Source organism: Ahaetulla prasina, chromosome 6 (assembly GCF_028640845.1).
Source record: "Ahaetulla prasina isolate Xishuangbanna chromosome 6, ASM2864084v1, whole genome shotgun sequence".
In the NCBI taxonomy this organism is placed as follows: domain Eukaryota; kingdom Metazoa; phylum Chordata; class Lepidosauria; order Squamata; family Colubridae; genus Ahaetulla; species Ahaetulla prasina.
Window position 1 is genome coordinate 4,925,932 of NC_080544.1, and position 72,089 is coordinate 4,998,020.

Sequence of the window (72,089 nt, forward strand, 5' to 3'; positions counted from 1 at the left end):
GGCACAGGAAGAGTATCCTGATTGGCTGTCAGACTCCCAGGGGGTGGGGGTCTTAGCTAACATTGTAGGTTGTTCCTCAAGCTTGCCTGAGTCTTGCTGGCTGATGTAATCTTCCCAGGTGCCATGTGGTGAGATGGGTAGAGGCTAATCCTATCATGTCCTGAGGACCATGTCTTAATCCCATCACCCTGGAGCTGAAGGTCTTCTGTGTTGTAGATAAGATGTCTTTTGTCTTTCTGGGGCTATTAACAAAGGTGGGGGCCGCTTTCCAAGAGCATGTTTCTCCTTTTCTCATCCAGGAAGGTATAATATTCTGCTTTTTAAAATATTTCCTAGAATATTTCATTCTTCTAGGAGGGGGGTGGGTGCTAAATTCCTACAATAATTTAAACACATGCGCCCGCGGCCCCCCCCCCCACACACACACAGAGCGAGTGAACCATGGAATTATTTAGAAATGAATACTCCAGTCTCTATCAGACTATTGGTAAAATCCACTGCCAAGTGTGATGTTAGTAAATACATTTGATTTTTACCAAAAATATGTGCAGTGCTGACGACTCAAATATGACTGCAAGAAAAATCCAAACCAAAAACATGCCCGGGGTTAATAACTTATAATTGAAGCTTGTCATTGTCGCCTCACAATGAAATGGGTGGCAAATAAATTTAATAAATAGATTATTTTTCTCCCCAGGGCTAGATAGCAGAGTCTATATTTTTAGTAATTACAGTCTAGAATTCCTCATCTAGACAGTTTTTCTTCTCCCTGTTTGAGTTTTTGGACAAATCTCACAACTATTTTTTAAAAATTTTTTTTTGTTTGTTTACATTTATATCCCGCCCTTCTCCGAAGACTCAGGGCAGCTTACAGTGTATAAGGCAATAGTCTCATTCTATTTGTATATATATATATATATTTTACAAAGTCAACTTATTGCCCCCCCAACAATCTGGGTCCTCATTTTACCTACCTTATAAAGGATGGAAGGCTGAGTCAACCTTGGGCCGGGCTTGAACCTGCAGTAATTGCAGGCTATTGTGTTCTAATAACAGGCTTCTTAACAGCCTGAGCTATCCCAGCCTGTTATTTGTCACAACAGTATATATAAGCATAAGCATGAAAATAACTATATAATATATAAGCATATATATGAGCATAAGTATGTGATAACTATATTAATTGGATATAATGAAAGGAAACAATAGGACAGGAATGGTAGGCACATTTGTACTCTTATGCACGCCCCTTTTCAACCCTCAGTAGAAAAATAGAATGGAAAATCAGTGTCAACTGTGTGCAAAAGTGGCTCAGAGAAGTTTCTGTGGAAAAACGTGGAAGAAAGACAGAAGTTCATTTGTGCAGCCTGAAAGGGTTGCTAGGGTCTCGCTAGTTAAGACACACAGAATTTTCATTGTTTGATTCAAGAGCTGCCGATGACATTCAGAAGCCACCAATTGTTAAAACTAGAGCTGAAAACTAAAAGCTGCCCATTTATTGTTTGTGAAGTTTGTGCCTCTTAATTCCTCTGAAACAGGAATGAGAAGAAAGTGCCAACTAGTGGCATCCTCCTCCTTGGATGAAATAAAGCTTTCTTCCATTAAGTCTTTCTCTTGTAAGAAGTTAGCACCGACCCCTGTCCTAGGAAAATGAAATACTCTAGGAAATATTAAAAAGGCATGAGAAATGGAGAAACGTGTTTTTTTAGGCAGGAAGAAGATTCATTCACATAGCCCCCACCCTCCTCAATAACTCACAGCAGATGTCCACACTTAAGAGATAAAGAAATAGCTAGGTCTATTCATGGGCAAATGCCCTCATCCAAGATCCAACAAAGGTAGGATTAGCCTTCTACCCATCTAGCAACAGAACTCACCACATGGCACCTGGGAAGATTACATCACTCAGCAAGGCTCAACCAATCTTGGCACTTAAAACACAACCTATAAAGTTACCCCTGCATGGCCCCATGGGAGTCTGACAACCAATTAAAATACAAACTCAAATTCAAAAGCCCAGAGAAGGCATAAAACTGAGGCACACTCAATATCTCTTCCCTTTTTCTTTGCCCAAGATCTTCAAGGCATGTGATCCAGTTCATCAATAAACCTTCTTTCCAAGCAATTTCCATGAATCCAGTGTCTTTTTCCCCACTTGGAACTGAACCCAGATGGCCATTTCTTCCAACACTCTCACCAAGATACTTTTCCATTTTTCCTTTGCAAAGATGGCCAATATAAGCCTAGTCATACAAAGTCTATTCACCTCTAGACTTTTCCTCTCTCTGGTTTTTAGGTTTATTGCTGGAAGGATATTTCAAGATGTTTTCTGATTAAAAGTTTATTTTCTGCATATGAGTGACAACCCTCATGGCTTATGTATAGCAACAAGATGATTTGGACGAGAGGACAAGAGCCTTTGGGTATGAAATTAAGGAAAGGAAGGACAACGAAAAGCTAGGAAAAATCAGGTCAGCCTGGGCTGAACTTGAAATTACATGTCAGGCAGTCTATTTAGTTTGTGTGTTCATTTAACATGGTTGTAGGAAGGGAACCAGGAGTGGGATTCAGCTGGTTTGGACCGGTTTGGGAGAACCACATGTTAATTTTAATTTAATTTAATTTCACCGAACCGGTTGTTCCAAGGACTGGCTGATCCAGCCCGCCCCGCCCCGCGCCTCCCCTCCCAGGAGTCTCCATGAGGCCTGTTTTGGATGTGAGGTAAGTGCAGGGCCCACATGGAGGCTCTGGAAGAGTGAAAAATGGGCCTACCAGAAGTCTGGAAATGAGCCCATTTCTGGCCTCCAGAGGGCCTCTGGTGCCTGGGGGAGGCCGTTTTTGCCCTCCTAGAGGCTCAAGGAAAGCCTCGGGAGCCTTGGGAGGGCAAAAAGCTGCCCCCCGCCATAGTGCAGTGAGTGATGGGTGGCTGAAGCCAGAAGTCGTTGCAAAAAGGGATGCTGCCTAAGGAGCTGGCAATGCTGCTGGGCCAAGGAGAAGGGGTGGGGGGAGAACGGGAAAAGTGGGGGGAGGGCAGGAGGATGAGGGGTTGGGTAGGAGGGGGAGAGAAATAGCAAAAGGGGGGCTTCGAAAGGAGGGGGCGAGGAGAGGGGCGACGAAGGGTAGAAGAAAAGGGAGGGCTTGGTTCAGGATGGGCACGGGGAAGGGAAGAAGCGCTGGTGGAGGAGTGTGACGGGCTTTGCTCCTTCTATGCCCACCACCCCCTCCTTCCTCCCTTCCCCCCCATCTATGCACCACCCCCTTCTTCCTCCCCCCTCATCTATGCAGCTCTGCCCTCCTGATCCGAGCCCCAGGCGGCTGCTGGCCGAAGCCTGCTTGCATCCAAGCATCTCGCTGGCCAGCGAGGTGCTTCAATGGGCTGGCCAGTGAGATGCTTGTTGAGGTCTTGTTGAGGTTATTTGGGATGAGTTTGATTCTGTGGCTCCCGAGGACATGGACAGGTTGCTGGGGAGGTTACATGCAACTACATGTTTACTGGACCCGTGCCCTTCCTGGTTAGTGCTGGCTGCTCAGGAAGTGACACGAGGCTGGCTCCAGGGGATTATAAATGCTTCTTTGATGGAAGGGGTTTTCCCCGCCGCCTTGAAGGAGGCGGTGGTGAGACCTCTCCTCAAGAAGCCTTCCCTGGACCCAGCTATTTTGGGTAATTATCGTCCAGTCTCCAACCTTCGCTTTGTGGCGAAGGTTGTAGAGAGTGTGGTTGCATGGCACCTCCCCCGGCACCTGGAGGAAAGCCCGTTCCAGTCCGGCTTCCGACCCGGTTATAGCACGGAGACGGCTTTGGTCGCGTTGGTGGATGACCTCTGGAGGGCCAGGGACAGGGGTTGCTCCTCTGCCTTGGTCCTATTAGATCTCTCAGCGGCTTTCGATACCATCGACAATGGTATCCTGCTGCACCGGTTGGAGGGATTGGGAGTGGGGGGCACGGTTTATCGGTGGTTCTCCTCCTATCTCTCTGACCAGTCGCAGACGGTGTTGACAGGGGGGCAGAGGTCGTCCTCGAGGCGCCTCACTTGTGGGGTGCCTCAGGGGTCGATTCTCTCGCCTACCCTGTTCAACATCTATATGAAGCCGCTGGGTGAGGTCATCAGTGGTTTCGGGGTGAGTTATCATCTGTACGCTGATGATACTCAGCTGTACTTCTCCACCCCGGACCACCCCAACGAAGCGGTCGAAGTGCTGTCCCGGTGCCTGGAAGCTGTACGGGTCTGGATGGGGAGAAACAGACTCAAGCCCAATCCCCCCAAGACGGAGTGGCTGTGGATGCCGGCATCCCGGTACAGTCAGCTGCATCCGCAGCTGACTGTTGGGGGCGAGTTAGTGGCCCCAAAGGAGGTGGTTCGCAACTTGGGCGTCCTCCTGGATGGACGGCTGTCTTTTGATGAACACCTGGCGGCCGTCGCCAGGAGGGCCTTTTACCAGGTTCGCCTGGTTCGCCAGTTGCGTCCCTTCCTTGACCGGGATGCCTTATGCACGGTCACTCACGCTCTGGTTACGTCTAGGCTGGATTATTGCAATGCTCTCTACATGGGGCTGCCCTTGAGGTGCACCCGGAGGCTGCAGTTAGTCCAGAATGCAGCTGCGCGAGTAGTAACGGGAGCCGCTCGTGGCTCCCACGTGACATCGCTGCTCCGTAGCTTGCACTGGCTTCCTGTGGTCTTTCGGGTGCGCTTCAAGATTTTGGTTACTATCTTTAAAGCGCTCCATGGCTTAGGACCCGGGTACTTACAAGACCTCCTGCTGTTACCCTTTGCCTCCCACCGACCCGTATGCTCGCACAGAGAGGGTCTCCTCAGGGTGCCGTCCGCCAAACAGTGTCGGCTGGCGGCCCCCAGGAGTAGGGCCTTCTCTGTGGGGGCAGTGGCGCTCTGGGACGAACTTCCCCCCCGCCTGCGTCAAGTGCCTGATCTTCGGACCTTCCGTCGTGAGCTCAAAACATATTTATTCATTAAAGCGGGACTGGCATAATTAGTGATGTATTTTAATTGGGTTTCTTAATATTTTTAACTTTTTAACTTAAATTTTAATAATCAGCCTTTAAAATTTGCTCTTTTTAAATGTTGTTTTAAAATGTATATATCTTTGTTTTTACTCTGGCTGTACACCGCCCTGAGTCCTTCGGGAGAAGGGCGGTATAAAAATTTAATAAATAAATAAATAAATAAATAAATAAATAAATAAATGCTTGGATGCAGGCAGGCTTCGGCCAGCAGCCGCCTGGGGCTCGGATCAGGAGGGCAGAGCTACATAGATCGGTTGGTGGCCTCGCTGCGCACCAGATCCAAGCACCACGCAGCCGCGGACAGACACCGGTAAGTAATGGTGGGGAGGGGAGGGCAAGTGGCGGGGTGAACCGGCAATTTAACAAACGGTTCGGCCGAACTGCCTAGAACCGGCAGAATCCCACCACTGCTGAGAACTTATGGGTTGGAGAGACAGGCTGAACTGCAAGCTAACTGCAAGAATGCTTTCATTTCATCCATTGTGTGGTAGGACAAGTAAGCAAGCTGGTGGTGACTTTACATGGTTTAGATAGACCATTTCCCCCAGTAAAGGGAGGATTTCACTTTATTATTGCTGTATCTTATTCTCTCCTATGCCAGGACTTTAATGAACCTCCTGAGAGCTCTCTATTCAAGCATCCCATCCCATCCAATGCCAGGTCTGGGCTCCAAAACAGCCAATTTACCCATTAGAAGATTACATGATGCCAATATTAACTTAGCTAGCACTGACTTTTCCCAATGAGTGTAAGTTTTATTTACCATATGCTAATCAGAATGAAATGAATAATTTCTGGGACATATAGAGGTGTATATGTGTGTGTGTGTGTGTGTGTGTGTGTGTGTGTGTGTATGCATGTAATTTTCCATATAGCATTACAATCCAAAAATATTTTTAGCTTTGTTCAGACAGTTATTCAAATGCTATATAGAAAAGACTGGAAAGTCAATGTGTGGGGGAGGCAAGGACTGAATCAGGGTGAAATGCTACCAGTTCGCTCTGGTTCGGGAGAACTGGTAGTGATAAAAACTACCGGTGTGGGAGAACCGGTAGTTTTAAAAAGCTATGATCCGACGATCAGCTGTGCCACGCAGTTTAGCTTTGCTAGAAAGCAGGATTTCCTGCTTTTTAAACTACCGGTTCAACTGAAGTAGTAACTAACCAGTAAGTAACCAGTAAGTAACTATGTTTGGTGTGCACTATGCATGCGCATGCAGTGAACATTTGGTGTGGATGCACACACACAGCACGCGCTTGGCAGGTATGTGCAGCCAGCGAACCAGTAACAAAGCAGTTCAAATTTCACCACTGGACTGGCCACATAAATGGATTCATAAAAGAGGGGGGAAAGCATTCTGTCAGATTGTGTGCTGAAAGTTTACCCTTTCAGTTCTCTGAAAGTTTTATTTCTTCATGAAAGAAGTCTTTGATTTTCTCCTGGGTATTTCTCTGTAGGGCATTTTTGAGCTTCTCTTCTCATTTCAAGGCAGCCAAAGCAACTGAATCGCTATGTTTCATTTCTGTACATTTCTTCCTGTCCTATGCATTTCCTTCTGGACTTTCATGGGAGCATGGAAAACCAGAATCAATACACAAAGAAAGATAGACTATGTCAACATGGCCCTCATGCTTGTCAGAGGTGACAGAACTTGTAATTCAATGTATCCAGAGATCTCCAGACTGAGAAAAGCATGTCTTGTTGGTCTGAGATGTTTTGCTGCTCATCCAAGCAGCTTCATGGGTCAGAACAAGTTAGTTAGGCAGAGAGTCGCTCCCCCCCCCCCCGACCGTTCTTGTCTATGGAGATTCTTAATCATCCAGATCATGCTTGTGCCAAAGATGCTTTTCCAAAAGGCAGCTGGGCTTCCTTGGTGTTTTCTTTGAAAACATTTCACCTTTTTATCCAAGAAGCTTCTTCACTTCTTGTTCAGTTTTAACGCTGACAATGGGAGATTTTTTTAAAAAAAATATTTTATTTTAATGCAAACAATCCATTTTCCATTAAACAATGTGTCACCTGGGTACAAATGTTTTGTGCAATAACAATTAAAATTTACAGCCATATTCATTATTTATCTATTCTTAACTTAATATTTATATACATTGCATGTCTAATACTGTAACAATTCTCTTCTTAACTTATTTCTATATTTCACTAATCTACTTTTATTTCTAATTTTCATATTTATTCTCTAGCCATTGGTAAAATAGTTCCCATATATTATAATATTCAGTTTGTTCCTTCTCTTTAATTGCAAGTGTTAACCTATTCATCTGTGCACATTCTAATATTTTCCTAATCACATTCTCATCTGTAGGAATCTCTTCACTTTTCCAGTTTTGTGCAAATGCAATCCTAGCTGCGGTTATTACATGAATAATCAAATATACATTCTCTTTACTATAAATTTCTGGAAAAATCCCCAACAGAAATATTCGGGGTTTCAGATCAATATGTTGTTGTATCATCTTCTCCAACCATGTATGTATTTTTGTCCAGTATTTTTTGGCTTCTGTGCATTTCCACCACATATGACAATACGACCCAGGTGTCTGGTGACATTTCCAACACTTAGTTCATTTGTCTTTAAACGTCTTTGCCAGTCTTGCTGGTGGAAAATGCCATCTATAAAACACCTGATACACGTTTTTGTTATATGCAGTTGATGTTGTTAATTTATAGTTTCTATTCCATAATTGCTGCAGACAATGGGAGATTTTCATGCTACATTCATTGCTCCGTTTTTCTACTTCTCATGCAAGACAACAGGGGTGACCCTGTATCTCTTTAAACAGTATCCTCTCACTACAATGCATCCACTGAAAACCCTGCTCCTGAACCTCGCTCTGAAAGGCAGGTGTTTCCTAATGCTGCTGGCTCTGTCAGTGCTTCCTGTAATGATATGTCTGATGGTCGGATGCCTTAAGGTGCTGTTATCGATACAGGCTGAATTCTTTTCCTGCTGGCTGGCTCCCTGGCTCCCAAACAGTGTGGAAAATCCTTTGGGGAAGCACCATTTTGCAATCAATAATATATCAGAGGCACATGCATGAATAACTCAGATAAATTTCTTTGCCTGACTTGGACTTCATTATTGTATCTTACATTTCGGTGCTGGTTGTTGTATTTATTTTTCAAAGTCATGGTTATTACTTATTAGAGCTTAGAGCTATACCTGCTGATTCTCGGCCTGGGAAGAGATCACTCATTTTAAGAGTCAACTCATGTCCTGCCTTCACGATGTGAATGGTAAATAGAGTTCCATTTGAGAATTCAGAGATAATATGCTGTGCAGATGTGAGCTGAATTCATAAGACCATGATGTCATGTCATGATTTCTTTGCTCAGAGAAGCCCTTTGCATCAAAAGATCTCCATGATCCGGTGCAGTTCCCGGCGGGGGGGGGGATCTCTGTTCTTCTTAAGAGATTCTGGAAAGTGTTTTGAGGAGCACTTTGTAGTACACTTTGGATGTTAACCATCAGATTATACTCATGCTTATATATATACTTATATATTATATAGTTATATAGTTATAAGCTTATGCTTATATATACTGTGTGACAAAATAAATAAATAAATAAAAATTAATAAATAAATTGTGGTCTGAAACAAAGCTCAGGATAGTTCCTCTGCTCCGTATCAGACATGGAAGCCAGTCAAACTGAATGTTGACTGATACACCATGTTGTGATATAGTGAAGCCTCCCTCACTATCTCTGAGGGGCAGGGAAAGTGAGTTCAGACTTATGAAGGATCACTTAGGCCTGTGATGGCAAACCTATGGCATGCATGTCAGAGGTAGCACACAGAGGCCTCTCTGCTGTCATGCGAGATGTGGCCCCAGTTCAGTTCCACCACACATGCACGCATGCCTCCAGCCGGCCAGCTGGTTTTGGGGTCTTTGCTGCGTATGCGTGGGGGGCAGGGCATATACTGGAGATGTGCACATGCATGGGGGAAGGGGCACATGTGCACATCCACAGGGGTGCGCACACATGGGGTCATGTGTACATGCATAGGGGCGGGGTGCACACAAGGAGTCACGCGCAGGGGTGAAATGTAAAATAAGTTACTACCGGCTCTGTGAGTGTGGCTTGGTGGGGAGGGTAATGTGACTGGTGGGTGTAGCCAACTATTTTTTTTACTTTTAAAAGCATTTTTTCTACAACCTCTTCGGCCGAAAAAATGCTTTTAAAAGGTTCTTCTGATGATCCTAGCTGAGTTGCCTGATTGTCAGAGGCATTTCTTTTCTTTTAAAAGCATTTTTTTTGCCTTTAAAAGAAAAAAAAGCCTCTGACAATCAGGCAGCTCAGCTGGGATCACCAGAGGAGCCTTTTAAAAGCATTTTTTCTATAACATCTTCAGCCGTAGAGTTTGTAAAAAATACTTTTAAAAGCTTCTGACGATCCCAGCTGAGCCACACGATCATCAGAGGCTTTTTAAAAAAACTTTTAAAAGGATATTTTTGGCCAAAGAAAAAATGCTTTTAAAAGTAAAAAAAACCTCTGATGATCATGCAGCTCAGCTGGGCATGTGGTGGGGGGGAGGGATTTTTGCTACCGGTTCTCCAAACCACCTGCTGCCATTGCTACAGATCGAGTGATCCGGTCTGAATAGGGAGCATTTCACCCCTGGTCACACGTTCATGCGCAAGGGTGCGGGGGAGTGCAGGGGGGTCGTGCCTGCATGCAAGGTGGGTGGGGCACATGCGGGGAGTCACATGCACATGTGCAGGGGCGGAGCATGTGGAATGGGGGTTGCACATGCATTGCATTATGGCTATCGGCACACGATGACAAAAAGATTAGCCATCACTGACAGGCTCTGATATAATCTTTTTTTTAAAAAAGAGATTCATAGAATAATAGTGCTGCTGAGAATAACAGAAAGATCTGTGGCTTCATCTAATATGCTTTCATTTGCATACTTAGTCTTTTTCAGTTTGGACTTCAATTCCCAGAATCCTCCATGTTGTAATCCAACATATATGAAAGGTATCAAATTAGGAAAGGCTGACCTAGGCTTTTGGAAGTCTAGTTCTTGTTTTAACATATTGCACAAGTTTCTGCTTATAAGAAATATTCTACATTTTGTGAATGTAAGAGGGTTCTAGATTTTGGCTTAAGGTTTTACATTCTGGTTTAAGGAAAAGTTCTACATTCTGCTTTAACATTCTACATTCTGGCTTAAAAGTTCTATATTCCTGTTTAAGGAAGTGCAGGAACAAATATTTACCAGATCTGGCTGAAAATGCTTAACCCAGGCAGAGATAATCAGAATTCGCAATATCTATGAATAGTCTATTTTATAGGGTCTTCAAAACATTTTTACAACAATTAAAACTTTTTGTAATCCTGCCTGGAGAAAGACAATGAAGGAGTATTCTTAATGGCTATAATTTTACTGTACATGCAAAATATTTAATTTGGTGAAGACTGATGATTGAAGACTGATGATTGAGACAATGTATTTTTAGAACACCTAATGAGTTCAATTACAAGTGATTTAAATCAGGGACCGTAATGCTTTTTAACATTATGCTTCATTACCTTTAAACATAAATGAGAGATCCCTAATGGGATTTACTTTTTTTAATTATAATTCCATATAACCTTTGTTTAAACAATGCTAAAACTGATATAGCTTTCCTTTGATAATTATATATTGGAATTCTGCCTTTAGGGCAAAAATGTATCTGATATTGAACAATATTTAATGGGAAATATTAACCAAAAATAGCAAATAATTATTTATTAGAATCTTGTGATAGATAGTATCAAGCTATCTCCACCAACATTGGATTTATCTATCATGTCTGTCTGTCTGACTGTCATCTATTTATCCTCTATCATTTATCTCTCTCTCTCTCTATCTCATCTACCTCTATCTATTGATCTATCATCTCTATCTATCTATCTATCTATCTATCTATCTATCTATCTATCTATCTATCTATCTATCTATCTATCTATCATCTCTCTCTCTCTCTCTCTCTCTCTCTCTCTCTCTCTCTCTCTCTCTATATATATATATATATATATATGTATATATATATATATATATATATATATATATATATATATATATATATATATATATATATATATATATATATATATATATATATATATATATAATAGAATAGAATTTTTTATTGGCCAAGTGTGATTGGACACACAAGGAATTTGACTTGGTGCATATGCTCTCAGTGTACATAAAAGAAAAGATACGTTCATCAAGGTACAACATAATACAACACAATCGATGGTCAATATATCAATATAAATCATAAGGATTGCCAGCAACAAGTTATAGTCATACAGTCATAGTGGAAAGAGATTGGTGATGGGAACTATGAAATGATTAATAGTAGTGCAGATTCAGTAAATAGTCTGACAGTGTTGATGGAATTATTTGTTTAGCAGAGTGATGGCCTTCGGGAAAAAACTGTTCTTGTGTCTAGTTGTTCTGGTGTGCAGTGCTCTATAGCGTCGTTTTGAGGGTAGGAGTTGAAACAGTTTATGTCCAGGATGCGAGGGATCTGCAAATATTTTCACGGCCCTCTTCTTGATTCGTGCAGTATACAGGTCCTCAATGGAAGGCAAGTTGGTAGCAATTATTTTTTCTGCAGTTCTAATTATCCTCTGAAGTCTGTGTTTTTCTTGTTGGGTTGCAGAACCGAACCAGACAGTTATAGGTATGTATGTATGGATTGGACAAACCAAATGTATGGATTGTATGTATGTATGTATGTATGTATGCATGTATGGATTGGACAAACTAAAAAATATCCACCATTCTAAGAAACCCCAAAGACAAAATTGAGTTAGAAAATCAAGGAGTATATGAAATCCCATGCACCGCCTGCCCCACCACATACATTGGACAAACCAACAGAAGAATAAGTGCACGCATTGAAGAACACAAGAACTCAGTCAAAAAAGAGGAACCAACTTCTTCCCTGGTCCAACACCTTAAAGCCACAGGACACGATATTGACTTTAAAAAGACCAAACTATCGCCAAAACTGAACACTTTAACAACAGAATAATCAGAGAAGCCATCGAGATAGAAAAACTCCCACACAGCATGAACAAACGAGATGATACCTCCCGCCTACCAGCCATTTGGAAACCCGCCCTTATTGACAAACAAGTCCTTAACACGAAGAATGACACCAGACCCACACTCATGAGGCCCACACAGGATGTCACCACCACACATCCACCCAGAAAGCAGACCCAAACCCATACTGATCAGGAAGCACGACCAAGGACCAGAAGCCAGACTGCAGCTGCAACATTAGCCATTTCAAACCCCTCCAATCCATACATGCAGCAGACTGACACCCACTACGAAGATGTAGCACGACTACGAACACGAAGCCAAACAGCAGCAGTGCAGCTCACCAGCTCAAATCCCCCTGCAACTCAGACTAATTTGAGCACAACCAAGCCCCCACCCAAACAGGACACACCCCCAGCCAATCAGAGCACAAAAAACCCCATCCAATCAGAGCACAGCCAAGCTCCCACCCAATCAGTTCAAACCCCCACTAGCAGTTAAAAAGGAAGAAACAGCTGCAATCACACATTGCTCCCAGAAGCACGAAGCTGAAGCCTGAAGATGACGAATGAGACTTCATTGAAACGTCGCCAAGACACTTCCAATTTTACGTGGGAGAAAACCCGAACAACCAAAGACCTACATACAAACACCCATACTGAACATCGTAAAAGCCAGGAAAAGCCGGCTTTAATCTTTTTCTCTGGATGAAAGAGGAAAGATAAGAGCGCAGGAATGTTGGTAGACCTCCCCAGAGGCTTTGTTTTAATTAAGCAGAGCTTCGAAGGGTCGATGGGTCCCATAAATATTTCTGCCATCTCCGACTTCAGTGCGTGTCTGCAAAAGCAGGAAAAGAAGAAGGTGTCCATCTCTGCTAATTGTCTTATCTTTATGGATCTCTTTAAGCAGACGGAATGAGTGCAAGCGGACGATTATTGGATTGCAAGTATTTTTGATTTCCTGACTTCTACTTTCTAAAAAAGAGAATTTTTTTTTTCCTTTGTTCTAATTGACTCTAAGATGGCGCTTGAACGGGAGTGAAAATGACGAATGGAATTTTAAACAGTCTGTGCAACTAAGAAGATAAGAAATGTTATGTGTGGATTTTAATGAAGTGAACTGAGCTCTCCTATACTTAAAGGGGAGAAGAGAAGTTTTTAGACTTATATTTTGTGAATTTTAAAACTGATATGGCTACTAAACCACCTAAGACTGGGGGCAGAAGGGGTTCTGAACCAGCTTTAGAAGATCTGATTAAAGAGCAAGGGAAAGTGTCTGAAGAAAGGTTTAAGGAGATTATGGATAATAATGAGAAAATAAGAGAAGAAATAAAAGAGAATAATAAAAAAATAAGAGAAGATATCTTAATGGCTTTTCAAGGTTTGGCAAAAAGACTGGAGGTGGTGGAGGAGGAGGTGCAAGAAATTGTTCAGTCAAATCAACAAATAGAAAATAGAATGGGGGGAATGCAAATCAAATTGGATAAAAATGAAGATCAAGTGGTGGTGATGCAGTATAGAATGATGGAAGGAGCTCTGAGAATTAGAGGTTTGAATGAAGACAAAGGGGAAGATTTAAAAAAAATTTTATCAGAAGCTCTGGCTGAATTTATTGAACTTGATCCACAAGAGGTTGCTTATCAAATTGACAAAATTTATAGAGTTAATTCTTGGATTGCTAGGCAAAAGAAACTTCCTAGAGACATTGTGGTTTATTTTTTGAAAAGAACAGTGAGGAATCAAATTTTGCAAGTTGCTTTTCAGAAAAACTTGAAAATAGGGGAACAGGAGTTGAAGGTTTTGAAAGAGATCCCTCCCAAGATGTTAAGGGATAGAAAAGACTTTACATTTTTTACACAAGAACTTAAGAAATACCAGATTCAATTTAGATGGGAGGTTCCAGTTGGCTTGACAGTGTATTATCAGGGAAGAAGATATCGTATTGACACAGTGCTTAAGGCCAAAGATTTTCTTTCTACAGTGCTGAAATTTGAAATAGAAATAATAGAAAAAAGAATTCAAGAGACTCAAATGGGTGTGGAAGCTGAGGTGATTCCAGTGATGTTACCATCAGAGGAACAACCACAAGAACAAAGACTGACGAGGGGAGCCCTTAAGCGTAAAGAAAAGGAGCAACAAACTCAAAGTAAAGTTCAGGACTCTGCTACAGAAGCGGTGGAGGAGCACGGCCGAAGATACGGGAGGACGATCTTCAGTTGATTGCCCAAAGGCTTCAGCAGCCCAGTAATGGCAAATAAAATCTTGACTTGGAATGTCAATGGTTTGAACTCAGCTCAGAAGAGAAGAAAAATATTTCATTATTTGAAACAATTTAAAAATGATGTTATTTGCTTACAAGAAACGCATATTAAATTATCAGATCAAAAGTACCTAATAAACTCAAAGTTAGGTAAACATTTTGTTGCTTCAGCTTTGGAGAAAAAACATGGCATAGTGGTTTATTTGAGAAAAGATATACCAGCCAAGTTAATAGAGGCAGATATTTATGGAAGATATATTGCTATTGAACTTACAATAGAAACAAAAAGGACTCTCTTGCTTGGTATATATGCACCCAACCAGCAACAAGAAAAATTTTATAGAATGTTATATGATAAGTTGATCCTATGGGATTATAAATCGTGTATTATATTGGGCGATTGGAATGGAGTAATAGATACACGAAAGGACAAGAGAACTTCTTCCAAGAAGATACCTGCACATGCAAAGCTGCCTAAATCCTTTTTTGATATGATAGAAGATTTTGAGTTAAGAGATGTATGGAGACTGCGGAATCTGGAGGAAAGAGACTATACTTTTTTCTCTGATAGGCATCAATCCTTCTCACGTATTGATTTTATTTTAATTTCTAATGATTTGCTTTTTAGGGTGAAGAAAACTAAGATATTTCCAAGATGTTTGTCTGATCATAGTCCTGTTTGGATGGAATTGCAATATGGAAAAGAGGGTAGAAGAACTTGGAGATTAAATGAAAATTTGTTTAGATATCAGGATAATGTAAATCAATGTAAAAAGCAGATGAAAGAATTTTTTGATTATAATTTGAATAATGAAACATCGATAGAAATGGTTTGGGACTGCAGTAAAGCTTTTATGAGAGGTGTATTAATATATCTTAATAATAGACAGAGAAATAAGCAACAAAGACAGCGAGGTATTTAGAAGAGGAAATCTATAAGAAACAACAATTATTAATACATAACCCACATGATCAAAAACTTAAAGATGCAATAAAGTTACTACAGAATCAATTTAATATGATAATGGCTGATCAGGTGGCAACAAATATACAATATGCCAAACATAATACTTTTTGTAACGCAAATAGACCTGGTAGGTGGTTAGCATACACTTTAAGGAAAAGACAAAAACAACGTACTATAGAAAAAATAGAATACAAAGGTAAAGAGAGATATCAACAGGATAAAATTAAAAAAGCTTTTTTAGAATATTATACAAATTTATATCTTAAAGATAATATATCGAATAGGGATATTGATAAGTATTTGAAGGAATATAAGGTTAAAAATTTAACTTTAGAACAAACGGATGAATTGAATCGGCCTATAACCTCGGAAGAAATATCGGAAGCATATAAAGAGATTGTATAATGTGTTACTTGAAATAGATTCTGAAAGGGACTTGGTAAAGGACTGTATGATAAAGTGGGCACAAAATTTTCAGGAGCCAATATTATTGGAAACGTGGGAAAGAATTTGGGTTAGAAATGTTAAATTCACGCAGGCACAGAATCTGAGGGAAAATTTTTATAAAATGTTTTATAGATGGCATCTAGATCCTAAAAAATTATCGTGTATGTATCCAGAAATGCAAGCAAAATGTTGGAGATGTAATTGTGATGACGCTACATATTTTCACATTTGGTGGACTTGTAAGGACATAAAGGCCTTTTGGATAAAAATTTGGTGGATTTTACAAAATGTTCTGAAAAAGAAGATAAAGTTCCTGCCGCAATTTTTCTTGTTGGGAATTATTACGGATTGTACAGTAATTGAGACTAAATTGATTTTAAATCTAATAACTGCAGCAAGATTACTAATAGGACAATATTGGAAGAAAAAGAAGTACCAACAATACAAGAATGGATATTGAAAGTTGCCAATTTGGCTGAGATGGCGAAGATATCAGCCTTTTGAAAGACAATACGCAAGAAAGATACTTAAAGGAATGGAAAAATGGATTGACTATATTCAACGAGATATCAGACTAAGAGTTATCAGACTGTTTTGAATGATTATGATGTATTATTTTGATTGCTTTTGGGGAAGTTAGGAATTGATGATTGTAGGGTATAATTAAGTTGGGACGAAAACTTTTAGCATATGTTTGTTTTACTTTAACTATACCTTGTGCTCGTTCCGGGAAGTCGGGGGGGGGAGGGGGGTTGCGAAGGGAGGGGGGAGGAGGGGGGGAAAGGGGAAAAAAAAATTTTGTAAAACTTTTTGAATAAAAAAAAAACAAAAAACAAACACCCGTGAAAACCAAAGACCTACACACACACACACACACACACACACACACACACACACACACACACACACATATATATATATATATATATATGCAGATTTTGGTATGTTCGGGTCTTTTCCCGTGTAAGATTGGAAGTATTTAGGCAATGTTTTGATGAGATCTCACTCATCACCTTCAGGCTTTGGCTTTGTTCTTATGTGATCAAAGTGTGTGTATGTATGTGTGTGTGTGTGTGTGTGTGTGTGTGTGTGTATACAAACGTTGCCAAGACACTTCCAATTTTACACGGGAGAAAACCCGAACAACCTCAGAAAACAAATATATATATATATATATTCTATCTATCTGTCTATCTAATGTAAATGTTGCCCATCTCATAGAGAGACTCTGGGTGGTGTAAAATTAGAACCTAGTTGTGTTGATTAATTCGCTTTACAATTCCCTTTATTACACTGTCAAGACTCACAAAGTTATATGAATGACACATAGATGAAGTCCTCTTAGGATCCCTTAATTTCTCTTAATTTTTTAAAGATAATGATATCTTTAGAAAGTCTTAGGAAACCTGATAAAGTGGATTCAACTCTCAGGGCTTCAGCCAGGCAAAATGTCCAGAGACACCTTTCAGGTCTCAGGCTATTGAGTCTCTTTGGTTGAAAATCTCAGAACAACATCTTCCCTTTTCTTGAAAGGGAAAAAAAATAATTGGCCATTTTCTCCCTCCCATGATTCTTCAACTCTCTCCCAATCTGTTTCAATGGGAAAACTAGCACTCATTCTGAAGAGGTTTGAAAAGTATATCTTAGATGGAGATCAGATTTACCATTCTCTGCATTTCAATTCTTTATCATGAAACAAAATCATCAAAGCTGTAAGTACATCTGTGCAGTATATGACTTTCTCCCATGTCTGTAAGAATCTCAAATATGAAGAAGGAAACAGCATGCATCTTAATGTATATGGAGGTTTAAATATTAAAGCAACATCTTGGTCATCATTTTCCAATCTGTAGCACCTGCTGGAAGTATTGAAACATTAAGAAAAACTGCATCTTAAGGAGCATGTTTTACCATTTCCATCTACTGTAAACAGCAGGCCTCATACCGGTAGTCACAACATGGATCTTCATGGATCTTTTCTGCCTTTTTCTTTACACCTTGCTTTTTTCCACCATCCAAGCTCACGAAGTTCTGGGAAATTTAAAAGCATGTGCATTGTGTGGTATGCAATTGTTGATTAAAAAAATAGTATTGGAGAAAAGTGATTGTTGCATTCTTTTGTAAAATCACGGACCAACATGTAGTATGTCTTTCTTTTAGGTGTTTTTCAGGCACATTTTGAACTGACCCAACTCTCAAAGCTACTTCTTTGTTTTGAAAGTGATCTCACAGTTGTGTCCACGGAGAGGTTTAAACTGCTGGGATGGAGTTGAATATAGAAGAACAATCCTTCAGATCAAGATGGTCAAGTGAATCCCAGAGACACAAAGGAGAGGAACCCATTCTACTGAGCCAGGTGAACAAAGGGGCAGATTCTCGTATTGATGACCCCACAAGCCTTGACCATTGGCCAAGTGCAGATAGTACATTCTCTTCTGGTTTTGGCAGAATACTCTGGGTCCCTGATTGCACAGCCCTACATTTCTCATCAGTGGGTCAGAGCTTCAAAGTGTAAAAACAGTGGTGACAATTGACTTAGCTGGAGGCTAAAACATATGAAGAACAGTTGCAGGAATTAGGTTTGTCTAGTCTCTTGAAAAGAAGGACTAGGGGTGGCATGGTAACAGTGTTCCAATAACTAAGGGGCTGCCACAAAGAAGATGGGATCAAGCTATTTTCTAAAGCACCAGAAGGCAAAACAAAAAAAAATGGATGGAAACTAATCAAGGATAGAAGCAGCCTAGAACCAAGGAGAAATTTCTTAACAGTGAGAACAATTAATCAATGCAATGGCTTGTCTTCAGACGTTTTGGATGCTCCATCACTGGAAGCTTGTTAGAAGAGCTTTCCACTTGTCTGGAATGGTATAGGGTTTCCTCCTTGAGCAGAGGGTTGGAGTAGAAGACCTCCATGGTCAATTTCTATGGAGATTCTCAGTCATCCAGATCATGGTTGTCCCAAAGTTGCTTTTTTCAAGAGGCAACTGGACTTTCTTGTTTTTCTTTGAAAACATTTTGCTTCTCGTCCAAGAAGTTTCTTTGACTATGACTGGATGGTGGAGAATGGAAGGTCATGCTTACCCAATAGCAATTCCAACTCTGTTATTCTGTTAATACTTAGCCATTCATGAAAAAAAAAAAGATGTACCCATTACTGTGCCAAGATTGTCCAAATAGTCACAGTTGTGCACATTTCAAGGACCTATTTCAATGACAAAATAGTAAAAAAAATGACAAGAGGGTGAAATAGAATAGAATAGAATTTTATTGGCCAAGTGTGATTGGACACACAAGGAATTTGTCTTGGTGCATATGCTCTCAGTGTACATAAAAGAAAAGATACGTTCATCAAGGTACGTATGAAATGAAATATTACTCATGGTTCCATGCAATGTTTGAAAAAAATAAGAAAAGACATTCTTTAACTGGATGCATGTTTGGGAAACTGAAGCACTTGCTTATTACCACAACATTCGAATACTTTGTGCTAAGAATGTATCCTGCTAAACATGAATATCATTTATAGGCATAATTAGGTACTTTTTAAAAGAAAAGATATCTGTTTCTTTCCAAGGAGAAGATTGGGCAGCTCAGGAGAGAGAGAAATTGCTCCTTCAGATTCATTCACGGAAAAGAAACTTCATAGAGATGGCTGAAGCCCTCTTGCATTCACAAAATTTTTGCAAAGGTATAATTTTAGAATACCAGAAAGTGACAAGTGCCTGTTTTCATTAAAATTGTCAAGAACCTTCAGCTAATTGACAAGCTTTGCAAAATGCTGAGAAACCATGTATAGTTTCTTGGGGTTGCCATGACAACTGGGCTCCCAACTGCCAAAGCAATGATTTGTTCGTATTACTGATCTTCAAGTGAAATTATTCAACTTGTGTTAAAGTACTCTGAGATTCCCAGAATATATGTTTTTTTACAGGCTGACTAGAGAAGGGACAATGTCCCCTTTTGAAAATTTTCTGCTGTTTATCAAAAATGCTTTGGATTATGTTCATATTTGTCAGGAATTCACTGTCAAAACCAGATGAGTTTGTTTGCCAGGGTTCAATTCTGAGATCACACCTGTTCTGCAAACAATCAAGTGTTCATTCTGGGATTCAAATCAACTACATCTTTTGTTTCTGCCCACAAAATAATGTAGAATGAGAAGCTGAGTGAAGTGTTGGAGAAGCCTCCGCCTATAGAATAGAACCCTTCATGGATTACTGCCTTGTCGTGGCAAAGGGGCTTGTGTAGCTTATGAAGCTATGAGCTATGCCGTGCAGGGACACCCAAGACAGACAGGTCATAGCAGAGAGTTCTGACAAAACGTGATCCACTGGAGAAGGAAATGGCAACCCACTCCAGTATCTTTGCCATGAAAACCCCATGGACAGTACAAAAAGAAAAAAAAATGATGCCGGAAGATGAGCCCCTCAGGTTGGAAGGTGTCCAATATGTTACTGGGGAAGAGTGGAGGGTTAGTACTAGTAGCACCAGAAAGAATGAAGCAACTGGGCCAAAGCCAAAAGGATGCTCGCTCAGCTGTGGATGTATCTAGTGGTGAAAGGAAAGTCTGATGCTGTAAAGATTTTTTCTCCATAGGAACCTGGAATATAAGATCCATGAATCAAAGTAAGCTGGACATGGTCAAACAAGAGATGACAAGACTGAACATTGACATCTTAGGAATCAGCGAACTAAAATGGACAGGAATAGGTGAATTTAATTCAGATGACCATCAGGTATACTACTGTGGGCAAGAATCCCTCAGAAGAAATGGAGTAGCTTTCATAATCAATAAAAGAGTAGGAAAAGCAATACTGGGATACAATCCCCAAAATGACAGAATGATCTCAGTTCAAATCCAAGGCAAACCATTCAATATCACAGTAATCCAAGTCTATGCCCCAACCACTGGTGCTGAAGAGGATGAAATTGACCAGTTCTATGAAGCCCTACAGCACCTTATAGAATTAAGACCAAAAAATGATGTCCTTATCATCATGGGAGATTGGAATGCTAAAGTAGGAAGCCAGAAGATAACCGGAATAACAGGCAAGTTTGGCCTTGGAGTACAGAATGAAGCAGGGCACAGGCTGATAGAATTCTGTCAAGATAATACGATGGTCATAGCAAACACTCTTTTCCAACAACCCAAGAGATGACTCTATACATAGACATCACCAGATGGTCAACACAGAAATCAGATTGACTATGTGCTTTGCAGCCAAAGATGGAGAAGCTCTATACAGTCAGTAAAAACAAGACCAGGAGCTGACTGTGGCTCAGATCATGAGTTTCTTCTTGCAAAATTTAGGCTTAAACTAAAGAAAGTAGGGGAAAGCACCAGGCCACTCAGGTATGAACTAAATCATATCCCTGATGAATATACAGTTGAGATGACAAATAGATTTAAGGAATTAGATCTGCCTAAATAACTATGGATGGAGGTTTGCAACATTGTACCAGAGGTAGCAACTAAAACCATCCCAAAGAAAAAGAAAGGCAAGAAAGCAAAATGGCTGTCTGAGGAAGCTTTGCAAATAGCTGAGGAAAGAAGGGAAGTAAAAGGCAAGGGAGAAAGACAAAGAGACACCCAGTTGAATGCAGAATTCCAGAGAATAGCTAGAAGAGATAAGAATGCATTCTTAAATGAACAGTGCAAAGAAATAGAAGAAAACAATAGAATAGGGAGGACCAGAGATCTATTCAAGAAAATTGGAGATATGAAGGGAACATTTCATGCAAAGATGGGCATGATAAAGGACCAAAATGGCAGAGACCTAACAGAGGCAGAAGAGATTAAGAAGAGGTGGCAAAATTACACAGAAGAACTATACAAGAATGAGCTTAACATCCCTGATAACCAAGATGGGGTGGTCACTGACCTTGAGCCAGACATCCTAGAATGTGAAGTCAAATGGGCCTTAGGAAATCTGAGCAACAACAAAGCTAGTGGAGGAGACAGTATATTCCAGCTAAGCTATTCAAAATCTTAAAAGACGATGCAGTAAAAGTGCTATGCTCAATTTGTCAGCAAATTTGGAAAATTCAGCAGTGGCCACAGGATTGGAAAAGGTCAGTTTACATTCCAATTCCAAAGAAAGGCAATGCCAAAGAACGTTCAAACTATCACACCATTGCACTCATTTCACATGCTAGTAAGGTTATGCTTAAAATCCTACAAGCTAGGCTCCAGCAGTATGTGGATCGAGAACTACCAGAAGTACAGGCAGGATTTTGAAGAGGCAGAGGAACTAGAGATCAAATTGCTGACATATGTTGGATCATGGAGAAAGCTAGGGAGTTCCCGAAAAACATCTACTTCTGCTTCATTGACTATGCTACAGCCTTTGATTGTGTGGATCACAATAAATTATGGCAAGTTCTTAAAGAGATGGGCCTACCAGACCATCTTATTTATCTCTTGAGAAACCTGTATGCAGGTCAAGAAGTAACAGTGAGAACTGGACATGGAACCACTGATTGGTTCAAAAGGAGTCAGGCAAGGCTGTATACTATCGCCCTGCCTATTTAACTTATATGCAGAGCATAACACGAGAAAGGCGGAGCTGGATGAATCAAAAATTGGAAATAAGATTGATGGGAGAAATATCAACAACCTCAGATATACAGATGATACCACTCTAATGGCAGAAAGTGAAGAGGAACTAAAAAAGCCTCTTGATGTGGGTGAAGGAGGAGAGTGGAAAAGTTGGCTTGAAACTCAACATTAGAAAACTAAGATCATGGCATCCAGCCCTCTCAATTCCTGGCAGATAGAAGGGGAAGAAATGGAGGTAGTGACAGATTTTATTTTCCTGGGCTCCAAGATTACCGCAGATGGGGACTGCAGCCAAGAAATTAAAAGATTCTTGTTCCTGAGGAGGAAAGCTATGGCAAATCTAGACAGTGTACTAAAAAGCAGAGACACCCTGCCAACAAAAATGCGTATAGTCAAGGCTATGGTTTTCTCAGTTGCAATGTATGGCTGTGAAGGTTGGACCATAAGGAAGCTGAGCACCAAAGAATTGAGGCCTTTGAACTCTGGTGCTGGAGAAGACTCCTGCGAGTCCCTTGGACTGCAAGGCGAACAAACTGGTCAGTCCTAGAGGAGATCAACCCTGACTGCTCTTTAGAAGGCCAGATCCTGAAGATGAAACTGAAATACTTTGGCCACCTAATGAGAAAGAAGGACTCACTTCTCCAGTGAGAAGGGAAAGATTGAGGGCAAAAGAAGAAGGGGACGACAGAGAATGAGGTGGCTGGATGGAGTCACTGAAGCAGTGGTGGGTTGCCCCCGGTTTGCTCCGGTTCTGTAGAGCCGGTAGTAAAACTCTGCTGGTGTTTGGAAAACCGATGGTAATGGCTGGCTGGCCACGCCCCCAAACCGGTTCTCTGATCATCAGAGGTTTTTTGTTTTTTTTTACTTTTAAAATCCTCTTTTCTTCAGCCAAAAAGGGGCTTTTAAGAGAAAAAAAACCTCTTCTGATGATCGTGTGGCTGAGCAGGGATCTTCAGAGGAGCATTTTAAAAACTTTTTTTCTGTGCACCACCCAATCCCCTCTCCTCACTTACTTAATTAAGCAAGCTCCTTTCAGGCTCGCTTTCCTTCGGTGTTCCCAATCAGTTACATTGTCTGGAAGGCAGAATCAGTTGCAGCTAATGTAACTGATTGGAGTTCCCCAGGAACTCTGGGAGTTGAAGTCCATAAATCTGCCTGGAATCCATTGCTCGGCCAAATGATTTGCTGGCTGAGGAACTCTGGGAGCTGAAGTCCAGAAACTTTAAAGTTATAAAGTTGGAGACCCAGATCTAAAAAATTTAAATAAAATAACAAAATATTTGTGCAGCTTTCTGAGATTTGGTGTGTTTCTGTAGTGTTTCACTCTAACTACACAAACACACAGAATCTCACAAAGCTGTATGTGGCATTTTGTGTGTGAGAGTCTGTTGTGTTGTGTGTGTGTGTGTAAAGTGTGAAACTTGGCTTCTCCGTTATGGTGGAGACAGCAGTCAGAGTGGGTGGAGCTCCTCTGTTCAGATTGGATAACTGAGTCTGTTGAAGCTGAAAGTCCCGCCCCTTGCTGCTGGGAACCCCAGATTTTGACTCAGTTGTTCAGACTGGACGGTTGCGTTGTGTATTTCTCCCTGCCTGACTTGCAGGATACATACTTGTGATCTCCCTGCCTGACTTGCAGGATACATACTTGTGAGTAACATTTTTCTTATTTTTTCTTCGCTGGCTGCAGAAGTGATTATTACTTCTGCTTCAATCCTGTTGAGCTGCAGGCGTTCCAGGATATTTTTGGTGGGGTTTTTAGCGCCCCCGAAGCCAGCAGGGATTGGATGAGTGGAGTTATTCACTCCCAGTATCGTTGGGGCAGCTTCTAGCACTGCCGAGGGCTTGCTGGGCGGTTTAGAAATTGTTTGGATTAGTTTGCCGCCCGGCTTTAATTATGATCGCTGAGGAGTTTGGTTTCAGCTCCCACAGGGTAGCCTGCAATTTACCCAGCCCTCCGTCTCCTATTTCGCGCGATCTGATTTTTCCCGCCCAAAACAGTTTAAATGGATCGCTTATTGCAGCTGCGGAAGGAGACGCTTAGAGCTTAGTGCTCACTCCGCCCCTCCCCTATCCAAACTCCGGCAGCCATTTTAAGCACATTTGGAGTGAGTCTTCAGAAGATTAGTCCTGAAGTTTACATTAGGCGGAGTTAGGGTCTAATTTGGGCGTGGAGCTTTGTGCTCTCATTATTTTAGCTGCAGTTCTCCTCCAGTTCGGACTTTAATAGTCAGTTTCTCCCTCTCTCTATTGGCGGCCGCCATTTTGAATTTTTTTTTAAAAAAAGAGGAGAAGTGATTCTTTGGCCTTATTGAGGTCTAGAAACTTAATATTTCATCATGCCTAAGGCCTTGGCAAAATCCAACAAACGCCAGGGGTCTCCACTGCCGGAGGAGCAAGGTCCATCAGGAGGGGTCTCTCCCAAGGCCCCTATTGCAAAGTGCAGCCGTGTTTCCAAGCAGAAAACCAAGGCCCCACCTACTTCAGGCCGCAGTAAGTCGTCTAAAGCATCTCTGAGGGATGAGCAGAGAAGAGATGAAGCAATACAGAGAATATGTAGTAGGGCAGTCTCTAATTTACCCTCTTCTTCAATGGCCAATCCAGAACCCAGTACTTCTGCTGGGTCTCTTATTCGAGAGGGTATTATTTCTACCTCTCCTGGTCAAGCTTCCTTACAATGTTGCCCAGTGGATATTCCTACAGACGCATTATGGGGGATCCTTCCTCCAGTTTCTCATACAGTTGATGCACCAGTTATTGAGTCTCCTGAGGAGTTTTCTCAGATAGTTCCTTCTACTGCAACCCACGTTGTTGGTCAGGGGCAGAGCCTCTTTGCCTGTTTCGCCACATATTCAGGCAATCATTGAACAGACGATTCAAAGGACCCTTTTATCGGGCATGCAGATATCTGAGAGGGCTTCCTTGTCCCATTCAAGGCTATCAGTGAGGAGGAGGATCCTGAAGAGGAGGAAATGCAGTCACAGCTGGGTACAGTCTCGCCTACCCACTCAGTAACTAGCCATCCTCTCTTTTGGAGGGATTAGAAAGGGGAGATCCTGACCTGTCTGAAGATGAAGGGTTATTACCTGACCAGCCGGCATTTACTGGTCTTTTTCCTCCTAGTCTTTTTAAGTCCTTGCTTTTCAAGGCAAAGAATGTGGCTCAATTGAGTTCTTCCTCGGATCAACCTGTGGCATCATCCTCCAAGGGTGCATCTGACATTCTTTTTTCTGAACCTGACCGAGTTCCGGATTCTATTCCAGCACCCCCACTTTTCATGGACGTAATCAAACGCCAGTGGACAGCCCCTGGTTCTTCTACGGTTCCTTCCTCAGCAGACAAACGTTTCTTCAATGTGGACCCCAAATTAGCTTCAGCTCTACAGACACCCACTGTAGATGGTCCAGTTGCAGCTCTGGCATCTTCCTCATCCATTCCGGGCCAGCCTGAAGAGAACCTTCGTCCAGAGGATAGACGGGCGGAGCAAGTCCTGCAGAGAGCTCATCTAGGTGCAGCTTGGGCAATCCGGTCGGCTTCTTCAGCATCTTTCTTTAATAGGTCCACCTTGTTGTGGCTCAGACAATTACAGGATAAACTTCCAGCAGAGGATACTCGTATCCACCAGGACCTGAATAAGATAATTGCAGCTGTTCAATTTTCGGCGGATGCCACTTTACATGCCATACGTTTTGTTTCCAAATCCATGGCTTCAGCTTTGACGGCTCGACGCTTACTCTGGCTTAGACATTAGCAGGCGGATGCCCGCCACAAATGGAGGCTGGCATCGGCTCCCTTCGCAGGGGAGCTACTTTTTGGTGCTGCGTTGGACCCTCTATTGGTCAAGACTAAAGACAAAAGAAAGATATTACCTTCAGTCTATCGCAGAGGGGAAGCCAGATTTACTCCCTTTTCTTGTCAATCTTCCTTTCGAGGTTCTGAATGGGGGGCTGGTTCTTCCAAGTTCCAGGGGTCCTGGGCTCCTAGACAAAGAGGAGGTCATGATAGAGTTTCACGGGGTAGGCCCTTCCTTCCAAGCGGCCCTTTCGTGGAGGAGGAAGTCGTCCATTCCGGCGTCATCGATAGGTGCATTGCTAGTCCTCCCATAAGGGGCAGGTTAGTCCATTTTGCGGATCAATGGGAGTTCACTACTTCTGATAATTGGGTTAAGAATACAATTCGATACGGTTTGTCTCTGGAATTTGTTTCCTTTCCAAAAGATTTTTTCATTCGCTGTCTGGTATCTAGGAACAGGGATAAACGGGTCCATATGGCGGCAGCAGTTAAGCATTTAATGGAGATTAGGGCTATTCAACCAGTTCCCGTAAGGCAAAGGGGACATGGGTTTTATTCTCTTTTGTTCCTAGTTCCCAAATCTTCGGGGGGCTGGAGGCCCATTTTAGACCTCAAGAGACTAAATCGTTTTATTGTTTATCATAAGTTTAAAATGCACTCTCTTCGTTCGATTCTAGATGGCGTTCGGAAGGGCGACTTCCTCACTTCCATAGACCTCACTGAAGCTTATCTTCATATCCCTATTTTCCCGGATCATAGGAAGTTTCTCCGGTTTTGTTATAAGGGGGTTCACTATCAATATAGGGCACTGCCCTTTGGGTTGTCTTCTGCCCCGAGGGTTTTCACCAAGATCTTGGCTGCTATGGCAGCTCATCTTAGGTCCATACCTATTCGACTTTATTGTTATTTGGATGATATTTTAATTTTATCATCGCCAGAGTCAATGGCCAGAAGGGATTTACAGATTGTAGTTCAGACTCTTTCTTTACATGGCTTCTCTATTAATATAGAGAAAAGTCATTTGACCCCCTCAACCTGTTTACTTCACTTAGGAGCAAATATTGATTCCATATTAGGTAGAGTCTCTTTATCTCAGGAGAGACAGAGTAGTTTAAGATCTTTAGCTGGTTCTTTAATAAAGGAAAGCAGAGTTTCCTTGCTGTCATTATCCCAACTCCTGGGAAAGATGATTTCAACCATTTCCATCATTCCATGGGCGAGATTTCATACTAGAGACCTCCAGTGGTTCCTGTTGCCATTCCAAAGAGTGGGCACAGGCAATTCCACTTCCAAAGTCCTACTGCCCAAGGAGGTTCGCAAGTCCTTCTTCTGGTGGTTGTCATCGGCGATTTTCAAGGGATCTCCTTTGCACGAGCCTCATCGTTTGGTGGTAACTACGGATGCCAGTCTTTTCGGTTGGGGTGCACACCTCAAATCACTGCTGGCTCAAGGGAGCTGGTCCATCACTGAACGCCGTTTTCCTATCAACCGGCTAGAGCTACGGGCTATTTATCTAGCTCTTTGTTTTTTCCAGAACCATCTATCAGGCAAGCATGTACTGGTGCTCACGGACAATATCACAGCCAAGGCTCATGTCACCCGACAAGGGGACACCAGATCCAAGTCCTTGATGAAGGAAGCAAGGACCCTATTCCTGTGGGCAGAACGGAATCTTCTGTCCTTGACTGCAGAACACATCTCAGGGGTGTCCAATATTCAGGCAGACTGGCTCAGTCGTCAAGTCATCGACCAGGCGGAGTGGCGTCTGCATCCAGATCTGTTCAACGACCTCTCACGTCGATTTGGCACTCCAGTGGTGGACATGTTCGCAACACGGCAGAACACGCAGCTTCCTCGTTTCTTTGCCAGGTTTCCAGATCATCTAGCAGAGGGAGTCTATGCTCTTCGCAGTCCATGGCCAGAGGGGTTACTCTACGCGTTCCCGCCTCTCTCAATCATCCCGAGAGTGGTCCGTCGGATTCTGGAGGAACAGGCAGAGGTCATCTTAATCGCCCCTCACTGGCCTCGGAGGTCTTGGTTCGCAGATCTCAAGTCGCTGTCAGTGGCTCCCCCCTGGAGGATTCCTCCCAGCAGAATGTCGTTATCTCAAGGGGCTCTGGTTCATCCAGATCCTCTATGGCTCCAGTTGACCGCCTGGCGCTTGAGCGGGGCGCCATGAGAAGAGACAATATGTCTGCCAGGCTTATCCGGACTATGTTAGCGTCCCGGAGGCCTTCCACTGAGCGCATTTACTCAGCCTCTTGGTGGGCTTTTTGTTCCTGGTGTCAAAGGGCGGGGGTTTCTCCACTCCGGGTTTCCATTTTGCATATATTGGAATTTTTGCAGGAAGGGTTAGACAAGGGGTTAGCTCAACACACTTCGTAGACAGGTAGCAGCTATTTCCACGGTTTTATCCTGTGATCCACTGACTTCCTTGTCTCAACATCCTTCTATCAGGAGGTTTTTCAAAGGGGCCAAAAATTTATGTCCTCCCGTGGTCCACAGATATCCCACTTGGGATCTTTCGCTGGTCCTAAATTCCCTAACAGGGCCTCCTTATGAGCCATTGAGGTCTACCTCTCTGAGGCTATTAACTTGTAAGGTTGCCTTTTTGGTGGCTATCACCTCTGCCAGAAGGATTTCAGAATTAGCTGCCCTCTCTGTCCGCAGTGATCTTTGTGTTTTCCATCCGGATCGAGTAGTGCTCCGTTTGGATCCTTCATTCATTCCTAAAGTAAATTCAGTTTTCCATCGCATGCAGGAACTTAATTTGCCTAATTTTTGCCCTCACCCAGTCCATGGGTTAGAGCGCCATTGGCATACTTTAGATGTTCGAAGAGCTTTGAGAATTTACATTAAGAGAACAGCAGAGTTAAGGAGAACAGAGTCCTTGTTTGTGTCTTTCCTTCCTGTTTCTTTAGGGCGTAAAGTGACATCGTCCACTATAGGCAGATGGATTGGGCATATGATAGCTAAGGCTTACGAGATGAGATCCCTGCCTAGGCCCCCGCGTTTAACAGCGCATTCCACTCGCAGTGCAGCTACCTCAGCGGCCTGGTCTACTCAGGCATCCTTGCCAGAGATATGCAGGGCAGCCACCTGGTCGTCGCCCTCTCCGTTTATTAGACACTACAGAGTGGACAAGTATGCTTCGGCTGAAGCTGCCTTTGGCCGTAGGGTGCTGCTGCAGGTACTTGTATCTGAGGTTGAATCTGTCCAGACCGATCCCTCCCGTTGTTAGGGACACTAGGCTTTGGTATGTCCCACTCTGACTGCTGTCTCCACCATAACGGAGAAGGGGCGTTGGTACTTACCTTCTAGTTCAGTGGAGACAGCAGTCAGCCCCTCCCTATTTCGGTCTGAATCCTCTTTTGTTTGTTTGTTTTGGATAATAAAATTTGTTTCTCTATTTTCCACGATGCATTGAGTCTGGTTTTTCTGGCCTTCATCAAAATCTGGGGTTCCCAGCAGCAAGGGGCGGGACTTTCAGCTTTAACAGATTCAGTTATCCAATCTGAACAGAGGAGCTCCACCCACTCTGACTGCTGTCTCCACTGAACTAGAAGGTGCGTCTTAGATAAGTACCAACGCCCCTTTTGAGCTTTTTGTGGCTTTGTGAGGTTCCTGCTTGTTGCAGGGGCCCTTTTGGGTGAAGTGCAGTTGCTTTTACAATGTGTGTGAGTCAGTTGTGTTGTGTTGTGTTGTGTGTGTGTAAAGTGTGAAACTTGGTTTTTGAGCTTTTTGTGGCTGTGTGAGTTTCCTGCTTGTTGCAGGGGCCCTTTTGGGTGAAGTTCAGTTGCTTTTACATTGTGTGTGAGTCAGTTGTGTTGTGTTGTGTTGTGTGTGTGTAAAGTGTGAAACTTGGTTTTTGAGCTTTTTGTGGCTGTGTGAGTTTCCTGCTTGTTGCAGGGGCCCTTTTGGGTGAAGTTCAGTTGCTTTTACATTGTGTGTGAGTCAGTTGTGTTGTGTTGTGTTGTGTGTGTGTAAAGTGTGAAACTTGGTTTTTGGAACCTCTTATTGTTTTGTATACTTTTATTATTTTTATTATTTATTGTTATTGGCCACGCCCACCCAGTCACATGATAGCCAAGCTACTCTCACCCAGTCACATGACCCCCAATCCACGCCCAGTGTCACATGACTGCCAAGCCATGCCCACAAAATAAGCTACACCCACAGAACTGGTAGTAAAAAAATGTAGAACCCACCCCTGAAGCAGTAGGCATGAGCTTAAATGGATTCCAGAGGATGGTAGAGGATAGGAAGGCCTGGAGAAATGTTGTCCATGGAATCGCAATAGGATGGACACCACTTCACGACTAACAACAACAACAAATGGAATAGAATAGAATAGAATAGAATAGAATAGAATAGAATAGAATAGAATAGAATAGAATAGAATTTTTTATTGGCCAAGTGTGATTGGACACACAAGGAATTTGTCTTGGTGCATATGCTCTCAGTGTATATAAAAAGAAAAGATACATTCGTCAAGAATCATAAGGTACAACACTTAGTTATAGTCATAGGGTACAAATAAGCATTCAAATCATATTAGGAAACAGTCAATATAAATTGTAAGGATGCTAGCAACAAAGTTACAGTCACACAGTCATAAGTGGAAGGAGATGAGTGATGGGAATGATGAGAAGATTAATAATAGTGCAGACTTAGTAAATAGTTTGACACTGTTGAGGGAATTATTTGTTTAGCAGAGTGACAGTGTTCGGGGAAAAACTGTTCTTGTGTCTAGTTGTTCTGGTGTGCAGTGTTCTATAGGTTGTTTTGAGGGTAGAAGTTGAAACAGTTTATGCCCAGGATGTGAGGGGTCTGTAAATATTTTCACAGCCCTCTTTTTGACTCATGCCGTATAGAGGTCCTCAATGGAAGGCAGGTTGGTAGCAATTGTTTCTTCTGCAGTTCTAATTATCCGTTGAAGTCTGTGTCTGTTTTGTTGGGTTGCAGAACCAAACCAGACAGTTATAGAGGTGCAGACGACAAACTCAATAATTCCTCTGTAGAACTGGATCAGCAGCTCCTTGGGCAGTTTGAGCTTTCTGAGTTGGCACAAAAAGGACATTCTTTGTTGTGCTTTTTTGATGACATTTTTGATGTTAGGTATCCATTTTAGATCTTGCGATATGGTAGAACCTAGAAATTTGAAGGTCTCTACTGTTGATACTGTGTTGTCTAGGATTGTGAGAGGTGGAAATATGGAAGGGTTTTTCCTAAAGTCTACCACCATTTCTACGGTTTTGAGTGTGTTCAGTTCCAGATTGTTTTGGTTGCACCACAAGGCTAGTCGTTCGACCTCTCGTCTATATGCGGATTCGTCATTGTCTCGAATGAGACCAATCACTGTTGTGTCATCTGCTAACTTCAGTAGCTTAACAGATGGATCGTTAGAGATGCAGTCATTGATATATAGAGAGAACAGAAGTGGGGAGAGCACACAGCCTTGGGGGGGGGGGGCGCTGTGCTAATTGTACAGGTATCTGATGTGATTCTGCTTAGCTTCACCTGCTGCTTCCTGTTTGTTAGGAAGCTTATGATCCACTTACAAGTGTGTTCCGGTACCTGTAGCTGGTTTAGCTTAGTTAGAAGAGTGTCTGGAATGATGGTATTGAATGCTGAATTAATGTCTACAAAGAGGACCCTTGGAGATTCAAGATGTTTTAGGATGTAGTGCAGAACCATATTAACAGCATCATCTGTTGATCTATTTGCTCGGTATGCAAATTGCAAGGGGTCTAACAGAGGATCCGTGGTGGTTTTCAAATGGGACAGCACTAGCCTTTCAAAGGTTTTCTACATATGTTAGAGCAACTGGTCTATAATCATTCAGTTTCTTGATGGTAGGCTTCTTCGGCACTGGGATGATAGTAGAGTGTTTGAAGCAGGAAGGAACATAGCATATCTCTAGTGATTTGTTAACGATCTGGGTGAAGATGGGGGCCAGTTGGTCAGCACAGACTTTTAAGCAAGAAGGAGTTATCTTGTCTGGGCCTGGAGCTTTTCCTGGCTTTTGTCTGTGAAATAGGTCTTGCACTTCCTTTTCCTATACTGAGATAGTGAGTAGTATAGGTAGCCCCTGGGTGCAGCAGCATCATGGTTGATAAATTTTGGGAGCTGAAATCCATGCATCTAAAGGCACCCATAATTAAGAAATCATTTCCCCCAGTCTTCCACTCTTATTATGGTATGTATCTACTCTTATTGCCCCATTCAATCACATCCTGTATTCACAAAAATGCCACTTCAATTGAACCTTTTTCATAACTGTTTCAGGTTGTTTCACAGCTTTGCAGTTTCTTCCTGATTTTCAGTTTTTGTCGAAGAGTTTTGAAACAACAGAATAACAGAGTTAAGAAAGACCTTGGAGGTCTTCTAGTTCAACTCCTTGCTCAAGCAGGAGACTCTATACTATTTCAGACAAATTGCTGTCCAATCTTTTCTTAAAGTCTTCAGTGTTGGAGCACCCACAACTTTAGAAGGCAAGCTGTTCCACTGGTTAATTGTTGTTGTCATTATTACAAAATTTATCCTTCGTTCTAGTTTGTTTCTCTCCATGATTAGTTTTCATCCATTGTTTTTTGTTCTGCTTTTAAGTGCTTTGTTTGGCCCCTTCATCTTTGTGGCACCCCCTTAGATATTGGCCTAGTCCTTCTTTTCATTAAACTAGACATATCCAATTCCTGCAACTGTTCTTCACATGTTTTAGCCTCATAAATAAAAGATTCACATCTGGTGAGAAAGGGGGACATATAAATCTGATGAGTAAATAAAATTAATGTTCCACATGTCATTGTGTTCTATGTAATCCTTTAAATTTTCATTTTAAACTTTCTCATTTGAAAATTCTATTTTCAGTTTTGGAACCTCTTTTCATTTTTATTTAAGTGCAAATTTACCTGTGAGGCTATAATCCAGTGGAAGGTAACATGGTGCTGAATTCTCATTCTATTTTGTATTCATCATTCTTTTTATTGTTCACTTAATCAGAAATACAATGTATGATCACCAGAAATATTGACTTCCTTTTTATGTACCTTTTCTCTTACGTTTACACATCTATATCTATGAAAGTCCTGCTTGTCTTCTTTATTGTTGTAAAATTGTTAGCAGGAACAGCATTGCTAAATTTTCATGGATGTTTGACCTGAGCATTCAGCTTCACTTGTTCACTTTATGATTAATTGGCTGGCAATTATACCTCAGAAAGAAGTAACTAAATGGAGAGAAACACTAAAGTCAGCTTTAAGATTCAGATATTGAAGGAACAAGTCTTAGCAACACTTGTTTAAGGATTATGATGCCTTGCTTCTTTCAGAGAGTTATTCAGGGCAATCATTACAGAGGTAGGCAAAATGACACTGTGAGTTCATATTGAAAGTTCAGGTTAACTATTTTTATTTTTTCCTGCTAATTTTTTATACACTTACTCAAGGGACTGTGCCATGCCCCTGCATTGGTTCATATGCTGTGACAATGCTATACGTATTGGTTCATGCTGTGACTTTTGTGTATAGCCAATCAGTCATGCAAACTTATTTTTCAGTTCTTTACAGATTACAAGAGTTGGAAGGGACTTGTAGGTTATCTAGTTCAACCCTCTGCTGAAGCAGGAGACCCTACATAATTTCTAACAAATGGCAGTTCAATGTTTTCTTGAAAGTCTCAAGTGATGAAGCTCCCACAACTTCCGAAGGCAAGCTGTTCCATTGGTTGATTGTTCTCACTGTCAGAAAATTTCTCCTTATTTCCAGATTGAATCTTTCCTTGATCAGTTTCCATCCATTGTTCCTTGTCTGGCCTTTGGGTGTCTTGGAAAATAGCTTGAACCCCTCCTCTCTGTGGCAGCCCCTCAAATATTGGAACACCGCTATCATGTCTCCCCTGGTCCTTTTCTTTACTAGACTAGACCTTTATGAAATTCTCTGGATATTGGGAACTATAAATATTTTAAACAATATAAAAATAAAAACAGTGATGTGTTCAGAAGTCTGGCAGAAGTTTTTTAAAAAAAAAATAGTGCAATTCAATTCTCTTTTGGAAAAAAAAAGTCTTGTTTAATTAACAGATGAGATTAAATGCCGAACTGATTGATTGCATATTAAAAACTGAACTCAGATTAATTGGAACTGGCCATCTGGATTTGTCTCCTGCTGTAGCAGATGAAAATGGTTATGAAATATTTTCCCAATGAACTATTTTGAGCAGCAATCAATGCAGTTATTCTATATATTTCAATCCTCCTTTTTAATATGAAGAGTCATTTTATGGCACGTATCTCCATCTTAGCTTTCTGAAGAGGTTTGAAAAATATATCTTAGATGGAGATCAGTTTTACCATTCTCTGCATTTCAATTCTTTATCATGAAACAAAATCATCAAAGCTGTAAGTACATCTGTGCAGTATATGACTTTCTCCCATGTCTGTAAGAATCTCAAATATAAAGAAGGAAACAGCATATATCTTTTTTTTCTTGAACATATCTTCGTCTTCTTTACCCTAGAAAGAAAATCAGTAGAAATTAATATAAAATCAATCCTAGAAAAAGATTGATGTCTATCAGAAAAAAAGGTGAAAACTTTTTCTTCCACATTCCGTTCTCACCAACTGTCTCTCAACTCCAAATCTTCCATCATATCAAAAAAGTTTTAGGCAATTTCGCACAACTTGAAATATTTTGAGAAAGGCCATTTTTGTCTTTTCGAGTGTCCAAAACTACATTCCAATCACCCATTAATACAAACGATTTATAATTCCACTGTATTATTTTGGTATGCAAAAGTTTATAAAAATTTTCTTGCTGTTGATTAGGTGCATATACTCCAATTAAAAGTGTTCTCTTCCCCTCTATTAAAAGTTCAATTGCAATATATCTTCCTTGAGCATCCGCCTCAATTAATTTAGCTACTAGTTCTTTCTTTAAGTATATAATATAGTTATATATATTATATATAACCCTAACCCTAACCCTAATCCTAACCCTAGCCCTAACCCTAACCCTTCTTCTTCTCTGGGGCCGATGCAACAACATGTGTACCTAGTCTTGAATTTATCAAATATTTTTGATCTGACATTCTAATATGTGTTTCCTGCAAACAAATTACATCGTTTTAAATTGTTTCAAATAATGAAATATCTTCTTTCTTTTTTGTGGTGAGTTTAAGCCATTAATATTCCAAGTTAAAAATCTACTTGCCATTCTTGGCACCTTGAAGCTTTTGAAGCATCAGCTGAAGATCTTCCTGAATCTTCTTCTTCGGCCTAGCTTCCCCCCTCGCCACAGCTTCTGTTTTGGTAATTTATTGAATTATTGCTTGAGATTGTTGCATCTTATCTTGTTCTTTACGTTTGGTGGCTGCTCGGGTCAATCTTTGCTCCTTTGCATCACCTGTTTTTCCCAATGATTCCAGGACTTGGGAAGTAACCGTAGCTTGCAGTAAATCTTCTTCAATAGTTACAGCCCTAGCTTGAACTTGTGCCAGCATTCCTTCCTTCTCCCGCTTTCTTGCCATCTCCACTTCTCTTCTCCTCCTAGCTTCTGGTGATGGTGGACTTTCAGCCTTTAATACTTTGATGTAAAAATCTCTTGCCTTCCAAACTGTGTTAAGACAATATCTTTCTCCTGTGTAATTTAGTCCAGCTGGAGTATCCCATCTAAATTCGATTTCTGAGTTCATCCACCAAAAAAGCAAAATCCTTTCTGTTTCTTAACATTTTGGGAGGAATTTCTTTCAGCACTAATACCTCTTGCCCTGCCATTTGGATTTTATTTCTGTAAAATGCTTGTACAATTTCATTTCTGATCCTCCTGGTTGTAAAGTAAATCACAACATCTCTTGGCAGTTTTCTCTGTCTAGCAACCCAGGAGTTAACATGATAGATTTTATCAATTTGAGGTGCAAGGTCTGCTGGTTGGTCTCCAATCATCTGTGCAAAAGCCTCTACTAAAATCTCTTTTAAATTCTCTCAATTATCTTCTTTCAATCCTCTCACTCCATCAATCTATATTGTAACAAAACCATTTCTTCATCTGCCCTCTCCATCTTAGTTTGGACCTCCATTATTTTATTCTCCAAATTCAAATTAGATTGATTAATTTCTTCCACCCTTTCATCCAGCTGGATCATGTTTTTTACCAAACCTTGAAATGCTAACACTATATCTTCTCTTATATCCTTATTCCGAGCCTCAACAACATCTTTAATTTCCAATATCTCCTCTGCAATTTCCTTAAATTTTTCCTCCATAACAGCAGTTTGGAGCTTTAAGACTTCCTCTAAAGATTCCTTTAAAGATTCCTTCAAAGATTCTTGTAAAGCTTCCAAATTCAATGCTTGTGGATTAGCCATGTGAGCTAGCGAACCTCCAGCACTCTTGGAAACACCAGACTTTAGTTGCTTAGAAGCCATTTCTTACTTTAAATTTATACTTAGATAAATTCAATAAATCCAATTCTTCTTAACTCTTTTCAAAAACACAGTAATTAGATTAAGTAACTCAATTCTATAATCTATAATCCTTTCACTTTCCATTTTTAAGCTTTTTCACTTTAGCATAAACAGCGCTAAGGGCGCTAATTTATTTATTTATTTATTATTTATTTATTATTTAAATTTGTATACCGCCCTTCTCCCGAAGGACTCAGGGCGGTTCACAGCCAAGTAAAAATACAATACTATAAATACAAATTAAAATACAATTAAAAAACTTATTAAAATTGGCCAGAATTAAAATTTAGAACTAAAACCCATTAAAACCCATTAAAACACTAACCCAGTCCAGCGCAGATGAATAAGTAAGTTTTAAGCTCGCGGCGAAAGGTTCGGAGGTCCGGAAGTTGACGAAGTCCTGGGGGGAGTTCGTTCCAGAGGGCGGAGCCCCACAGAGAAGGCCCTTCCTGGATGTCGCCAGACGACACTGTCGCTACCGATGGCACCCTGAGGAGCCCCTCTCTGTGAGAGCGCACGGGTCGGTGAGAGGTATTCGGTAGCAGCAGGCGGTCCCGTAAGTATCCCGGCCCTATGCCATGGAGCGCTTTAAAGACATTCACCAACACCTTGAAGCGCACCCGGAAGGCCACAGGTAGCCAGTGCAGCCGGCGCAGGATAGGTGTCACCGGGAGCCACGAGGCTCCTCTATCACCCGCAGCTGCATTCTGACTAACTGTAGCCTCCGGATGCCCCTCAAGGGGAGCCCCATGTAGAGAGCATTGCAGTAGTCCAGACGAGACGTCACAAGGGCGTGAGTGACCGTGCACAAGGCATCCCGGCCCAGAAAGGCGCAATTGGCGCACCAGGCGGACCTGGTGGAAAGCTCTCCTGGAGACGGCCGTCAAATGGTCTTCAAAAGACAGCCGCTCATCCAGGAGAATGCCCAAATTGCGCACCTCTCCATCGGGCCAATGACTCGCCCCGACAGTCAGCCGCGACTCAGCTGACTGTACCGGGATGCCGGCATCCACAGCCACTCCGTCTTGGAGGATTGAGCTTGAGCCTGTTCCTCCCCATCCAGACCCGACGGCTTCCAAACACCGGGACAGCACTCGATGGCTTCATTGGGGTGGCCCGTGGAAAAGTACAGCTGGGTGTCATCAGCGACAGCTGGTACCTCACACCAAGCCACTGATGATCTCACCCAGCGGTTTCATAGATGTTGAACAGAAGGGCGAGAGAATCGACCCCGCGGCACCCCACAAGTGAGGCGCCGGGTCGACCTCTGCCCGTCAACACCGTCTGCGACCGGTCGGAGAGATAGGAGGAGAACCACCGATAAACGGTGCCTCCCACTCCCAATCCCCCAACCGCGCAGCAGGATACCATGGTCAATGGTATCGAAAGCCGCTGAGAGGTCTAATAGGACCAGGGCAGAGGAATAACCCTATCTCTGGCCCTCCAGAGATCATCCACCAACGCGACCAAAGCCGCCTCAGTGCTGTAACCGGCCGGAAGCCGGATTGAACGGGTCCAGATAGACAGTTTCCTCCAGGTGCAGGGGAACTGATATGCCACCATATTTCTACAACCTTCGCCGCCAAGGTTGGAGACTGGACGATAATTACCTAAAACAGCCGGGTCCAGGGAAGGCTTCTTGAGGAGGGGTCTCACCACCGCCTCTTTCAAGGCGGCCGGAAAGACTCCCTCCAACAAGGAAGCACTCGTAATCCCCTGGAGCCAGCCTCGTGTCACCTCCTGAGTGGCCAGCACCAGCCAGGAGGGGCACGGGTCCAGTAAACATGTGGTGGCATTCAATCTACCCAGCAACCTGTCCATGTCCTCGGGAGTCACAGGGTCAAACTCATCCCACACAACATCACCAAGACCGCCCTCAGACGTCCCGTCCGAATCGCTGCAATCTTGGTCCAGACCGTCCTTCAGCTGAACGATTTTATCGTATAGATAACCGTTAAACTCCTCAGCACGTCCCTGCAACGGGTCATCCCGCTCCCCCTGGTGATGATGTTAACAGGAACTTTCTTTACTTTCGCTTTCACGCCCTCTTAAAACACAGGCACCATTTCCTTTGTTCTTCTTAAGTTGTTTCAGAAGGAAAAAATATAGAAACAGAGTTAAGGTTTAGTACTTGCAATTACAATTGCCAGCGCTCCTGTCTTTGCTCCGTCTGCTTTGGGATCAGATTAAAATTAATATTGGTTGCAGAAGTGGTCGCAGTGTTTTGTTCTGCTTGAAAGCAGAAACGTCCCGACTCCACAGCTCCGTCGGGCTTTCCAGGGAGCTCTCACCCTTCAAGCCCCAAGAATTACTCCTGGGGCTTTTGGGGAGCTCTACCTAAACCCAATTGCTCACCTTTCCCTCTTCTCCCGAGGGAAAGGTTTTCGAACTGCCAGACAGCTGATTTGTGCTGTCTAGGTGGCTTTTAACGCGATCACGGGGCTGGCGATCCACAGGGATCGTTTTCAATGACTAGGGCACCACCGGAAGTCCGAAACAGCATGTATCTTAATGTATATGGAGGTTTAAATATTAAAGCAACATCTTGGTCATCATTTTCCAATCTGTAGTACCTACTGGAAGTATTGAAACATTAAGAAAAACTGCATCTTAAGCAGCATGTTTTACCATTTCCATCTACTGTAAACAGCAGGCCTCATACCGGTAGTCACAACATGGATCTTCATGGATCTTTTCTGCCTTTTTCTTCACACCTTGCTTTTTTCCACCATCCAAGCTCATGAAGTTCTGGGAAATTTAAAAGCATGTGCATTGTGTGGTATGCAATTGTTGATTAAAAAAATAGTATTGGAGAAAAGTGATTGTTGCATTCTTTTGTAAAATCACGGACCAACATGTAGTATGTCTTTCTTTTAGGTGTTTTTCAGGCACATCTTGAATTGACCCAACTCTCAAAGCTACTTCTTTGTTTTGAAAGTGATCTCACAGTTGTGTCCACTGAGGGGTTTAAATTGCTGGGATGGAGTTGAGATATAGAAGAACAATCCTTCAGATCAAGATGGTCAAGTGAATCCCAGAGACACAAAGGAGAGGAACCCATTCTACTGAGCCAGGTGAACAAAGGGGCAGATTCTCGTATTGATGACCCCACAAGCCTTGACCATTGGCCAAGTGCAGATAGTACATTCTCTTCTGGTTTTGGCAGAATACTCTGGGTCCCTGATTGCACAGCCCTAAATTTCTCATCAGTGGGTCAGAGCTTCAAAGTGTAAAAATAATGGTGACAATTGACTTAGCTGGAGGCTAAAACATATGAAGAACAGTTGCAGGAATTAGGTTTGTCTAGTCTCTTGAAAAGAAGGACTAGGGGTGGCATGGTAACAGTGTTCCAATAACTAAGGGGCTGCCACAAAGAAGATGGGATCAAGTTATTTTCTAAAGCACCAGAAGGCAAAACAAAAAAAAATGGATGGAAACTAATCAAGGATAGAAGCAGCCTAGAACCAAGGAGAAATTTCTTAACAGTGAGAACAATTAATCAATGCAATGGCTTGTCTTCAGACGTTTTGGATGCTCCATCACTGGAAGCTTGTAAAAAGAGCTTTCCACTTGTCTGAATGGTATAGGGTTTCCTCCTTGAGCAGAGGGTTGGAGTAGAAGACCTCCATGGTCAATTGTCTATGGAGATTCTCAGTCATCCAGATCATGGTTGTCCCAAAGATGCTTTTTTCAAGAGGCAACTGGACTTTCTTGTTTTTCTTTGAAAACATTTTGCTTCTAGTCCAAGAAATTTCTTTGACTATGACTGGATGGTGGAGAATGGAAGGTCATGCTTGCCCAACAGCAATTCCAACTTCGTTATTCTGTTAATACTTGGCCATTCATGCAAAAAAAAAAAGATGTACCCATTACTGTGCCAAGATTGTCCAAATAGTCGCAGTTGTGCACATTTCAAGGACCTATTTCAGTGACAAAATAGTAAAAAATGACAAGAGGGTGAAATGTCCCTTCTGGTTTTGCAGAACACTCTTTGTTTTGAAAACACACTCATAGATCCAGGTTGTGGCCAACTGTCTACAGATTTTTTAAAAAGTTCTTGCACTCCCCCAGGTTGACTTTTCAACTTCAAAGTTCAGCTTGCTGTCCTAGATTCTTACCCCAAAACCAACAGAGCACAGACTATGACAGCAGACGCCCGCAGCTACTGAAGTGCGTCCCTTGTATTCTTGCTTATTTTCATGCAATTTTGCACATTATGTAAAGAATTCAAATAAATCAGATATGGGGGTATCCATTGATAAGATTGCTGATGTTTTTGGAAAGCATGAATAGATAGCAATAGCACTTAGACTTATATACTGCTTTACAGTGCTTTATAGCCCTCTCTAAGTGGTTTACAGAGTCAGCATATTGCCCCCCACAATCTGGGTCGTCATTTTACCCACCTCGGAAGGATGGAAGGCTGAGTCAACCTTGAGTCTGGTGAGATTTGAACTGCCAAATTGCAGGCAGCTGGCAGGCAGCAGAAGTAGCCTGCAGTACTGCACTCTAACCACTGTGCCTCCGTGGCTCCATATACTGATGATATCTCCCTATATTTCCTAGAAGAAACTGCATTTTGGGAGACTTTTCCCTAATGCATTGTATATTTTATACATATAGTGATTACAATAAGATGTCATAGCCTTCTTTTTAATGTAAGATGTTTTGAGCTTTTTCTTAACAGAATAACAAAGTTGGAAGGGACTTCAGAGGTCTTCTAGTTCAACCCCCTGCTCAAGCAGGAGAATCTATATCATTCCAGACAAATGGCTGTCTAGTCTCTTCTTAAAAGCCTCCAGTGATGGAGCACCCACAACTTCTGAAGGCAACCCATTCAACTGGTTAATTGTTCTCATTGTGTGGAAAATTCTCCTTATATCTAGATTGCTTCTCTCCTTGATTAGTTTCCAACCATTGTTTCCTGTCCTGCCTTCTGGTGCTTTGGAAAATAGGTTGATCCCCCTTTTCTTTGTGGCAGCCCATCAAATATTCTTCTCTGCAACAATACTGCCATGCATGTATCATATTTTTCCATCTTTAAGACACGTCCATGTATAAGACGCCTCCATGTTTCATGTAGTTTCTTGTAGTAAGCACATTACAAGCCATCACTGTGCAGAAGCCATCTTGTTAGAGTGAGTAATACAACAAGAACAGGAAATGCATCACAGGAACAATAGAGATGAAACCTAGAGTGGCAATATGATACAGGGAATAACTACAATAGAGAGGAATGATAGAGGCTCATCCAGCATGTGTGGCCTTCTCTTCTCTGTCTCCCATGTATAAGATGCCCCTCCATTTTCAAATAAATATTTTAAAGAAAAAGTAGCATCTTAGGCACGGAAAAATATGGTCTCTTTTGATTTGCCCATCTTGCTACTGACTCCGAGTAGGCTGTTTGGCAAGGTGGTAACAGATGTTATCGATTAATTGGATCAGTCACTGTCCATTTACTTTTGCATGCATGATAGGATCAGCAAATATCTTCCAAGCTTCTGACTTGTTTCAAAGTAAGATGATGCATTAAACTGCAATGTTGGCTCCCTGACAGATTTATCTAAAAGAAGGACAGAAAAGAAATTTGTCAGTGCTATTTGGTGGAAGATATGAGATTTGGAAGGACTAGAAATGCAGCATTTTGCAATCATCAATGGTTGATTTTCTTTTAAAGTCTAACAGGAAACAACTGCCTCAAGAGCGAACACTTGTTGATTTCCTGTTTCAAGATTGTTCAGCATTACTTGAGCCCCAGATATTGAGAGTTTTCATAGCTGTTGGTGATGACGGTATAAAATATTTAACTAGTAAATTAATAAAGGATAATGTTAACTTAGGTATCTAGCTACAGCTCTTCACTGTTAGATCTAGAAGTTGCGACTTGGTTCCACCAAGTCTCTTGCACATAAATTACTTTGTGGCCAGCATCTCGGTGGGACAGCGTGGATCCTGGTGCTCCGGGGAGAACACTGATATTCCAGCTGATTTGGAGGTCCTTAATGGACCATAGCTGTCCTGTAGAGGCAGCAAAGGAAGGAGGGACCGGCCAGTGCAAACAGGGAAGCCGCAAATTCCCTGGAGCACCGGCATTAGCCTCCGACCCATTGGTGAGGAAAGACAGTCATTAGGAGCTGTCAAAAGCCGGGGTGACCACACAAAAGGATTGAGCAGGAGCAGGAATTGAACAGAGTATTGTTACCGGGTGAGTGATTGGCCAACTCACAGGTAAGAAGAAATTTTTTTAAAGCTGAAAAGAAGTTCCAACTTGAAATTAGCGGCTAATTGGCACGCGGAAATTTAAAATGAAGGAAAACAAAAAACAAAGAAGAATTCTAAGATTAAAGCTCTAAAAGAAATAACTTTCCATTTGGATTTAAAATTGGATTTGAAAGAAATTAAAAATATTAAAAGGAGAAGAAAATTAAGGAAAAGCATCTTTTACTAACAAAAGGACTTAATTGAGGAAGATGAAGTAATGGTAGATGAAATGTGAAAGATATAATGGGATATCTGTTTTACTGTCTGAGGATGCATGGAATTGGAGAGAATTATAGTGAATGGTAAAGAAATATATTTTAAATATAGAAAAGAATAAAGAAATTGATTGAAATTAAGATATAAAACTGAGAAGAAGTAAAAAAAGAAAAAGTATACTGTTTAAGAAAAATAGTCCAGCAGATGAAATGTGAAAGATAGAATTGTTTATAGGTGAAAACAATTGAAAGTGAGATGTAAAAAGTAACAAAATTGAAATGTTAGTAAATGATGTATCCTAATGAAAGAGAAAAATAATGATTGAACTGGGCATAAGAATTTAAAGAAAACAAGAGGTGGCTGTAAGGTAAAAATGGAATAAGATGAAAGACAATTTTAATAATTAAAACATATGAGGGGAATGCTGAGAAATATGTTTGATAAATGGGAAAATTGGGGTTGTCTGGACACCATAGTGAAAAATATTGAAATGAAAATGAATACAGCAGTAGAGAGAGATAAGAAGGAGGAGAGAGATGGAAGAAAGGGAAAAGGAGAGAGAGGGAAAGAAGAAAGGGACGAGGAGAGGAAGAAAGGGAGGGGAAATAAGAGTAGGAGAGAAGGTTAGATAGGGAGGAAGACTGGAGGAGGGGGAGAAAGGAAGGGGAAGTAGAGGAGGAGAGGAGAGAAGAAGATAGGAAGGATACGAGAAGGGAGGAGAGGAATGAGAAGGAGAAGAAAGATTGCTGTAAAATGGAAAAGATGAAATAAAAGAAAGACAATCCCGAACATGTTTGAATATACCAGGATAAAAATTGAAATAGCTAAAAAATAATAAAAGAGAATAAATATTAGTAAAAATGGAGAAATTAGAACTTGAGGGTGAAAGAAGATGTGATTTATATAAATGAGCATGGAAATATTATGACATGATTAAAATATGGAAAAAGAATATTCTGGCAGAAATTGTAACTAAGTAAAATGTATTTGGATATGTTAAGTTGTATAAGCTATGATATGGCCAGTACTTTTTTCATAAACTATGTGTGTTTGTGTGTGGGAATTAAAAAATTAATAAAAACTTGTTTTTTAAAAAACTCCCTAGAGAAGTATACGTTAAGTTTGTGAGAAAGAAAACTAGAGATGAGGTATACAGTATACAGAGAGAATCCCCTGCCTACAAAGGAAAAGAGCATATTGTATTAAAACAGATACTGTTTTACGAAATGATGAAATTATCACATTCTCTCAACCCAACTACTAAGATACAAAGTCATGTTTAGATGGCTCATCCCAGAGGGGATGTTAATAACATGGCAAGAAAAGAAGTTTCAGATTGACTCGCTGGAGAAAGCACAAGAATTTTATGATCATTACGCAAGTGGGGAGGATGAACAGAATAGTAGAGAGGAAGCAGAAAGCAAAAGCCTGGAGGACAGTTATCACCGAACAAGATAGAAGAGATCAGAAGGAATTAGAGTGTCAGGTGAGAGAAGGAGCCAGAACCAAATCACAAGAGCAAGGAGAGGACCAAAACCTACAGACAAAAAGCAAGATGGAAGATGAAATAAGGTTGTTATCACTGAATATCAATGGCATCAACTCACCAACCAAATGTAAACAAATTTGCAATTTGCATACCGAGCAAATAGATCAACAGATGATGCTGTTAATATGGCTCTGCACTACATCCTACAATATCTTGAATCTCCAAAGACCTAGCAAGGGGCCTCTTTGTAGACATTAGTTCAGCATTCCATACAATCATTCCAGACACTCTTTTAACTAAGCTAAACCAGCTGCAGGTACCTGAACACACTTGTAAGTGGATCACAAGCTTCCTAACCAAACAGGAAGCAGCAGGTGAAGCTAAGCAGAATCACATCAGATATCTGTACAATTAGCAGAGTCCCCCTCCACTCAAGGCTGTGTGCTCTCCCCACTTCTATTCTCTCTGTATACCAATGACTGCATGTCTAATGATCCATCTGTTAAACTACTGAAGTTCGCAATGACACAAATGCAGATGCACTACTCTTAATCTTCTCATCATTCCCATCACTCATCTCCTTCCACTTATGACTGTATGACTAACTCTGTTTCTTGTATCCTTACAATTTATAATTATATTGATTGTTTCCTGATTGCTTATTTGTACCCTATGACTAACATTAAATGTTGTACCTTAGAATTCTTGTTGAACATATCTGACAGCATATGCACCAAGACAAATTCCTTGTGTGTCCAATCACACTTGACCAATAAAAAAAATCTATTCTATTCTATTCTATTCTATTCTATTCTATTCTATTCTATTCTATTCTATTCTACTCTACTCTACTCTACTCTACTCTACTCTACTCTACTCTACTCTACTCTATTCTATTCTATTCTATTCTATTCTATTCTATTCTATTCTATTCTATTCTATTCTAACAAGACTTCAAAGAGAAAATATGGATATTATCTGTCTGCAGGAGGTCCACATTAGAGATAAACATAGTGACCTTTTAAAATGGCCTAAATTAGAGAAATTGCATTTGGCGTCTGCACAGAATAAAAAAAGAGAAATTGCAGTATACATAAAAAACTGGTTAAAATAGAGGAAAATATTTAGCGATAAAGACCGCAGAATTTTGATAACAGAAATAACCATAAACTACAAACAAATTCTATTAGTAACAATTTATGCACCAAACACAAAACAAGAAAAATTCTATAACAAATTACGTAGGAAAATAACTGAATTTGATTGTGAAAGTATTTGTATAATAGGTAATTTTAATGCAGTTGCGGACTGCATTAAGTGATTACAGGACCACAAAGAAAAATAAAAACAAAAGGCAAAAATTACCAGATACGTTTTTTGAGATGGCACAAAGACTAAATTTAAGAAATGCGTGGAAACAACTAAACCCAGGAAAAAAACAATTTACCTTCTTCTCTCACCCCCATAGTTCATAGTCATGCATAGATATGGCCTGAATCCAGAATTAATTAATAATCTAGAAGACATGGAGATTTCGCCAAATACTTGGGCTGACCACAGCCCCTTAATTCTAAAGTGGAAAGATCAGAAAAAAAGAAGATGGACTCTGAACCAAAGAATTGTAAAAGAATAATCCTACATACAAACAATGGAAAAGGAATTGAATACATTCTTTAAGGAGAACAGGAAAGAACATACAACATTATAGAACTTATGGGACACCACTAAGGCATATATCTGGGGAATAACAATAGCTTATGTGGTGAGGAGAAACAAAGAGAAAAAGGAACAACAAATGGAGTTTGGAGAAACTTAAAAAATTGGAAATAGCCCTGCAGAAAGAACCTCAGAACGATAGACTTAAGGAAGAAAGAGATTTAGTGAAACATAAAATTAATCTAACACAACAGGAAGCAATGATACGGGACATAAAAATGGCAAAACAAAATTACTTCGAACATGCAGATAAACCTGGAAGATAGCCGGCCCATAAATTGAAAAAGGAAAAGACAAAGAAGTTGATACAAACCTACAAGACGAACAAGGAAACCTTCAATACAAGATTGAAGGAAAAAAGCATCATTCAAAATTACTTTCAAGTGTTATACCATCAAGAAAGTATTGCAGAAAAAATATTATAAAATATTTACAAGAGAGAAATTTGCCAAATATATCAGAGGAAGCTAAAGAAATGTTGAATGACAAAATTACTCCAAAAGAAATGAAGGAGGCAATTAAGAAAAATAATATTAATAAAACACCTGGGCCCGATGGAATTCCTGCAGAAATATATAAAATTTTTCAAGAACCATTAGAGGAAATTATGTTAAAAATTTACAATAATGTATTAGAGAGAGCTAAAATGCCTAATTCTTGGTCGGAGGCAATTATAGTATTAATCCCATAAGAAAATACAATCAATTTATCCAGAACTACAGGCCAATCTCGCTGCAAGATGCCGACTACAAAATTCTGGCGATGATAATTGTGGAAAGACTTAAAAAGATTTTAAATAATATTATTCATTCAGACCAAAACGAGTTTTTACCGACACGACAAATAAGAAACAATACAAGAACTATAATGAACATATTGGAGTATTATGAGGCCCACCCTGAAAGACAATTAGCATTAATACTGGTAGATGCACAGAAGGCCTTTGATAATCTCAATTGGCAGTTCCTAATTACACAATTAACCACTATGAAATTTGGACAAAAAATTATTGAAATGATTAAGGCAATATATTCAAATCAAAAAGAGAAAATACTGGTAAATGAAGATCTAACAGAAAATGTCACCATAAATAAAGGGGTTAGATAGGGATGTCCAGAATCCCCCCTCTTATTTATTCTCTTGCTAGAAGTTTTACTGATACAGGTTAGAGATAATCAGGTAATAAAAGGGTTAAAAATTTTAAAAAGAAGAATATAAAACACAGGCATTCGCAGACGACATAGAGGACCCTCTGGAAACAGGATAATTATTAATACATGAAATAGAGAAATTTGGTAAGGTAGCTGGTTTAAAAATAAATAGAAACAAAACGATAATAATAACCAGAAATCTCACAGAAGGCCAAAATGAGGAATTAGACAAGATATTGGCAATTCAGGTAGTGAAAAAAGTAAAATCTTCAGGCATATGGTTAACAGCAAGAACCTCCTCCATAAAAGAAGATAATTATTTAAAATTATTACAACAAATCCAAAAGGATTTAGAGACTTGGGCGAAATTTCAAATATCTTTGATTGGATGAATCACGGCTATAAAAATGAACATTTAACCAAAAATTTTATACTTATTCCAAACGGTACCCATAAAATTAGGGATTTATTTTTTTTGAAAAATTGAATAAAATAACTTTGAAATTTATCTAGCTGGGGAAAAAAACCTAGAATTAAATTAAAACTTTTACAAGATTCTAGAGTTAAAGGAGGTTTTGCCCTTCCAGATTGGGAACTTTATTATCATGTGGCGGTAGTATCATGGCTCAAAGAATGGATTAATTTTAAAAACAGAAAAATATTAACTATCGAGGGACATGATTTACAGAGTGGCTGGCATGCCTTCATTTGAGAAGGAAAGAACAAAGCACAAAAATACTTCCAGAGAGACCAGGTGAGAGATGTCCTGTTAGAGATCTGGTTGAAAATGAAAAGAAATTTTTACACAAAAATCCCCAGATGGATATTAATTATAGAAGCATTGGTCTGCCCTAATTTAATCCATTAAAATAAAATAGTAACCTATAAAAAGCTGTTAAATGAGCAAGGGAAACTCAAATCTAATTAGGAATTGACAACACAAGGTATTAAAATAGATTGGTGGCCTTATCTACAGATCCAAACAAGATATAAAAAAGATACAGAAAAGATTCCGGTTTCACAATGAACAACAAGAAATGGATAAAATATTAACAGGGACCAATGCAAAAATGATCACCAAAATGTATAATTGCCTCCTTAAATTTAAAATGGAGGAGGAAACTGTGAAAGAAGTAATGATAATTTGGGTGAAAAATGTTGGGTATAATATAGAATTAGAATATTGGGAAAAAGTATGAGGAACCAATTATAAAATGACATTGTCAGCCGCCTACAAGGAGAACATCTATAAAATGTTTTATAAATGGCATTTGCCCCTGGCAAGATTGGCCAAGGTGTTTCCTAATACCTCACTGAGTTGCTGGAAATGTAATCACCAACTAGGGACGTATGTGGTGGACATGTCCCATAACCAAAGACTACTGGTTAAAAATCAAAAAGTGGTTGGAGGAAATCACTGAACTAAATATAGATTTGAAACCAGAGTTATTTCTTTTGGGGAATGTTAAAGGAAAGAAATTCAATATCTCATACTTCATATAATTACTGCTGCCAGAATCACATTTGCCCAATATTGGAAACAATAACAACAAACTCAATGAATATAAAAAAGGTGCTAGAATGTGCAGGATTAGATAAGTTAACAATGGAATTAAAGGACAGAGAGGAAACAATATATTATGAGACATGGGAAAGGTGGTATAACTGGCTGGAAAAGAAATCTAAAATTAATGTACAGTATAGTGAAAGTTAAGAGAAGATTATATAAGGAATAAATATATATTTAATGTGTAGTAGATAGATAAATAGTGTATATATTATGTAAATAAATATTTAGGTGATAAGAATGTATTTGTACACATTTTGCTGAATAATGTTGAAATTACAAAAAACACTGACTACAGAAAGCTGTAAAAGTGAAAATTTGATTTTAAAAATGAAAAATGTTTTTTTTTTGGTTTACATTTATATCCCGCCCTTCTCCGAAGACTCAGGGCGGCTTACAGTGTATAAGGCAATAGTCTCATTCTATTTGTATATATATATTTTTTACAAAGTCAACTTATTGCCCCCCCAACAATCTGGGTCCTCATGTTGAATAAAAAAATTATTTTTTTTAAAAAAAATCTATTCCATTCTATTATGAACCAGTGGTACTTCATGTTGGCTGATTGCATCTTTATTCTGCCTGCAGAGGAGAAAATATGGTTTTATGGTAAGATCAAGAAAATACATTGTCTTTCCAACCTCCCCATCATACAGATCTTTCTTCCAATCTCTAGTTTCCTTCTCATTATTTATAGGTTTTTACAGTTGTTAGGAAACATGGTTTTCAAACACGAAGCGTTGACAGGGCAAGCAGAGGATACTTTATAACTCCCTAAACTACACAAAACAGCTGTATGCAAGCATAAACAGAGAGAGCTATCTGACTTGAAAACAGCTCCAGGTTGCTACCAGCCCAATTCTCAGTTGTAAATAAAGTCCCAGTGATTCTTACTCTTGTATAGCCCAGAGGCCACGGTGTCAGCTTTAACTAGTTCTCTGGGAATTTCTCCATCACCCGAGCAATCTTTTTCTGATAGAAATCTCACGGAATGAATCTCAAAAGATTGCAAGAATGGGGAGGGGAGCTTTATTTGACCATTTCTGAATCTTTGATTAACTTTTAGCATTTAATGAGAAGTCAAGTGTGAGAAATACAGATTTGTTATTTGGGATAGTCAATGGGGGCCCACAAAGCATGGGAGCCCATCTGTTCCTCAAAATCTCTGTATCTAGAATAGAATAGAATAGAATAGAATAGAATAGAATAGAATTTTATTGGCCAAGTGTGATTGGACACACAAGGAATTTGTCTTGGTGCATATGCTCTCAGTGTACATAAAAGAAAAGATACGTTCATCAAGGTCACGTTCATCATCTAGAAAACATGCTCACTATTTTTGATTAGCAATGCAATTTTGAATAATTTCAAGAGCTGTATTTAATGCATTCCTGAAAGATCAGCTCCCTGGTTTTGTAAACAATGAACTGTTGGTCCAGTTTTGTAACTAACTAGTTCAGAGATAATGAGATCACATCCAACTTATCATCCCCTTGCTCTGTGTACTTTGCATGTCACATTTTTTTTATCACATCAGCTGTTTTATAGCAAGAGAAATATTTGATAAATTGGATTTCCAATATTAACAAGTGCATCAGGGTGGAGCCAAGATGGCTGGAGTGAGCAGCAGCTTTGAGCTTTGCTCTTCTTTTTACTCTCTAATTTTATCCTTTTTTAAAAACATTCTTCCTACTTTTAAATCAATTTTTAACTTTTTAACTTTGTACTCTTTTTTACTGTCTAAATTTTTATTGTATTTTTATCTAAAATATTCTTTTAACTCTTAAATCAACTTTTAAATCATTTTTAAACTTTTAACCTTTAAAAGTTTCAATTTTACTACTTGAAAAGAAGAAGGGTGGGGCTGCTGCTGCTGAAGCGTTTTTGCAGCAGCTCCCCTTGGTTTTATTTTATTTTTTAATTTTTATTATACCCACTGGAGCTGCTTTATCTAAATAATATTGTTTTGGAGACAATATCATCATAGACCACAACACAGACAAGTTCTTGGCTGAGGAGAATATTAACAAGTGCATCAGAAATCTTATGTAGTCCTTGGACAATGGCCATGGATCTATTGCTCTCAACCAAAAGGGAAAGAGAAAGAGGAATATGTTAAAATCCTAGGCACTTTTGCAATCATAGGAAGGTCAAGTGGATATCATGTAGAATACTATTGACCTATCTACTATTGACCTCACCCCATTCCTAAGAGGTCTGTAAGGGGCGTGCATAAGAGCACAAGAGTGCCTACCGTTCCTGTCCTAATGTTCCCTTTGATTGTATCCAATTCGTATGGTTATTTCATGCTTATGCTTATATATATGCTTGCATATCGTATAGTTATTTCTTGCTTATTCTTATATATACTGTTGTGATAAACAAACAAACAAACAAACAAACATTCAAGAAAGTGATTGAAGCAACTATAGCAGGGGACTTGTTTCAGTGAGCCATAACAATCTGAAAGTTCATCAAACAGCTCTTGGGACCATCAATGGGGTCCTGAGGGAGGTAGTCCTTGGGCTGCAGATTGATCATCTCTGCTGGGCAGGCAATCTTCACTTAATAGCCAGTTTCTTAGTGACTGTTCAAAATTATCATGGATCTCCCCAACTTTGAACTTTGAAACCCATTTTCAAAGATCTGACAGCCACACCTTCCATGAAGTTATGCAATTGCATTTTTGGGTATTTGGCAGCTGGTACACATTTAAAGCAATTTTGCAGTATCCCACAGTTATATGAGTAGGATTTTGGGTGATTTGTGCCACTTTCTGGTGTTTATTTCTGATTTTTGGCAAAAATGCCTAGGTTCATTTAACAACTTCCCCAAAAAGGTTGTAAAATTGGGTGAAGTCATATTATGGTCTGCTTTGTGACTGTCATGTCTTACAAATGTAATTCTGGGATCAATTATCGTAAAATGAGGACTACCTGTTTATGAATAGAATTGAATCTCTTCCTTCTAAAAGATACAAAACCACATCAGTCACGGAAAGGCAGCCACTTGTGACAAATCCACCTTCCAAAACTGGCACGTGAGAGGGAGTTGTTTAGAGCAGGCAGGATCTCTCCATTTTGGTATTACTCAGCTTTCATGTTTCTAAATTTCCCTCAATCCCGTTTTTTGAATTCATTTTGTCCATCTTTTGCTAAAGCAAACTTTTTCTTTCAACATTATTCATTAACATATGCCTTTTTTATGGAACTCTTAAAAATGCACATCTTTGTATGCAAGTTAGTACTCATTTGTTCACAACTTTTAAAAATATATCTCATTTTCAAAGCTGTCATTTCCCATTATTATAATGAATTTGATTACATACTCACAATGAATCAATAAAATATTAATCAATTATGGGGGTGGGTGGGAGAAAAAGTGCAATGGAAAATATTGCACTTGTAGAATTGGTCAGGGAACTGCAAACTAAATCATGGACCAAAGAATCCTTTCTTCAAGTGCTTCTGATCCAGGAAATACGCCTTTTCTATTGTATCTCCTGCCATCTGGAGCAATATCCTGTCATTCAGTGACTTTGAAGTCACTGGATCAGCAGGAATGTGTTTCTGTGGGACTATTATTACATCGGCCAGTCTATTTAGTCTCTGGATTATCACTGCCTTCATTTTTATTATCGAATGTCCGGTGGGCTTCTCATGAAGGCCGCAAATGAACGACACGACACAAGGACTTCTCGGGATGAAGGCCTAGAGCATGTCTGGGATGAGTCGCCTAGAGCTGACCCCGGAACCCTCTTTTATTGTGTTCAGGATAAAATGGGTGATTACAGAAGGCAAGCAGAGGCGGTTACATATTAGCATATGAGTACGTGACAGTGAGCACATTTCACAAGCCTTTGTGACTGGGAGGAGTTTCCAATGAGGTGATTGCTCATGTTTCTTCTTTGTTCCTTCTTCCGTCCACGTGGTACAGCCGCATGGCAGCCTACATGTGGGCTCTAAGGACATTATTCCCACATCTCCTCTGTTTTTGTTTTTTCAATAGGTATGTCTTCAAGGCTTAGAAGTGATTGTTTTTCAGCTATTAACATATCTTTCCCTTGGGAAGGCAAAAGGCCTTTGCATGTCTGCAGCAGGGCTGGAATATATTGGATACAGCAACACAAGGACACCAGCAAAATTATTATAATTATAACAGTAGGAATGAGAGATCGTAACCATGACCCATCAGGTAGCCATGACCACAGGGGCCCCCGTATGTCTACAGCACCAGGGCCGTCAGACTGGAGGGAATTCTCCTTGATCATATGTTCCATATGAGCTACAGTCATGGAAATGTTTGGAGTATAATCATGTATATACATGCAACAATTTATTTTTATTTTATTTATTTTATTTTGTCACAACAATATATGTAGGAATCATACAAAAGATTATATAGTATATAAACATATATGAATAAATATAAGGAGGTAGAAGCATATATATAGAAAGAAGAAAAGAAAAACAATAGGACAGGAACGGTAGGCACGTTTGTGCGCTTATGCACGCCCCTTATGGTCCTCTTAGGAATGGGATGAGGTCAATAGTAGAAAGTTTTTGGATAAAGCTTTTAGGATTATGGGAAGAGACCACAGAGTCAGGTAAAGTATTCCAAGCACTGATGATTTTGTTACAGAATTCAAACAATAAGAATGAATCAGGGCACATACACCTCCTTTAGCTGCTAGCATAATATCTAAGGCATAATGATTTTGCAGAGCAACTGACCTGACCTCAGCAAGTTCAGTATTGATTGATTTTAGAGCCTTGATGGTATCATTAAACATATAAAGAGTCCAATTATTTAAAATATGTAAATCTCTATAATTCATGGCTGCGCCTATGGCGGGCAAGGCTCCGCGGCTAATCTGTGTCCAGAGATTGCCTCCCAGAATTAGAGGGTTATTATGAGCTATATCAAGATCTCGTCTATTACGAATGCGGGTGCGAGGGAGATTATCCAACTTGTATAGCAAAGGAACCACGAGGCCGAGGGTACAAACTCCTGACCAATCCTTCGGAACAGCCCTATAGGCCTTTTTCCCACATATGAACCACATATCACTAGGTAACAGGTATGGTGATGAAATGTTTGCATACTGAATTATAGTCTCTATGTCAGAGCAAGTAAGATATTCAAGGTATGTAGCATTGGCATTGGAAACATATGTGATGGTTTTGTGCTCTGTTGTTTTTGTAAGCATGTTCTTAATCCAATCACATCCCTTAGTAGCTCTCCAAGGAATAACCCTGGAGCAGCTTTTATATTGTCCCAAGGCCGTGGCATTAGAAAAAAGTCCAGTAGAATTGAAGCATATGGTCGCTGGTTCATGTAGAGCAGTTCGCATGGCAGCGGAAATATTGTGTTGCATGGAGGAGGGCTTAAATGTCTTCCAACCAGTCTCATTAAAGGGAACAGCATGCAAAGGCAATCCTTTATCTGCATTTCCAGGGATGTGCATGCAAATCCAACAGTTAGTGATGTTTAATGACACAGCGGTCTTTTTTATGTCCTTCAGATATTTATTGCTGTTCCACAGATCGTCACCCAGGTCTCCTGCTCGGGCGACAGCTTGTTCCGTTGTTGGGTGTATCTGCAGCCATAGAAGGACATACACAGCGACCAAGAATGCCATTTCCTGTGCGTGGCAAGTCAATTGCCGGTATGACTCAGCAGAGGAGTGTTGTTAGTGTCAGATGGGGAAAGGTCCTCTGTTTTTGTTTTTGAATGATAGGGACGGATGTGTTGACCGGGGACCCACAAAGTCTCACCATTGGTTTGGATGGCGGCGTAGCCCCGTCCCCAGGGGATGAGTTCAGCAGGACCTTTCCATGTGGGGTCAGGAAGTTGTTTGAAGTACACCAGTGGTCTGGATGTTGCTGCAGCAGGAGAAACGGAGAAGTGACGAGTTGCAGCGGATGATGGAGGAGTGCCCGTCAGGTTCAGGAAGTTGATGGTGTATAAACACAGGTTAAGCCTGTTTTGCAAAGCTGGGAGGCTAGGGGGAATTTTCCCTTGTGTCTGATGGTATCTATCCAGGGCTGTTTTTAATGTGCTATTAGTGCGCTCTACTAATGCCTGACCCTGGGAGTTGTACGGAATGCCAAATTTGTGTACAATGGACCATTGGTTACAAAACGTCGCAAAAGGTGCACTAGTGTAGGCAGGACCATTGTCTGTTTTTAGTCCTTTTGGACATTCCAGCATTGTGAAAGACCGAATACAATGATTGATTACATGTTTTGTAGTCTTGGGGGGTGGCCATAATGAAGCCAGAGAAGGTATCAATGGAAACATGCAAATATTTCCAAGGGGCAAATGGAGGATAGTGTGTGACGTCCATTTGCCAAATTTGGCAGCATTCCGTTCCTCTGGGGTTCACCCCCATTGGAAGGGACAATGATTGTTTGCTGCAAGTTGTGCATTGCTGCAGAATAGCAGAGGCTTCGGCCGTGGATATGCCAAATTGTTTTATGAGCGCCTTTTTATTTTGATGAAAGTATGCATGACTTTCCCATGGAGAGGGAAAGGTGAGAGACATAGCAGAAGGGGCAGACGCTGCAGCGTCAGCGATGGTATTGCCTTCATGTAAGAAGCCGGGGAAAGGTTGATGGCTTCATATATGGGATACAAAGTAAGGTTTCGAGCAAGCAAAAAGAAGTTGCTGTAGAGTGGTGAAGAGAGAGGTTAGATCAGAGTCCAGCGAGGGGAAAAATATGAACCAAAAATGGTAACAATAATTTGAGTGACATAAAGACTGTCCAGGATTAGATTTAGGGGTTTGTTACTAAAAATCTGGAATGCCAGAATTGCCGTAGCAAGTTCCGCGCGTTGAGCTGATTTTTGAGGTGGAGTGATTTTTGATTTCCAGGTGCCATTGTGCAACCAGGCACAGGCACTGTAGTGCTTGCTGCCATCCGCAAATGCGGTGGTGGCGGAAAAAATGGGAGTAGGATGTAAAAGGGTGTTCCATATAATGGGTATGTTTTTCAAAAGTTGCAAGCGAGGATCAGAGGGAGGGTGACAAGAGATAGTACCAGGCCACTCTGTCATGCAGAGTTGCAAAGATTCTGAGTTAATGTACATGGTTTCCCATGTGGAGAGGGAGCAAGGGACAAAAAGGACAGAAGGTTCGACGCCAGCCAGCGCCTTGGCTCTGAGACGAGCCTTAGAGATCAAGGAAGCAAACTGAGAGGGCTTTTGATTAATCGTGTTTCTGGGTGTATGCGGCAAGTGTATCCATTCCAATATTAATAACAAATCTGTTGTGTCTTTCCCGCCCTCAGAGCAGCCGGGGCCTTCTTATCTGCTCCCGAACACGGAGGAATGTATGCCTTCCAGCCCCAGTCCTGGCTCCATGCCCAGACAAACTGCAGAAGAAGGAGCATCTCCCTGCCCCAGCCCTGACTCCATGCCCAGGCAAACGGAGCAGCTAGACCCCTCCCCCTCCTCCACAGCAGGTGAGCCTGAGGAGGGTTTACTCCCAACAACAGCTGATTGGAGTGACCCTCGCATCAGAAGATTGGATAGGCGGAGGCAACAGAAGGAAGGGAGGGGCAGGCCTTAATGAGTGCTGAGTCATGGAGCCACACCCCATGGCCTATATAAAGGATCTACTTTCTGGCAGTCTCTGAGTCAGGCAAAAGTCGAACTTATTTTGCTGAAGTCACTTACTGGTCTCCTGCCTGCTCTGAGGACTTTGCTAGGACTTTGGGCAGAGCTGCAGAGGCAAGCCTGATTCGGATTTCCCTGACCCAGCCGTCAGCGGAGGAGTGGGACACGACAAAATCTGTAGATTGCGCTAAAACCGCAGTGGGTAAATTAGACGTGTTGATGAGGATGATGGCGATGGGCTCATTAGGAACGCATCGGTCAACCCAATGAGTGTGCATCACTCGTTCAATGTGTTTCAAAACCTCTTTTTGTTTACTGTCCAGAATGATTATGGCCGATGGTGATTTTCCTTGCGCCGAGGCAGCAAAGAGTGGTGAGAGCTGCTCAGTTGTGATACCAAAATAGGGGCAGGTCCAATTGATTGTACCTAGGTATTGTTGCAACTGGACGAGTGTTGTTTTGTGGGGGAGATTCAAACACGGAAGGAAAGGAGCAGCATGAGAAGATAGTAGCTTATGACCAAGGTAAGAGAAGGGAAATTGCCGTTGTACCTTGTTAGGAGCTATGACGAGACCACCGACAGCTAACATAGAGGTAAGTGTAGAGAGTGTCTTCGCGACTGTGCCCGCAGGCCCCGGTGCTGCTATGAGGACATCATCCATGTAATGATAGACAAGGAAGTGAGGGAACATTTTGTGATAAGGTTCAAGAATAAAGTTAACGTAGAACTGACACATAGTGGGGCTATTGAGCATGCCTTGTGGAAGAACACGCCATTGATATCGAGAAATAGGTTTAGTCATGTTGAGCTCAGGAACAGAGAAGGCGAACAAGGGCATGTCATTGGGGTGCAGTGGTATGGAGAAGAAGCAATCCTTGAGGTCTATGATCATGAGGTCATAGTCCTTTGGAATGAGGTTAGGATTTGGGAGGCCGCATTGTAGCGCCCCCATGGGTCGAATAATGGCATTGACAGCACGAAGATCGTGTAGGAAGCGCCATTTGCCAGATTTCTTTTTAATTATGAAAACAGGAGTGTTGTACGGGCTTAAAGAAGGTTCAATATGTTGTAGAGCAAGTTGTTCATTCACAAGAGAATGAAGTGCAGAAGCTTTTTCATTAGTGAGAGGCCATTGATCAATCCAAACAGGAATTTCAGATTTGAGAGACAGACGAAGAGGTTTAGCTGGAGAGATGGAGGAAGTCATTATTCCAAGGCAATTTTTGCTCCTAATTGCTGTAGGAGATCCCGTCCCCACAAATTAATGTGGAGCGGGAGGATGACTGGTTTGATGTAAGCCATACCAGAAGTCTGGGGGGACGTCACAACAAGCCAATCTTTGCTAATCTCGGCAAGTTGAGTTCCGCCTACTCCACCGACGGCGGAAGAGGGTTCAGTGTGCCATTTTTGTGGCCATTCCACGGTCCGAGTGACAGACACATCAGCTCCGGTATCTACAAGACCAGAGAATTGGAGATCGTTAATTTGGAACTCTATAGATGGTCGACTATTTGTTACGGTTTTTGTTAAAGCCAAAAGTTGTGGTGTTTGGGAAGAGTCCGATTTCTCTTCAGATGGGAGCAGAATTAACTTTGCGATAACATCGCCTTTTTGGATTGATATGGGAGAATTTGGAATGATTTGCACTTGGAGAGAGGGTTCCTCAGGGCATGTCAAGAGAGCAGGAAGGACAAAGGCGCCCTTATACGCCAATGAGTCATGAGGAAGTATTAAAGCAGACGTGGCAGGAGGGAGTGGTTGAGGAAGGGAGGTGTTTACAAGATAGGGCATGTTAGGAAAAGATGCGTCAAGAGACGCGTCAGCAGTGAGCAAAAGAGAAGGCGGAAAAGAAGCAGGAAGTGGGTGCAGCTCGTCAGTCGGGCAGCGCCATTCAGCCTTTGAAGCGGGGCTGGCTGTCCGCCCCCTCTCTAGTTTTCCGATTTTTGAGAGGGAGAAGTTGATGAGCGGCACTGGTTTGCCCAGTGAAAGCCTTTTTTGCATTTTGGACAAACAGTTTTTGGTTTCATCCCTGATTGTGCTTGTTGTGAAGCACCCCCTCCCGGGGCGCGACACTGTGCTTTGAAATGGCCAGGTTTGCCGCAATTAAAACAGTTTCTGCTGGCTTTGAGCCTTGTTGTAGGGCGGCCGCAAGGGCATCCATATTGTAAGCACTCGTCCCTACAATTCGACATGCCTTAAGAAAATCTGCGAGAGTAGCGTCAGGTTTGGCAGCAAGGGGTTGAAGAATATGGCGACAGTCAGCATTGGCATTTTCATAAGCAAGTTTAAGAAGCAATTCAGCACGAGCGTCCTGATTAGTAATTTGGCGTTCCACTGCTTTTTGTATGTCATCAATAAAATCAGCATAGGGTTGATTTGGCCCCTGGTGAATTTTGGAAAAAGAGGACGTGCCTCCTGAGACGTCGTCAACTCTTTTGAGGGCTTGAAATGCAGCCACACTAACCCAAGGAAAGAATTGACGAGGATAATTTGCTTGAGCCATCATGGTGGAATGGGCTCCTGCGCCAAAAACATGTTCAGGCATCATGGTAGCAATGCCCGCACGATTAGCCATTACTACGGCTTCACACGCGTATTCAGATTCCAAAACAACATACTGAGGACCAGTGAGGAGCATGCGAAATAGGTCTCTCCAGTCTTGCGGGGTCATGTAAAAGGTTCCCGCAATGGTATTAAGGGTCCCTTGAGTATAGGGAGCCTGAATACCATACATGGAAGTAGCAGTTTTAGCCTCACAAGTTGTGGCACAAGCGCGCCGGCGGCGTTTTGTTGAAATGAAACAGGGTAAGCAGAACAATAAGCAAGTTCATCAGGAGTTAGAGACCCTTCACTTTTTGCCTGAGACAGTGCAAGAGCAACCGCACCCATAGGAATGGGTGGAGAGGAAGTTGCAATAGAAGGAATAAGGGGAGCCGAAGCAGGCTTTAGCACAAGTGAGGTAGTCGAGGAACTAAGAGAACCGACAGGAAAAGCCTCTGGTGGATCCTTTTGAGTCATTTTTTGATAAGGCAGAGGTCCTGGCAACTCTCCGGGTGGCGAAGTGGCATCTGCGAGTCCTTTTTCATGTAAAATGAGGCATTCAAGGACCACACGCCACATGGACAGAATTTTTGCAGGGGCTCTTGGACTTTCATGGAAATAGGTACCCAATTTTTTCCATGTAGTCACTTTGAGCGAGCCTTTTTCCGGATACGCTGGACATTGTTTCCAAATATAGGACAATAATTCAACAAGGTCGGATTTGGTCAAAATAGGAAGTAATTTCCCATTGTTTTTTAATATCACAATTGAGGACTTGGTTAGTTCTCTAAGTTCTTGCAAGTGTGCCGCTTGCGATTTAGAAAACCCTCCTCCCATACTCACGAGGGAATATTCATCTTGCTTCGGATGATATCGTGTGCACAAGCCTCTTCAAGGCGATGAGAATGAGAGGTCCAAGGACGTATCATCTTTGGGACAATCACGTCGGGGTCACCAGTTATCGAATGTCAGGTGGGCTTCTCATGAAGGCCGTAAATGAACGACACGACACAAGGACTTCTCGGGATGAAGGCCTAGAGCATGTCTGGGATGAGTTGCCCAGAGCTGACCCCGGAACCCTCTTTTATTGTGTTCAGGATAAAATGGGTGGTTACAGAAGGCAAGCAGGGGCGGTTACATATTAGCATATGAGTACGTGACAGTGAGCACATTTCACAAGCCTTTGTGACTGGGAGGAGTTTCCAATGAGGTGATTGCTCATGTTTCTTCTTTGTTCCTTCTTCCGTCCACGTGGTACAGCCGCATGGCAGCCTACACGTGGGCTATAAGGACATTATTCCCACATTTATTGAATGGGATGTGATTTTAATTGGGATGCTGCCCATATCTGAAATAAATAAATACATTTCTTCCTCATCCCAAGAGGAACTGGAACATGTAAAATTATTGGATAGGCAGTCAAAATAGAAAGCAAGAGAGGATTTTAAATTATTCTATGTAGAATTATTTACAAGGGTTTTTTCTCTGTATGTGAGAGAGACCAAAAGTTATTTTTTCCCTTACCATCCAGATGCCTTCAAGCTTTTTCCCTCCAACAAATCATGCTTCTTAAAAATGAAGAACAAACAACATTTTCAATAGGTGCACAACTGTGTCAACTCCAGGGTCTATTATCATCACACTGCTCATATACTATGTTGATATGATGTTTGTGTGCAGGAAGCTTGGAAGTTAAGCATTTTCCAAATGCATACACTTACCTGGAGTTTTCCCTGTTTTCTCCATTCCTGCATGCCAACACAAAAGCCAAATAAATCATAATGCACAGAGTTCACCAAACAACAATAAACCTTTCTCTTTTTTCAAATTGTTTATCAAATGTATGTCTGTGTTAACCATCCTGAATGGCACATCCATGGAGAAGTGCTAGAATTTAAAAAAAACTTACACTGTATTTCAGGGAGCTTCCATTCTTGTTCACCCCAAAGAATTTTTTTTCTGCCAAGACTTGTTCTTACTTAAATATGGCAGACCAGTTAAAGATAGAGTCCTTAATTGGTCTTGTGAGATAGGTTCCAAATTTCAAAATTTCCAAAAATGCAAATTTCTGTTGGAAATAATCATCAGTCTAACTGACTGCCAGTCTGCCTATCTTTGTGTCTGTACATATACATGAGTATCTGCCTCTGTCTCTCTCTGTGTGCTATCTTATGAGCATCTATTTTCTATATTTCAAAATAAGTGTAGAGATATTATTATTAGATTATACTCTGGACTTTGGCATACATCTTGATATGAGAATGTGTATGTGGCTGTGGAACCAGTGAGTTGTTAGAAATTAATATTGTATGTAAGTTCCTTTTCTTAGTTTCATCCAGAGAAAGAATACTTCAAACACAACCCCTTGCTAATCCATAGGAATCTGTAGTTTTAAAGATGGGATGGGGAGAATGAATTTCTCACTGTGCCTTGACCAAATGAATCCCCAGGAGCTCATTCTAGAAGATCTAAAATAGGGCACAGCTCAGGGGTGAAATCTAAAATTTTTCTCTACCGGTTCTGTGGGCGTGGCTTAATTGATGGGTGTGGCTTGGTGGTCAGATGACTGGGTGGGCGTGGCCAATAACAATAAATAATAAAAATAATTAACAAAGTATAAAAAACAATAAGAGGTACCAAAAACCAACTTTCACACTTTACACACACACAACACAACACAACTGACTCACATACAATGAAAAAGCAGCTGCACTTCACACTTCACACAGCCACAAAAAGTTCAAAAAACAACTTTCACACTTTACACACACACAACTGACACACACACACACACACACACACACACACAATGCCACATACAGCTTTCTGAGATTTTGTGTGTTTGTGTAGTTAGAGTGAAACACTACTGAAACACACCAAATCTCAGAAAGCTGCACAAATATTTTATTTTATTTTATTTTATTTTATTTTATTTTATTTTATTTTATTTTATTTTATTTTATTTTATTTTATTTTATTTTATTTTATTTTATTTTATTTTATTTTATTGTGGACTTCAAATCCCAGAGTTCCTCAGCCAGCAAAGCAGAGCCAGTTGATCACCGAGGAAATAGATTAGCTAAGCAATTGATTCTGTCTGGGTGAAAGTGAAACTGCTTTCGGGCTGGAAAAAGAGCCATGCGTTCATGAGTAATCAGGTAAGTGCCTTAGAATCTCTACTCTTACTTGTAGAAAACATGTAAGGTTCTGCTGATGAGGAACTCAGGTGAGATTTCCAGAGGAGACTTTAATTATTTTTTTTAAAGTTTAAAGTCTCTGCCAATCTCAGCTGAGCCGCGGGATTCTTAAAGGCTTTTTTTTTACTTTTAAAGGCCTGTTTCGGCTGAAGCAAAACCAACTTTTAAAAGTAAAAAAAACCAAAACCTCTGCTGATTGTGTGGCTCAGCAGAGGCAGGGGGGCAGGGTCCAGGGATTTTTGCTACTGGTCCTCCGAACCAGCAGCCGCCATCGCTACTGGATCGCGCGAGCCGGTCCGATCTGGGAGCATTTCACCCCGGCACAGCTGCTTGATCAATTTTGTCCAGTTGTGTCATACATTCTGCTTGCCATCTTTGTCATATTAGAGAAACAGAAACATTATATAGACTGACCTATATAATGTAGGAACCTTCTTCACACAATGTCTATGGAGATTCTCAGTCATCCAGGTCATGGTTATCCCAAAAGGCAACTGGACGTTCTTGGCTTTTTCTTTGGAAACATTTTGCTTCTCATCCAAGAAGCTTCTTCAGTTCTCAAATTTTCAGCTCTCAATTTTCAAAGAAAAAGACAAATAGCAATAGTACTTAGACTTGTATACTGTTTCACAGTGCTTTTACAGCCCTCTCTAAGCTGTTTACAGAATTAGCATATTGCCCCCAATAATCTGGGTCTTTTTTTTTTTATTCAAAAAGTTTTACAAAAATTTTTCCCCCCTTTCCCCCCCTCCTCTCCCCTCCCTTCACAACGCCCCTCCCCCCCGACTTCCCGGAACGGGCACAAGGTATAGTTAAAAATAAAACAAACATATGCTAAAAAATTTTCATCCCTGTTAGATTCGGGCAATAACGAGGCAGGAGACCAGGGTAGTGACGACAGCTCTTTACTATATGGTGAACCCAGCAACTGGGCTGGGGAAAAACCTCTCCTTATATACAGTTTAACCGGCAGCTTCAACCAATCAGCAACGTGCTTGTTTCCCGCCAAAATATTTAAAGATACATTACACTCCTTCCCTCCCAGAAAACACTTTACCCATACATTTACATTTATTTACATATTACTTTTCAACGTAATCACGTAAATAGACTGGGCGTCTCCTAACTCTTTCGGACCTGCGCAGTACAGTCTCTGGGAGCGGGTTGAGTTGGCTGGAGGGGCTGTTTGCTCCTCTCAGCTCTTCCTCTAGGCCATCCGGCCCTGGATTATTTTCCGAGTTGTCCCTGCTGTTTTCTACAGGAACCTGTGGGCGTCGCTGGACCTCCGGGAATTCAGTTAAGTCCTGCGATTTTCCCGGGTTTAGGTCAGCTGTTGGTTCAAACATGGAATAGTCAGGGCCTGTTTCGTCTGACTCGGGTTGTCCGCTAACTGCTTCCTCAATTGATCTATATGTCGCCCATACTCGGCCATCTGTTAACTCTACCAAGTATGATTTGGGACCTGTTATGTTTAGAATTTTCCTGCTACCCAGGTCGGGCCCTCACCATAGTTGTGTGCCCATACCGTCGCCTATATCCATTCCCTTGTCTTTTCGAGTCCCCTTGTATCCCTCCGTGTATAGTTGATTTAACCGGTCTAGTGGGCACCTGAGTTTTCGCCCATTAGTAATTCGGCAGGGCTTCTGCCGGTGGTGGCACAGGGGTTCGTGTTGGACGGCCAGGAAAATATCTATTTTTGATTGCCAGTCGCCTGGCTTGAGTCTGGACAATGCCTCTTCGCTCGGACGAAACGCTCTGCAAGGCCATTCGTCGCAGGGTGGAAAGGCGCCGAGAGGGCATGGTGGATGCCCTCTTCTGCCAAGTATTCCTCAAACTGTGTTGCCGTGAATTGCGGTCCGTTATCGGAAACCAATGTGTCGGGCAACCCGTGTGTTGCAAATAGGTGCCGTAGGACTGAGATCACGGCTTCGGCTGTCATGGATCTCATGAGAATGATTTCCAGCCATTTGGAGTAGGCATCGACTACTACCAGGAAGGTTTGGCCATGGAAGGGGCCGGCAAAATCAATGTGGATTCTCGACCAGGGCCCTTGGGGTCTTTCCCATTCCCGAACCGGGGCCGTTGGGGGTAGAGGTCTGGACTCTTGGCAGGCCTGGCATTTCCCTACCCTTTCAGCAATTTCGGAGTCCATTAAGGGCCACCACACATAGCTTCTCGCTAGACCCTTCATCCTAACGATCCCTGGGTGACCCTCGTGCAGGAGATCCAACACCCTTTTTCTTAATTTTTCTGGGATCACCACTCTATCCCCCCATAGCAGGCACCCCCCTTGAGCCGAAAGTTCCCCACGTTTTTTTACAAATTCTTTAAAACGCTCGCCCGGCGCAGCGGGCCACCCTCTTTGTACCCAACCGAGTACAGTCCTCAAAATAATGTCCCGGTATGATGCCCGAGCCACCTCCTTAGACATGACTGGGCCAGAGTCCAGAGAGTCAATTAGCAGGATGGGTGTCCCCGGAGTGGGGTCTTCGATCGCCCCTGGTAGTGGGCATCTGCTTAAGGCGTCCGCATGCCCCAACTCTTTTCCGGGTCGATGCTGCAGCTTGTAGGAATAAGCGGCTAAGAAGATAGTCCATCGGGTCAATCGTGGCGAAAGTGCCACAGGCGTTGGGCGGTCGCCAGCCAGTATCCCTAACAGAGGTCTATGGTCTGTAACAATTTCAAAGTCTCTACCGAAAACGTATTCGTGAAACTTTTTTACCCCTGACACAATGGCTAGCGCTTCTTTATCCAACTGGCTATAGTTCCTCTCTGTCGAGGACATCGTTCTGGAATAGAATGCTATTGGGGCTTCTGTGCCGTTTGGAAGTCTGTGGCTGAGCACAGCCCCCACCCCGTAAGGGGAGGCATCGCAAACCAATAATAATGGCAATGAGCTATGATACTGGATCAGTAAGCTATCGCTCGAGAGAAGGTTTTTTACTGCTTCGAAAGCCCTAGCTTCCGACTTTCCCCAAGACCAAACAGTATTCTTTCCCAGAAGCTTATGCAGCGGCTCAGCAACGGTTGCCTTGTTTTTTAAAAAGATCGCGTAAAAATTCACTAGCCCCAGGAATGCCTGTAGCTCTGTTTTGTTTTTGGGCGCTGGAGCCTTTCTTATTGCCTTGACCTTGCTTTCAGTGGGGTGAATTCCCTTCTTGTCTATTCTGTAGCCCAAGAACTCTACGGATTCTACCCCTATCTGGCATTTGTTCACTTTAACCTTTAGACCGGCTGACCGGAAAATGCCCAGAACTTTTCTCAAGCGCTCCCCCAATTCCTCTAAATTTTCGGCTGATATCAATACATCATCGAAGTAGGGGACTACCCCTGGGAGCCCTTGCAGAAGTTGTTCCATTAAATTTTGGAATAGCCCCGGTGCCACACTCACCCCAAATTGTAATCGGGTACACTTGAAAGCACCTCTGTGAGTTACAATCGTTTGGGCTTCGGCTGTGTTGGCGTCTACGGGCAGTTGTTGGTAGGCTTGAGCCAAGTCTAACTTTGCAAAGACTTGCCCTTGGCCCAACGAGTGCAGCAAGTGTTGCACCACGGGAACCGGGTAAGCGCTTTTCTGTAAGGCTTTGTTTAACGTCGCCTTGTAGTCAGCGCAGATTCTAACTGACCCATCTGGTTTCACTGGGGTGACGATTGGCGTCTCCCACTTTGCGTGATCGACTGGCACCAGAATCCCCTGATTTATGAGCTTGTCTATCTCCTTGTCAATCTTAGGTTTAAGGGCAAAAGGGACTCTCCTTGCCTTTAACCTGATGGGGGCTACCTGGGGTTCTAAGTTGAAGGAAATAGGGGTCCCCTTGTACTTGCCCAGGCAGTCCTTGAAGACATCTTCGAACTCGTTCATGAGTGTGTCTTTTAGGTTACAGTCACTTCTGTAGATGCCAGTCACTCCCATGCCCAATGCACGGAACCAGTCTAGTCCCAACAGACTTGGCAGGGTCCCTTGACTATCGTGATGGGCAGGGTCTTCTTGTGTGGTCCGTACTCGACGCGGACGGAGGTGGTCCTCGAACAGGGATGCGATTCCTTGGTAGTCGTGCACTCGTAGCCGTTGTGTTTGCAGTTTGCGTTTGGCGGTTTTCGGCAAAGCTTTTGCAAAAGTGTCCCAGGACATGATTGTGATCGCTGACCCTGTGTCCACTTCTAGTCGGCACGGCACTCCTTCTATCTTCGGTCTGGTGAAGATTTTCTTCTCGACGCGGGTTGCTGCACGGCCTATTACAACGGTCGTTCGATTTGAATTCGCGCCCTTTTTGTTTTGACCAATCGCGGGTCGCCTTGCCGATCCTGCGCTCTGATTGGTCGATTTGAATTTTCGGCGGGAAGGTTGGGGTGCTCGACAGACTTGAGCCAGGTGCCCCTTCTTCTCGCACCGCCGACATGTAGCGTCCTTGAACTTGCATCGTTGACGCTGGTGTTGCCCTCCGCAACTTCCGTGATTCATCCCGGTCTTCTTTGCCCCTTGTCTCGGTGAGGCAAACTCCTCCTCATCCTCGCCGCCTGATTCGGTCTGGATTTCTTCAGCACCGGGTTTCTTTTGCACTCGCTGGCGTGAGTGGCTTTTGTAGGGTTTCCGCCGCTTGGGTGGACATCTCATGAGCTCTGGCTTCGTCCAGAGCGTTTGCCAGCATTAGATTGCTTTTTGATAGCAGCCGCCTCCGCAAACGCATGTCTCTGACCCCACGGATGAGTTGCTCTAGTAGCTCCTTGTCCAAATCTCGGTACCCACAGTCTTTGGAGGCTTTTCTCAGGGCAGCCATGTACTCGCTGATGGATTCGCCCTCTTGCTGTCTGCGCTCTCCAAATTCAAAACGCCGACGATTTGGACGGTGTTGGCGAAATGGTTCTTTAGGAGATTTTGCAGAGTTTGCCACGATACCGATTGTACCGGCGTTGGCTCTGCCAGGCTTCCGCGATGTCGATGACCTCGGACCGCAGTGGCTCAGGAAATATGCCCTTTGCGGTTGTCTGAACTCCTTGCAGCTCATTTGCCTCAGGAAGCTCTAAACGGGTCATGCCCCCATTTCTCCTGGATGGGTCAAACGCGCGGGCGGAGTGTAGTTGGCCATCGCTGCGATTCTGCCCTGAGCTTTGCTGGGTTCGGTTCTTCGTGTTCAGCCTGCCCTGGTGCTCTTAACCTCGAAATCCCATCCTCGTCGCCAGTGTTAGATTCGGGCAATAACGAGGCAGGAGACCAGGGTAGTGACGACAGCTCTTTACTATATGGTGAACCCAGCAACTGGGCTGGGGAAAAACCTCTCCTTATATACAGTTTAACCGGCGGCTTCAACCAATCAGCAACGTGCTTGTTTCCCGCCAAAATATTTAAAGATACATTACAATCCCAACTTAATTATACCCCTACAATCATCAATTCCTAACTTCCCCCAAAAACAATCAAGAATAATACATCATAATCATTCAAAAACAGTCTGATAACTCTTAGTTAAGAGTTACGTTAAATATACGTTGAATATAGTCAATCCATTTTTTCCATTCCTTTAAGTATCTTTCTTGCGTATTGTCTTTCAAAAAGGCTGATATCTTCGCCATCTCAGCCAAATTGGCAACCTTCAATATCCATTCTTCTATTGTAGGTACTTCTTTTTTCTTCCAGTATTGTCCTATTAGTAATCTTGCTGCTGTTATTAGGTTTAAAATCAATTTAGTCTCAATTACTGTACAATCCGTAATAATTCCCAACAAAAAAAATTGCGGCAGGAACTTTATCTTCTTTTTCAAAACATTTTGTAAAATCCACCAAATTTTTATCCAAAAGGCCTTTATGTCCTTACAAGTCCACCAAATGTGAAAATATGTAGCGTCATCACAATTACATCTCCAACATTTTGCTTGCATATCTGGATACATACACGATAATTTTTTAGGATCTAGATGCCATCTATAAAACATTTTATAAAAATTTTCCTCAGATTCTGTGCCTGCGTGAATTTAACATTTCTAACCCAAATTTTTCCCAAGTTTCCAATAATATTGGCTCCTGAAAATTTTGTGCCCACTTTATCATACAGTCCTTTACCAAGTCCCTTTCAGAATCTATTTCAAGTAACACATTATACAATCTCTTTATATGCTCCTGAGACTGATTTCTAATTTGCTTTACCAAATTTCCCTCGTTCTGCTCTATACCAATTTTCTGATCTTCCTTCCATCTAGCACGAGTTGCTCATATTGAAACCAAGTATAATTTTTCCCTTCCTCTTTAATACGTGCAGAGATTTTAATTGCAAATTACCTCTTTCAGTATACAAAAGATCTTTATATGTAATCATTTCCTGATTCTGTTCTATATTTATATTCTCTATTGTATGTCTAGGACTTGCCCATATAGGAACCTTATAATTTAGTTTATAAGAGTATTTTTTCCAAACACGCAGAAGGGCAGTTCTTAGCACATGATTTTTAAAGGCCTTATCCACTTTTTTGTCATAAATTAAATATGCATGCCATCCATATAGCAAATCATAACCTTCTATATTCAAAATTCTTTCCTCTGTTAAATTAAACCAATCACTTATTGCAGAGAGAGCAGCTGCTTCATAATATAATTTAAAATTGGGCATTTTTAAACCTCCCCTTCCCCAAGAATCTTGTTTTACCCACCTCGGAAGGCTGGAGGACTGAGTTAACTTTGAGCCTGAGGAGATCTGATCTGCCAAATTGCAGGCAGCTGGCAGTCAGCAGAAGTAATACTGCACCCTAACCACTGCACCACCGTGGCTCTGTCCAAAAAAGTCCAGTTGCCTTTTGAAAAAGCACATTTGGGACTGTTGTACACAAGTTACTTGCTCTGTCCGGGAGGACATAGGGGGTGTATAGACTGAGGCACAGATCAGGAACCACAAACAAGCAAAACATCTGATTGGAACTGGCAATGGGCAACAAACAGGCAGGCTGCTATTTATATAGCAGCTGTCAAATGGGCTGACCAATTGCGCGCGCCTAATTTTCCCTCCAGCAGAGCTGTCATGCCTCAGCCAATGGGAGGCGTTTCTGAGTTGCTATGTCCTGGTGGGCAGAATACGCAACACTCCTCCCCCCTAGGATGGTGCATACATAATTGTCCAAATATGCTGGGCGCCTGCGATTTCTCTCGGAACGACGTGGTTCAGGAGTCCTTACAGAAGAAGGTGGCGATGGTTGTTCAGGAACCTTGGAAACTGTCAATGTCGGAGGCTTCAGTCCAGTGGAAAGCTTGGCCAATGGACAAAGCTTGGCCATTTCCCCAGGTGTGTCAGGTGTGTCAGGCATCGGGATGGTCGGATAGGACGCGATGCCTGGAGAGCTTGATCTGGAGGAGTGGTTTGGCATTGCAGCTAGGCCAGGGCAAACTGTGTCCTGCATGGAGGTGGAGGCGAACAGTCTACTATGGAGCTGGTCGATATGACGCCGCCAATTCCATCCATCTTCCAGCCATGTAGAATAAGTTTTTTAACTGTTATTTTAGTCTGTATTTATATGTACTTTTTTACTTGCCTGTGAACCGCCCTGAGTCCCTAGGGAGATAGGGCAGTATATAAATGTGATAAAATAAATAAATAAATAAATAAATAAATCTTCTAGCTCATCCCTATAAGAACGAGATCCAGTTATTACAATGACTTGGCCCGGCAACCAACGCGGTTCTCCCCCATAGTTCTGAGCTTATACTAAGTCCCCTGTATTAAAAGTTTGGACCATGCTGGTGGAATCCAAGGGGGGTGTCTGACGCATAGTTTGAGTGCAGCCTGTCCAGGGTTGTTAGGAGCTGGTGGCCCATGAGGAGTTCTGCCGGACTGTGGTTAGTCATGGGGCAAGGGGTGTGTCAGGTGCAGTTTTCTGGAATGCTGACAGGGTAGAGTGCTGTGCCAGGAGATATTTTGTGACCTTCTCCTGCCAGTTGGCCAGCCCCAGCCTGGCCAAGACATCTTTGGCTGCTTGGATTGCCCTTTCAGCCAGTCTGTTACTGGCCAGATGAAATGGGGCAACCAACGCATGCTGGATGCCCAGCTCAGCCAGGAATACCTGGAATGCAACTGAGGTGAACTGAGGCCCATTATCAGAAACCACCAGGTCGGGCAGGCCATGGGTGGCAAACCATCTGCGAAGAACCCTGCTAACAGCTTCAGAAGTGGTTGATGCCATGAGAGCTATCTCGACCCATTTTGAATAGGCATCAATTGCTATTAAAATGGTTTGTCCCTGGAATGGTCCAGCCAGATCTATATGGATCCTGGACCATGGGCCTCTAGGGGTCTCCCATTCTCTGGAGGGGGCTTTGGGGGGTACAGGATGAGACTGCTGGCAACTCTGGCATCCCACTATCCAGTCAGTGATGAACTGGTCCAATTTAGCCCACCACACGTAGCTGCGCCCTAAAGCCTTCATCCTGGCTATGCCAGGATGACCTTTGTGTAAACATTCCAAGATGGGTGTTTGTAATTTTGGTGGGACCACTATCCTGCTTCCCCATAGCAAACAGCCTTTTAGGTCTTGTATGGCAGGAACGCTTCAGCTACATGTCCTTGTGGCCACCCCCTGTGTACCCAATCCAACACTTGTGCAAGTGTTGGATCCCATAAGGAAAATTTCGCTATGTCGATTGCTGTGATTGGAATTTGCAAGTCACTGAGGAGGAAAACAGATGACACTGGGGCAGGGTCCTGGACTGCTGTGGGAAGAGGGCAACGGCTAAGGCATTGGAGAGCTCCTTCCCTGGGTGATATGTAAGGTGATAATTATAAGCAGCCAGGAACACAGACCACCTGGACATTCGTGGGGAAATGATTGGAGTGTCTGCCTGTTGCCAGATAATAATCCCAGGAACGGCTTGTGATCCGTCACTAGCTGGAAGGAACGGCCATAAACGTAATCATGGAACCTTTTAACAGCATGGTTGTTCAGGAACCTCGGAAACTGTCAGTGTTGGAGGCGCTGGTCCAGTGGAAAGCTCGGCCAATGGACAAACCCAGAGAAGTCCATTAGCTGAGCTTTCCAGAGCTCTGGAAGAACCTGTGGAAAGTTTCTGGCAAAGTAAGCAATTGGTGCTTTGGTTCCATTTGGTGGCTCAAAACAGCCCCAATGCCATATGGAGAAGCATCGCAAACCAGAGTGAGGGGAAGGTGGTCGCTGTATTGGACAAGCACAGCCTCTGGAGTAAGGAGGTCTTACTGCTGTAAAAGCAGTGGCCTGAGCTCTTTCCCAGACACAGGGTATCTTGCTATCCAGCAGCCTATGAAGAGGCTCTGCCAGTGAAGCCTTATGTGGCAGGAAAATACTATAAAAATTAAGCAAACCTAGGAAGGCTTGCAGCTCAGTTTTGCTCATGGGGTGGGTGCATTTTTAATGGCCTCCACCTTAGATGGGGTGGGGTGAATGCCCTTAGCATCTATAAAGAACCCTAGGAATTCCACCTGAGGAACTCCAAATTTACATTTGGCCTTTTTTGGCTTGAGGCCCTTCTGTCTGAATTGGGTTAAAACTTAGCATATTCTTTTGATGAGGTCTGATTTACTGGGAGCAGAAATCAAAATGTCATCAAAATAAGGGATAACTCCAAGAATTCCATGTAGTAATCATTCCATAAGGCTCTGAAATATGCCTGGGGCTACACTGATCCCAAACTGGAGGTGGTGGCACTTAAACGCTCCCCAGTGGGTGACAATGGTTTGGGCATTGGTAACTTGGCAAATATGGTGTCCAGACCCAGGAAATGCAACAGGTGCTGGACCACAGGAACTG